This window comes from Theropithecus gelada, unplaced genomic scaffold, assembly GCF_003255815.1.
Source record: "Theropithecus gelada isolate Dixy unplaced genomic scaffold, Tgel_1.0 HiC_scaffold_15919, whole genome shotgun sequence".
NCBI lineage: Eukaryota > Metazoa > Chordata > Mammalia > Primates > Cercopithecidae > Theropithecus > Theropithecus gelada.
Window position 1 is genome coordinate 1 of NW_020257679.1, and position 68141 is coordinate 68141.

General features: G+C 44.5%; 1 protein-coding gene and 1 long non-coding RNA gene across 2 annotated transcripts; one reads left to right on the plus strand and one right to left on the minus strand.

Moving 5' to 3' along the window:
- Nucleotides 1-4651: 4651 nt before the first annotated feature.
- LOC112617228 lies at nt 4652-8842 on the minus strand. Its single transcript, XR_003117873.1, has 2 exons — nt 8394-8842; nt 4652-5562 (listed from the first exon to the last, which is right to left on the minus strand). It is a non-coding gene; the product is annotated as an uncharacterized LOC112617228 (long non-coding RNA).
- A 2082-nt stretch (nt 8843-10924) lies between these two features.
- Nucleotides 10925-25252, plus strand: LOC112617229 (MHC class I polypeptide-related sequence B-like). The gene is made up of 8 exons (XM_025373976.1): nt 10925-11093; nt 12453-12658; nt 13745-14014; nt 20559-20813; nt 21083-21361; nt 21949-22227; nt 22330-22485; nt 24959-25252. The coding sequence occupies exons 3-8, from the start codon at nt 13945-13947 to the stop codon at nt 25024-25026; spliced, it is 1107 nt and encodes a 368-aa protein (XP_025229761.1). The 5' UTR covers nt 10925-11093; nt 12453-12658; nt 13745-13944; the 3' UTR covers nt 25027-25252.
- The last annotated feature ends 42889 nt before the right edge of the window (nt 25253-68141 follow it).

The window sequence follows — 68141 nt, forward strand, 5'->3', positions numbered from 1 at the left end:
TCCAGCCTCCTGCAGCTCATGGGGGCAGGTGCAGTGTAGGCAGAGGTGGAATCCACCAGCTGTGTAGTTTTGCCAAACAAGTGTGACAATCTAAGGGAGGGGCAAGGGAGGGATGGAAATTATTTACAATAGAATTCAAAATGGTTGAAGAGGGAGGAGAGGACATCAAGGGCGAGGGACAGGGAGTAGATGGCAGGATCACTCGGTTGGGAATCCCAGGGTGGGTGGAAGGATTGTTGGAATTGATGTACTATAGGGCAGACTCCAAGCCTGGAAAGCGGGCACATAGGCAATGAATGGTTCACTGATATTACATCACAGCATATGATCAAATGATAGTATCTGTGTCCTCAGAGCCTGTGGCCTCCGTGCAAGGGGATGAGTGGAAAGATGGTCAGAGAATGGAAAGTGTGAGATTGAGAGTATGGAGGGGCTGGGGTTCTTGGCCATGATGAGGCCTAGGAATGACAAGGGCATGAGATTCAGGCAGAGAGAGGAGAAGGTCATGGAGGAGAGGAGTTCCAGCATCAGAGAAGCCAGAGGGCAATGCATCCTCTCTGCTGTCTTGGTGTCTATTGCTGCCATAAAAATTAACACAAACCAAGTGGCTTTAAACAGTATCTATTTGTCATGTCACAATCATATGGGTTACAAGTTCGACAGACTCATGGGGCTAAAATAAAGGTCTGTGTTCCTTCTGACTCTGAGGAAAAATCCACCCTCAAGGTCATTCAGATTCTTGTCTGAATTCACCTCCTTGCAGATAGGACTGAGGTCCCCACTTCCTTGCTGGCTATTGTCCAGGGGCCACCCTTAGCTCCCAGAGCCCTCTCTCAGTTCCTCACACATGTCTCTTACAACACATCCAATCCTCCTGCTTGGAACTTCTGACCTCCCCTTTTGTGTCTCCTCTGCCTTCCTCCTCTGCAGCATCTGACTCCAGCCAGAGCAGCTTCTCTGCTTTTTAATGGCTTGTGAGATTTATTCGGGCCCACACAGATAGTCCAAAATTATCTCGCAGTTTTAAAGTCCTTAATCTTCATCACATCAGTGTTGTCCCTTTTGCCATGTAATGTAACCTGCTCCAGGGTGCCAAGAATTGAGATTGGACATCTTTGGGAACCATTACTCAGCCCATCACATCTGCGTATGTGGAAGTCACCAAGGATCAAGGAGATCAAGGATCAAGGATTGCTGGAGAGGGCAATAGTGAACCAGGAGCTACAAGAGTCAGGACTGAGAGGAACGGCCTGCAGCCCACAGGGAATGGCTGCAATGAGGGGAGTGGGGCCCAAATCTGATGACAGCTTAGGGGACTTAGGGATGAAGGAGGCAGAAAGGCTGAAGAACCACAGTGAGGAGTGAGGAGGCCACCCCACCTCTGGGCCAAGGGTACAAGGTCCCCGTGGAAACTCCCCCATGTGGGAGGACTTTGGACGGGGCCACATCCTCTGGGAGACATAGACATCGCTGGAGCTGCGAGGTGCGGGAACATCTGAGGCAGGGTGTGGAGGTTTTGCTGATCAGGGGCTGAGAATTCCCGGGGGCACAGCGGGTAGATTTCTGGATTCGGGAGGGGGTATGGGGAGACAGAATAGGGGTGTGCGGAGCCTTGTGGGGATGTGAATGCAGAGTGTTGGGGGACCCAGTGTGACTGACACCAACAGGGAAAGGGCATGAGGAGCTCAGTCCTGGTGGACTCAAGGCAGACAACGGTGCTGAGGCTGTGGGAGACGACGGAGGAGGCTCAGGGATGGCTCTCACCTGGGCTCTGTCCATGGAGGTGAGGACGGTGAGACAGTTGGGCCTTAGTGCTGTGTGGACTTCTTCTTGTCTCCCTGATGACTGGGTGGAGGGCCTGGAGGTAGAGGGGTCTTAGAGGATTCTCTCTTGTCCCTGAGGGAGGGGGTGACTCACTCCAGGTCTCAGGTCTGCACTGACACCTTTCTTTGTGGCTTGGGGCTGCCTACTGTAAACTATTGGGGATTAGTCCATTTTGGAGTTACAACCTAAAGCAGAGACTCAGATGGTTCAAATGTTCTTTTCACGAAGCAATGTTATTATATGCGTATCATTTAGATTGTCTTGCAAAAGTCTCATTTGTTGTTTTTCTAAATGCCTGTCAATATTGTTTTAAAATTTACAAATGTGATAAATGTATCTTCAATGTTAATTGGTTGCAGGTTGTTTAACCTTATATGTATAGTTTCACATGTATATAACAACAGTAGTTTGGGCCTCTTATATTCTAATAATTAAGACTTTAAGCTGTGTCCACATTGCAATGCAAGTATGTGTCATGCATAACCCTAGCACTAAGAGACAAGAGGGAAAGTCCCTCTCCCCTAAAATTTTAGGAAATTTCTGGGTTCTTTTTCCACTGAGCGGGGACAAGTCAGCTAGTGAGGAACGTGAGGTCTTTGGCCTCATCTAAAGATGCTTCAGCTACCAGCTGTGAGAAGCACCGCCCACCAGGAAGGCCTCCCTGCCTGGTTCCTGGACCCCTACACCATGGCAGCGGCCATCTTCCCTCCCAGTGCAGAGCGATATCCCGGATGGTGAGCTGGCTAGCCGCTGTCCACTCTCAGGCAGTTTTGCCTTCTAAGACATGGGTTTTTGTCTGAGGACCTTCCTGTTTTCAGATGATCAAAACTGGGGCCATCCACTCCCTTCTGAAGCACTTCTGCCCAGTGGCCTGTGGCTGTGCCCCCAGTCACAACAGGACACCCCTTCAGAACACGCTGCAGGAAGCCGACATCTCTACACAGGCTCACACATGCACAGTGTGTGCACGGAGCTTTGGTTCTAGTTCAGGAAGAATGGGAGGAGGCTCACTAGTCCAACAGAACTTGAGGCCTGTACCAGTGTCATATTCCAGGAGCCAAAGTTATAAGGGATACAAAGTGCCCAGACCTACCAGAGATGGCAAATCCCTACAGTATCATTCTGGGCCAGCAAGAAGAGGGAAAGAGAAATTACAGTCATACTTCGGATATATTGCAGGTTTGGTTCCAGACCATGGCAACAGAGCAAATCACACAAATTTTTCAGTTTCCCAGTGCATATAAAAGTTATATTTACACTTGACTGTAGTCTCTTAAGTGTACAATAGCATTATGTATAAAATGAACTATGTACATACCCTAATGTAAAACTACTTTATTGCTAAAAAATGCTAACAATCACCTGAGGCTTCAGCTAATCCTAACCTTTTTGCTGTGGAGAGTCTTGCCTCAATGTTAATAATTGCTGACTGATCAGAAGGGTGGTTGCTGAAAATTGCTGTGGCAATTTCTTAAAATAACACAGCGAACTTTGCAGCAAGATTCTTCTCCTCACTTGGACACTTAGAGGCCATTGTAGGGTTGCTAACCGGCCTGCCTTCGATATTTCTGTGTCTCACAGAATGGGGAAGGCCGGGAGAGAGAGAGAGTCAGTAAACCAGCCAGTTGGTGGAGAAGTCACAACAGTTATCAATAAGGTTCACCATTTTATAAGGGTGTGGGTCATGGTACCCCAAAACAATTACAAGAGTAACTTCAAAGACCACTGACCACAGGTCGCCATACAGGTATAATAATGAAAAAGGTTGAAATACTTCAATAATTACCAAAATGTGACACAGAGACATATAGTGAGCACATGCTATTGGGAAAATGGTGCCAAATAGCTGTAGGTTATTTCCAAACAAGGGACCTAGCCACTCTTCTTTTGTAATTTTTTTTTCACTATTGTAATTAATATCCTTATACCTAAAGATCTTTCCAGATATTGGATTTGGTTTTAAAATCACAGATTTCTCAAATATAAGTTATTAGGTGAAAGGGCATGAACATTTTTAAGCCTTCTCATACATATTATCAAATTGCTTCTCAAAAGCAGTGTACCATTATATTCACCCATTTATTCAACCCATATTTATTGAGCCCCGTCTCTGTATTTGGATTTCTAGATGCTGGAAATCCAAGTGGTGACTAGACAAGGTCCCTGCCTCAAAGAACTTGTTTCATTGATACAGACAACAAATGAAAACAATTCTAATATCAGTGATAATTGTTACGGAGAAAATATGCTTGAGCTAGAAGATTTATGGAGGTGAGAATGGTAGGAGATATATTTTGTTGATCAAGATGTTCCTGAGAATTTGACCACTGGACATCTGAGCAGAGACCTGAATGGTGTGAGGGGCCTTTGGATCCCTTTGGATCCCTGGGGAGCAGGTGCACGTGGGGAGTTCCAGGGGGAGGTGCCTGAGACAGGATTGAGCAGTGTTAGTGGAGATGAGTGAGCTGAACTGAGAGGGGTGGGTTAAGGCCACAGTGGCCAGAGGGATCCTGTGATAAGTGGCTGTAGGAAATAGTGAGAGACTGGGGTTTCAACGTGCTAGGAAGGGAAGAGGTTGGAGTGTCTGTAGGATGTGGTGGTGAGGATGAGTTCTAATTCCCATTTGAAAGACTTACTCTGCCTATTGTGTGGGTGATGGACAGCGGGCATGAGAGTCAGCAGGAAGCTCGGCTGGAAAGTCCTCCAGTTTACTATCTTGGAGAGGATGGCTCCAGTGAGAGGACAGTAGAGGAGTGAGAAGTTATTAGATTTGGGGTTAATACATTTTTAGCATGGTGTTAGCAGTAACTCCATGGAGAACCACACATTTATTTGCTTACTTTAATTCTATAACAACCTTTGAGGTGGCTTACTGCAACAAACCCAGTGTAATAAATACATACAAATTATTTTAAAATCAACACTAGGGAAAATAAACATTTTAAACGATTAAGGCTGGGGTAAAGCTAGAACATTACTAGGCAAGAAGGAACATCTGAAACATTTGCTGAAATGGAGTTCTCTGTTTACCCAGCCATAGGTTTGTTGCCTCATGATTTCACTGCATCTGAGCACCACAGAGGGGGATGACAGTGCAGGTCACTAGTCCCTTGTTTCCTGATTCAGGAACAGCATCCTGTTCTACACTTACAGTCAAAGGAAATTACATCATTATAAGATGTTTAATCATGAACTCAAAGTCCACAGAGTCAGTAAGTAAGTGTAAAAACCTCAGGAGTCCAAGGAGAGTCTACATTTCTCCCCGGAAATGGCCTCACGATGTGCTGTTGAAGGGAGCGGGTCCTTTCAAGGGGCCCCAAGATGCAGGAGCAACTGGGCTGCAGCTCTCAGTAAAGATGCCCTTTCTACCTGCAGGTTCCACGAAACCTCACAGGCAACTTCGGTGATCTCACCTGAGCTAGGAATTCGGGTTTTTGATGTTGGTTCTCTTTGAGCCATTGTGTGAGCTTTAAAATGTGATGTGGAGATTTTGCTATACTGGTATTTCCTTGCTGGAATTTGACATCCATGGTGGCTCTGGTTTCCCTGTCTGGTTCCAGGAGGAAATGGAATGTCCTGCACTTTTTTCCAGCATCTCTTTGTGTAAGAAGGATCAGGAGACTTGGAGTCAAGGGCTCCTCCAATCTCACTCTCCTCCATAAAACAGTGTCCCGTAAGCTTTCTGGGGGTGAGGGCCTTGACACTGTGCTGTTCTGATGAATATAATTGTCCCAGCTCCTGAAATAAAACCACAGGTGCACAAAATACCGACTCTTGCAATCAATGCCAAGGTGGGGATGTTTCCTAGGCACCAGGTTTAGCACTTTGTATGTACACACACAGGAGCCAGGCATTGTGGTTTATGTCTATAATCTCAGCACTTTGGGAGGCTGAAGCATGAGAATTGTTTGAAGCCAGAAGTTCGAGACCAGCCTGGGTAACAAAGACCCAGTCTCTACAAAATACACACACACACACACACACACACACACACTGGGTATGGCGGCTCCAGTCTGTAGTCCCAGCTACTCGAGAAGCTGAGGTGGGAGGATTGCATGAGTCCAGGAGTTGGAGCCTGCAATGAGCTGTGATCGGGACACTGCTCTAGCTTGACCATCAGAGTAAGACCCTGTCTCAAAAACAAACAAACAAAAAAAACAAACAAACACAGCCAGAGTCAGCGCTGAGGGAGAGGCTGACCTCAGGGGTGGCGTCACAGGCATTTCTCAGGTCCCTCTCAATGGCCGTTGTCTCTTTTTCCTGGAAGTGGAGGAATCTGTACTCCATGAGGGGAAGTCCTCTGAAGAAGGCGGGAGATACTCAGGAGCGGGGTCCAGAGAGGGAAAAGGATGAGGAAGTGGAGACAAAGAGGAGGAGGTGGGGCAAGAAGGGAGCATATGAGGAATGGGAAGGGGGAGGACCTTCCAGCTGTCAGAAAAGTCAGGCAGAATTTGGCTCTTGGTTTTTGTGCTTTATAAGAATGGATTTGGGGAACCAGCCGGAGTGGGAGATAAGGAGTCTACTTTGCAGAGGACACATGTGAGTCTCCTCCTAGTTTGAACTCATCCGTAGCAGCTGACAGCCAGAACCTTTGTGGGGGGCACGTGACACCCCTTTGCAACCAGGGTATTTTCTGCACCCCACCGGCCGCCTCTCCTGGGACAGTGCTGGTCCCCTCCAACCCTAACAGGGAGGGGAGGAAGGAGAGGTCTGGAGGCTTTGGGTCCTCCCTTGCGCTCCTTCTTCCTCTGCCCTTTATTCCCTGAGTGTCCTCGCCTTTCGTCCGCTACCAGGACCCCACTACAGCAAAGCGCATCCTGCACACTGGCCTGGACTCCCTTTGTAACTATCCAGTGGGTTCATCTTGCCCGCTACCTAGACAAAAGCGATTTACCAAGACAGGAGAATTGCAACAGAGAAAGAGTAATTCATGCAGAGCCCTCCGTGCAGGAGACTAGAGTTTTATTACTCAAATCAGTCTCCCCGAAAACTCTGATCAGCTTTTAACGATAATTTGGTGGATGGAGGGGCTAGTGAATCAGGAGAGCTGATTGGTTGGCCCCGGTATGAAATCATAGTGAGTGGAGGCTATTCTCTCAGGCTGAGTCAGTTCCTGAGTAGGGGCCACAGGACTGATTGGCAGGTCCAGATCGGGCCCTCCAGTTGTTAGAAATAAAAAAACCTGAAAAGACATCTCAAAAGGCCGCTCCGAGGTTCACAATAGTGATGTTGCCTACAAGAGTAACAGGAGAAGTTGCAAATCTTATGACCTCCAGAATAATGGCTGGTAATATTTAGAATTCCAGCCCGTCTCATCCTAACCTAATGACCGGTAGCCTTTCTTCGTTTTACAAGAACAGTTTCCTTTTAAACTATAAACTAAATTCCTTCCCAAGGCTAGTTCAGCCTACGCCTAGAAATGAACAAGGGCAGTTTAGCGGTTAGAAGCAAGATGGGGTCAGGTAGGTTTGATATCTTTCACTGTCATGATTTCTCTAGTTATAATTTTGCAAAGTCGGTTTCACCTTGGCTTCAGACCCACCAATACAATATCACTGTGCCCTGTCCTTCCCACCACTGCCACTAGGTGGAAGCAGAGCGAGCATCGCCCAGATGGGCTAGATTCTTGCCACAGGCTCACTGCTAGAACGAACATTCTTGAGACTTTAGATCTGAAAGTCAGCCTGATTTCTGAAAGCCTTTGACCGGTTCCAAAATCAAATCAATACTCCAGGAACAAGATCTGCCTCGACTTTGTCTCCACCCAAGAACGCTATGGCTACGCTGTTTTCAAACGTGCTTTGAGAATAAATGGAACGGGGTCCCCTGTGTCCCCACTCATTTGCGTTTTCCTTTTTATTACAGCCAACCCCTTTTGTAAATATTGTTACATATCCCTTTATTCCACTGAAAACATCTCTTCCAAAGGCACTTTAAGAAAGATTCAATGCCATGAAAATAGGAAGGATCCTCTTGAACGAGAGTTTCTGGTGGTGGGTTTTAATGAACATTTTAGTTTTTAAAACTCTGTAACTATCTTGTTGTAAGGCTTAGCCTCATATTTTCAACTGAAATATTCTCTTCCTTAACCTCCACATAGATACAAGTTTATAATTTTTATTATCTTAAAATTGTATTTGTTTTTCTGTTTTGGGGACAGGGTCTCCTCCTGTCACCCAGGCTGGAGTGCAATGGCACAATCAGAGCTTACTGCAGCCTGGAACTCCCCAGCTCAAGCGATCCTTCTACCTCTGATTCCCAAAGAACTGAGATTATAGTCATGAAACACTGCAATCCACCCAAATCTAAGTTTACACTAAAAGATAAAATTTCAACATCGTAGGGGATTGGTCAGGTGGTGGGAATAATTATAAAGATATAGGAAATAGACACAAACCTTCTTGGAAGGCAGAAAGTTTTGCAAAAGCCTCAGGATAGGGTTATGACTGAAATCCTCTACCTTGGATACCAGCCTAATCCTCTTACCTTAAGTTAATAGCTTCGAGTAGGTACAAAGACATGTAAGGGAGTTTAAAGAGCATGTTTACTCATGTGGTCCTAAGACCAACCTTTGATCATTTGTAGTACTGCTCTCTCCGGGGGACAGCGACTAGATTAATTACCAACAGATGTGTTGACTCAAAGCCTTTGTCATTAAATCTGTGCTGAATAAAGGCCCACAGGGCCAGTTACTGAGGGTACCCAGGTGCCACAACCCCTTCTGTGAGTGGCCCGGCCCCCTGGCGCATTCATTCACTGAATATTGGTGTCTGAGTATGTTATTCATCCATCGTGCAGCTTGAGTCTGCTGGTCAGACCCCAGCACAACATTTAAGAGGAAATGAAAGTCACAAAGTTATCCCAGTCTCTGGAGTCACTGTCAAAACTTTCATGAGGAATCTTCCAGGTTTTCCCCTACTTAAAATATATATTAATATTATGTAAGTGGTATTAGTGGCATTTTCGCCCGGGCTGGAGTGCAGCGGCACAATCTTGGCTCACTCTAACCTCTGCCTCCAAGATTCAAGAGATTCTCCTACCTCAGCCTCCCAAACAGCTGGAACTACAGGCACCCGCCACCACGCCTGGCTAATGTTTGTATTTTCAGCAGAGACAGGGTTTCACCATGTTGGCCAGGCTGATCTTGAACTTCCGACCTCAGATTATATGCCAGCCATAGCCTCCCAAAGTGCTGAGATTACAGGCATGAGCCACTGCGCCCAGCCTCCTTAACCTTTTAAAAAAAGGTTAGAAGTATGCTTGGCGCATCTTTTCATAGCAATGATTAAAATTGCTCTTACTCTTTTTAATGACAGCATAGAATTTTATCGTGTAGCTGTTCTTTGGGAGACGATTGAAATCTTCTTTATCTTCACTGTGGTAATGGAGATGGGGGTGTGTACAATAGCTAAAATTCAACAAGTTGAACATTTTAAATAGATGCAGTTTATTGCATCCAAAGTATGCCCCCAATAAGATGATTTAAAAATATTATCCTCTTTGAGACTTGTACTTTGCTTATGTGAAACAAAACAAAACAAAAACCTTGTTCTTGTGCCCAGGAGACACACCCTGACACATCTGGAGGTAGAGGGTCATGCTCTCCGCAACTTACCCTCACAGGCTCTGAAAAAGCAATAATAGCATTATATTTACGGATTCAGAGAGAGAGAAAGCTATGGTAAAAATGTTCATAAGTAAAACTAGATAAAGGGCAAAAATAAAAGAAATAATGAAACTGCGTCTTTTAAATTTTATCTCTCCGGTCGGGCGCGGTGGCTCACGCCTGTAATCCCAGCACTTTGGAAGGCCGAGGAGGGCAGATCACGAGGTCAGGAGATCGAGACCATCCTGGCTAACACGGTGAAAACCCGTCTCTACTAAAAATACAAAAAATTAGTCGGGCGTGGTGGCGGGCGCCTGTAGTCCCAGCTACTCGTGAACCCGGGAGGCGGAGCTTGCAGTGACATCCCGCAACTGCACTGCAGCCTGGGCGACAGAGCAAGACTCCGTCTCAAAAAAAAAAAAAAAAAAAAAAATCTCTCCTTGACTTTTTCTCTCCCCTTTTCTTCCTATCTCTTCCCTCCTTTCCTCAACGCGTCCCCCCATCCTTCCCTCTTTTCTGCATTCTCTGCATTTGATCCCCGGTGTATTCCAGCCTCCAGGCCAACAAACGGGTCCGCGTCCGCCGGGGGCATGTCAGGGAAGGGACGCGAGGCGGCGCTGTCACCGCATTCTGAGAGCCGCAGCGACCTGGGCCCCTTGTATCATTTCAGTGAAGGTCACTCCAGTCTTTGATGGAGGCCACACTCGGGGCGTAAATCAGGATCCTCACTGAAGTGGCGGGACCCTGAGAGGCTTTTTCCTGGCCCCTTAGTTGTAGGTTTTCCTGCGGGCGGTAGAGCCCGTTTCCATCAGAACCGCCCAGAGGCGGCCTCTGCCTTCCAGGGGTGGTGGAGCAGCAGGAAGCGTTTTCGCATCCTGGAATCCGTGGGCGGCCCGTGGGAGGGACTGAGGCGCATTTCCCTACTCACCCGGATCCGAATCCGCCGCAGTGCTGTTTCAAGCGAGTCACAATCCAGATTGCGCTCCAGCCCGGACTCAAGAATTCCTGCCCCGCGGGGCTGCATTTCACAGCGGCAGGTGTGAGTGACCCGCAGCTGGAGACCAGAAGCCTGAAGGCAGCTCCGCCCTCCCCAGCGCCGTTATTCCGTTTCTATATCAGTAAACACGTTTCGTTTTCCGTAGACCAGGGCGGGGTGACGGGTGATCCCAGTCCTCGCAGTGAACTCCGGGCCGCAGACTTGAAAACCCTTGCGGGCAAAGGCCGGGCGCTGTGGCTCTCGCCTGTAATCCCAGCACTTTGGGAGGTCGAGGCCGGCGGATCACCTGAGGTCGTGAGCTCGAGACCAGCCTGACCAACATGGGGAAACCCCGTCTCCACTAAAAATACAAAATTAGCCGGGAATGGTGGTGAATGCCTGTAATCCCAGCTAGCAGGGAGGCTGAGGCAGGAGAATCGCTTAAACCTAGGAAGCGGAGGTTGCAGTGAGCCGAGATCGCGCCATTGCACTCCAGCCTGGGCAACAAGAAGGAAAACTCCGTCGAAAAAAAAAAAGAAAAGCTTTCGGAGGCGGAGCGCAGCCCCGCCCTGGGTTATGTAAGCGACCTCTCTGGGCCGTTTCTCTTTCTTTTCCGGACCCTGCAGTGGCGCCTAAAGTCTGCGAGAAGGAAATCGCCTCTATGCTCGTGAGTGCATGGGGTATAAGGCAAGTGCTGAGGGAGAAAACGTAGTTGATGGGGCAGAGCAGACGGGGCTGGTGGTGGGGTGGAGGGGGAGGGCTTTGGACAGAAGACCTGGGAGGCTTGGTGGGGGAGGGACGCCCAGGCCTGGGCACTAAGAAGCAACTCTCCTGGAGCTCAAGACCATCTTGGCCTCCCCTAGCCCCGAGAGGACTGGCTTCATGTCTCCCTGAAACCACTTCTAAATGCCTTAGAACAAACCTTGCATATTCATTATTTTTATTGAACTATTAAAAGTCTTTTTTGGCGGTGAGCTGAATGAGATCCTTTGCTGGAGCTGGCACAGGGAGAAGGTCCTGGAGGGAGGGTAGACACTGTGGAGGGAAGGGCTGGGTCCATCTCCCTCTCTGTCTCTCACTAGGCTTACGACCGTTAGCAGTGAAAATAATCTCTCTGAGGTGGGGAAAGGACCCCAGTCCCTGCTGTGCTCACTAAATTATGAGGATCAAAATAAATTATCAGTGAATGTGAATGGGAAAACTAAGAAATTGTTAAAATTCTCAAATACATTATGTTTTAATCCACAGAAAAATATAGGCTAGGGATCATGGGGGACTACTTAGTAATGACAGGTATGCTTTAACTTAAAAAAAAAAGTTTGTGAGGCTGACAAAGAAGAAATGGGCACATTTCCTGATCTTGGAGGGTTCATAGGGTAGAAGATGGTAGGTGACAACTGGGTGTGGTGGCACTTGCCTGTAGTCCCAGCTACTCAGGAGGCTGTGGTGGGAGGATTGCTTGAGCCCAGACATTCAAGGCTGCAGTGAGCTATAATCACGCCCCTGCATTCCAACTGGGTGACAGAGCAAGACTCCTCTCTTTAAAAAATTTAAAAAATTAAAAAAGATTCAAGGCAGGGCACAGTGAGTACTATCAGGAAGGTTCAAACCACAGGCTAAATCAGTAGTTCTATGACTTGACTATACATTGGAAACATGTAGGGAACTTTAAAGGATACTGAGATTTAGGTCCAACCTAGGTTTACTGATTTAACAACCTAGGTTGTGGCTGTGGCCTGGGAACACGGATATTAAAACTCTCCAGGTGGTTCTACGCAGTGGCTAGGTTTGAAGACCACTGCCTAGATGTCCCAGAGACTAAGAGATGCACATTGGGGACAAGGCAATTCTCTTAGTAGAAAGAGGCTTTCCAGACAGCATTCTTATTACTGAGAATTGAGAATTCATATGCCACACAATTTATCCTTTTAAAGTGTACAGCTCAGTGTCTTTTAGCATAATCACAAGGTTGTGCCACCATCACCACTATCTACCCTGGAAGATTTTTTTCCTTTTTTTCTTTTTTCTTTTCTTTTTCTTTTAAAGGCTAGTCAAGTGAAACAGTGGGAGTAAGAAGAAACAAAGACATCTATAACTGATTGTAATCAATTAGTTGTAAACACCACTGCACTCAGAACAGCCTAATTGGGAAGATTTTAAGGCTATGGTGCGGTCTGATGGGTTCCAAGTCAGAGGTGACAGTAACCTGGAAGAGGGAAACTGCTTGAGAAGCGGCATCCTGGTGGGATAGGGTGAGGAGATCCCAGAGCCCACTTTTACTGCAACCGGGGGGAGATGTCACCAGAGAAATGGGGGTGGTGCCAGACAGCAGGTTGTGGCAGCTGTGGTTTCCATGACAGAGTAGAAACATCCATCATGTGTGACATTCAGCAGATGGGGCGCTGTGGGTGGCTTGGAGCACTCTGGTTGTAACTGAGGCAGGCACAGTGTTTAGGAAGCCTGTGCAGTAATCTAGGCTGAAGGGAGGGGAAAGCCTAGACTAACATTGTGGCTGTGGGATTGAAACAGGATTGGAGGAGCTGACTTTGACTCCCGGAGATGAAGGGGAAAGAGGAAATCAGAAGGGACCAAGGATGGTGATGCTCTTAAGAGAAACTGAGGAGGAAGAGAGGATGATGTGGTGGGAGATGTGTAGAGAGTCCTTGTAGATCTGCCACATTGGAGGGGACTATGGTCCCAGAGGTACAGATGTCCTGAAACAGGCTGGAAAAAGGAGTCTGGAAAGAGCTTGGTGTAGTGAACCATGGGGAGCCGCCTCGTTGGCCCTGTGATCACCCAGGGACTGAATAGAGAGGCGGCCCTGGGAGACCTCAGACACTTAAAGGATATAAGGGGGTGAAAGGGGGGGCCTGGCTTTGAGTCAAAGGGAGGAGAAGGAGATTATAAAGCTGAAACGTCTAAGAGAGTTTGTGGTCTGAGCTGTTCTACTGGGGCAGGTACTTCTGAGAGGCAGAGGTGGCTGAGATCTGGAAACAGGTCTGCAAATCTGGTCACTAGTCTCATTGCCAGTGACACTGTGCGCGGTTAACGGAGTGTGTTGGGAGAATAGCCACGCGTTGTCTGTCCTGGAAGGAACAAGCCAGCGAGAGCCGGTCTGATGGGGCGGCCGGCGAATGGGGCTTGGTGAGGCCCGCGCTCCTAGGGGTGGAGGTGTGGGGATGGGTGGTCGCGATGCCGGGAGGGCGGGCAGGGCCCTGGCCGTGCTCATGAAGTTGGAGCTGTACTCTCAGCTACTCGAAGCTCGTCCCTGCTTTAGGCTGCGCTCCCGCGTGCTCCTCTTTTCTGGGCGCCAAGTCCCGCCTTCTAAATCTCCCCAGGTCTCCAGCCCACTGGAAGTTTCTCTTCCGAGCGTGGCCCCGCCCTCTCCGCTCCTGATTGGTCCTAAGTTCCGGGCCCCAGTTTCATTGGATGAGCGGTAGGGGCCGGGCCAGGTGATTAAGTTTCCGCCGCGCGTTCCCGCGGGCTTAGCTCAGTTCGCCACTGCTTGAGCCGCTGAGAGGGTGGGGACGTCGGGGCCATGGGACCGGGCCGGGTCTTGCTATTTCTGGCCAGCATATTCCCTTTTGCACGTCCGGGAGCCGCTACTGGTGAGTGCTGTTCCTGGCGGTCCTCGGCGGAGCGGGAGCAGCGGGGGGTTTCGGGGGGTCGGGTGGGTAGCGGCGAGCGCTGTGCTGTCAGGGCGGGGCTAAGGTGCGCTGTCTGTGGTGCGGCGAGCCGGACGCGGCCGTTGTCGCCATTTCTAGGGTGTCCTCTGCCCTCATCCCCTGCCCCCGCCACCGAAGGTCCCTCCTGCCTCCCTTATGGGCCTTTCCTACAAGCAGCCTTCACCCAGTGCTGCCCCTATGCCTCCCACTCCCAATTGTCCCTGACCCTAACTTTCTGGTGCTGCCTTTTTTCTGGGGATCTTCCCTCCATCCCACTCCCCTCCAGACCACCCAAGGGGAGCCCTGGTGCTAATGGCAGTTGGGCCTTAGGCAGGGCACAGGGCAGTGCAAATGCCCCCTCCTCTCTAGTGCAGGTGCCTGCTCTGGACTCTGCCTCACGGTAGCTCCTTCCCCACTCCTTCATCCTCAGCCTCACCCTCTTGAGGACCCCATCCTCCAGCCCACAAGTGCTGAAGCATCCTTCCCGGGTCCCTCCGCCCCTCTCCACCTTGGGACCTTGCACTGCTCCCACTTCTTGCCCAGCTGCCTTGGGCCCTCAGCAAGTTCTCATCTTTCCCAAGCCCCACCCTCCCCTCCTGTCCTCACCCTACCTCAAGTTCTCCCACAGTCACTCCTGCCCCATGGTCATGCCGCCCTCCAGTTCTTGCTCTGCCCATCTCCCCTCCCCAACCCAGACCTAAAACAGGCCGTTGGGCCAACTGTTCCTTGACCTTCATTCTTTTCTTTTGGTTCCTTGACCCCAGTGGGCTCTCACTCCCTACACCACATACCTAAAATCTGTTTTGCCTGCTCTTGGGGTGCCACTGTTCCCCCTCCAGCACTACTCCTTTTGGCAGGCCCTTCCTCAGGCTGAGAATCACTCCCTCTACCTTGGTTTTCTCTCTCTGGCCAGCACTCCCACCCCTTACTTTGTTTTTAATTTTTAACTTTTGTTTGGGTATGTAGTAGATATATATGTATTTATTTATGGGGTACCTGGGATATTTTAACACAGGCCTACAATATGTAATAATCACATCAGGGTAAATGCCATATCTATCACAACAAGCATTTATCCTTTCTTTGTGCTACAAACAATCCCATTATGCTCTTTCAGTTATTTTTAAACGTATAATAAATTGTTGTTGACTGTACTCACCCGGCTGTGCTATCTACTAGATCTTATTCATTCTAACTATATTTTGTACCCATTAACCATCCCACTCCCCTACTCCCCACTACCCTTCTCAGCCTCTGGTAATCATCATTCTATTGTCTCTCCCCATGAGGTCAATTGTTTTAATTTTAGGCTGCCACAAATAAGTGAGAACATGCAAAATGTGTCTGTCTGGGCCTGGCTTATTTCACTTCACATAATGACCTCCAGTTCTTTGCAAATGACACTGCGGCTGAATAGTACTCCACATACACACGTAAACCACATTTTCTTTATCCATTTGTCTGTTTTTTGTTTTTTGTTTTTTGTTTTTTGAGACGGAGTCTCGCTCTGTCGCCCAGGCTGGAGTGCAGTGGCGCAATCTCGGCTCACTGCAAGCTCCGCCTCCCGGGTTCACGCCATTCTCCGGCCTCAGCCTCCCGAGTAGCTGGGACTACAGGCGCCCGCCACTGCGCCCGGCTAATTTTTTCTGTTTTTAGTAGAGACGGGGTTTCACCATGGTCTCGATCTCCTGACCTTGTGATCCGCCCGCCTCGGCCTTCCAAAGTGCTGGGATTACAGGCGTGAGCCACCGCGCCCGGCCTATCCATTTGTCTGTTGATGGACATTTAGGTTGCTTGCAGATCTTGGCTGTTTTGAATAGTGCTGCAATGAACATGGAAATGTAGACAACTGTTTAATATACCGATTTCCTTTCTTTTGGGTATATGCCTAAAAGTGGGAGTGCTGGAGCATATGACAGTTCTATTATATTTTTAGTTTTTGGAAGAACCTCTGCACATTGTTTCCCATAGTGGTCGTACTGGTTTACATTCCCACCAACAGTGGACAAGGGTTCCCTTTTGCTACATCCTCACCAGCATTCCTTATTTGCCTGTCTTCTGGATAAAAGCCAGTTTATCTGGGGTGGGATGTTGTATCGTAAGAGTTTTGATTTGCCTTCATCTGATGGCGCATGATGTTGAGCACCTTTTCATATACCTGTTTGCCATTTGTATGTATTCTTTTGAGAAATGATTATTCAGATCTTTTGCTCATTTTTAAATTGGATTATTAGATTTTTTTTTTCTATAGAGTTGTTTGAGCTCCTTGTATGTTTCAGTTACTGATCCTTTGTCAGATGAATAGTTTGAAAATATTTTCTCCCATTCTTAGATGGTCTCTTCATTTTGTTTATTGTTTCCTTTGCTGTGCAGAAGCTTTCTAACTTGGTATGATCCCATTTATGCAATTTTACTTTGGTTACCTGTGCTTGTGGGGTATTACTTAAAAAATCTTTGCCCAGTCCAACATCGTAGAGAGTTTCTCCAGTGTTTTCTCTTATAGTTTCATAGTTTGAGGTCATAGATTTACATCTTTAATCCATTTTGATTTGATCTTTGTATATGGTGAAAGATAGGGCCTAGTTTCATTCTTCTGTATAGGGATGTCTAGTTTCCCCAGCATCATTTATTGAAGAGACCCTCCTTTGCCCAGTGTGTGTTCTTGGTACCTTTGTTGGAAATGAGTTTACTGTAGATGTATGGATTTGTTTCTAGGTTCTCTATTCTGTTTCATTGGTCTGTGTGTCTGTTTTTATGCCAGTATCATGCTGTTTTGGTTACTGTAGCTCTGTAGTATAATTTGAAGTCAGATGATGTGATTCCTCTAGTTTTGTTCATTTTGCTCAGGATAGCTTTATCTATTCTGGTTTTTTTGTGGTTCCATATACATTTTAGGATTATTTTTACTATTTCTGTGAAGAATGCCATTAGTGTGTTGATAGGGATTGCACTGAATCTGTAGATTGCTTTGGGTAGTATGGACATTTTAACAAAATTGATTCTTCCAATCCATGCACATGGAGTATGTTTTCCATTTTTTATGGAATATCTCTTCAATTTTTTGCATAAGTGTTTTTTGTTTTTTGTTTTTGAGATGGAGCTTCACTCTTGTTGCCCAGGCTAGAATGCAATGGAGTGATCTTGGCTCACCGCAGCCTGCGCCTCCCAGGTTAAAGCGATTCTTCTGCCTCAACCTCCCAAGTAGCTGGGATTACAGGCATGTGCCACTGTGCCTGGCTAATTTTGTATTTTTAGTAGAGACAGAGTTTCTCCACATTGGTCAGGCTGGTCTTGAACTCCCAACCTCAGGTGATCCACCTGCTTCGGCCTCACAAAGTGCTGGGATTACAGGCATGAGCCACCACGCCCAGCCACATCACTGTTTTATAGTTTTTATTGGAGAAATCTTTCACTTCTTCAGTTAAGTTTATTCCTCAGTATTTTATTTTATTTGTAGCTGTTGTAAATGGGATTCGTTTCTTGATTTCTTTTTCAAATTATTTTCTGTTGGCATGTAGAAATGCTACAGATTTTTTACTGTTGATTTTGTATTCTGCAACTTTACTGAATTTGTTCTTCAGTTCTAATCGTTTTTTGATGGAGTCTTTAGTTTTTTCCAAGCATCAGACCACAAGATCTGCAAACAATGATAATTTGACTACTTCTTTTCCAGTTTTGATGCCTTTTATTTCTTTCTCCTGTCTGATTGCTCTAGTTAGGATTTGTAGTACTGTGTTGCATAACTGGTAAAATTAGTCATCCTTGTCTTATTCCAGATCTTAGAGAAAAGGCTTTCAGTTTTCCCCCATTCAGTATGTTACTAGCTGTGAGTTTGTCATATATGACTTTTATTATATTGAGGTCTGTCTGTTCCTTGTATGCTTAGTTTTTTGAGAGTTTTTATCATGAAGGGATGTTGAATTTATCAAATGCTTTTTCAGTGTCAATTGAAATGGTGATATGGCTTTTGTCCTTTATTCTGCTGATATGACATATTACATTGATTGATTTGTGTATGTTAAATCATCCTTGCATACCTGGAATACATTCCACTTGATCATAAAGAATGATCTTTTTAATGTATTGTTGAATTTGGTTTGCTAGTATTTCCTTGACAATTTTTGCATCATTGTTCATCAGGGATATAGGCCTGTAGTTTTCTTTTTTTGATGTGTCTTTGCCTGGTTTTGGTATCAGGATATTCCTGGCTTTGTAAAATGAGTTTGGAAGTATTCCCTTCTCTGTTTTTCAGAACAGTTTGAATAGGACTGGTATTTCTTGTTCTTTAAATGTTTAATTGTGGTAAAGTATACATTACATAAATTTTACTGTTTTAACCACTTTTAAGTGTATACTCAGTGGCATTAGCTACATTCACATTTTTGTGCAACCCAAAACTCTGTACCCATTAATCAGTAACTCCGCATTCCTCGCTACCTCTGGCCCCTGGTAACCACCATTCTACTTTTTGTTTCTATGAATGTGACCACTCTAGATACCTCATTTAAGTAGAATCATGTAATGTTTGTTGTTTGTCTTTTTGTTTCTGGCTTATTTCACTTATAATGTTTTTGAGATTCGGTGGGCACAGTGGCTCATGCCTGTAATTTCAGCATTTTGGGACGCTGAAGCAGGTGGATCACCCAAGTTTCGGAGTTTGAAACCAGCCTGGCCAGCCTGGCCAACATGGTGAAACCCCATCTCTACTAAAAATACTAAAAGTTAGCCGGGCATGGTGGCGGGTGCCTGTAATCCCAGCTACTCAGGAGGCTGAGGCAGGAGAATCGCTTGAATCCGGGAAGCGGAGGTTGCATTGAGCTGAGATCAGGCCACTGCACTCCAGCCTGGGCAATAAGAGGGAAACTCCATCTCTAAAAAAATAAAAAATAAAACAATAATAATAATATTTTTGAAGTTCATCCAGGTTGTCGTGTGGGTCAGAATTTCATTCCTTTTAAAGATGGATAATACTCATGATATGTATGTACCACATCTCGGTTATCCATTCCTCAGACAGTGGACACTTGGGTTACTTCTACCTTTCGGATATTGGCAAATATTTCATTTCTTTTGGGTATATATTTATTTTGGGTATTTCTTTTGGGTATATATCCAGAAATAGAAGCAGTACACAGGGGCTTCATTTTCTCTACCTCTCTGCCAACCTTGCTGTGTGTGTGTGTGTGTGTGTGTGTGTGTGATAATAGCCATCCTGATTGGTTTGAGGTGGTATCTCATTGTGGTTTTGATTTGCATTTTCCTAGTGACTACTGATATTGAGCATCTTTTCATGTGTTTATTGATCATTTGTATATTTTCTTTGAAGAATTGGCGATTTAAGTCTTCTGCCCATTTTTTCCCCCACATAGCTTCTCATGGCTACTTTGCCCATTTTTTAGTGGGTTGACTGTTTTGTTGTTTTTGTCAGACTTTTTTGCATATTCTGGAAACTAATCTCTTATCAGATATATGACTTGCAATTTTTATTTCATTTCAGAGGTTGATTGCTTTTCCACTCTGATTGTGCCCTTTGATGCACAGATGTTCTGAATATTCATGAGTCCAGTTTGTCAGTTCTTTCTATTCTATCTGTGCCTTGGCGTCATATCCATGAAAGCACTGTCAAATCCTATGTCATGAAGATTATCCCCAATGTTTGCTTCTAAGAAATTTTTAGGTTTTAGTTCTTGAGTGTAGAGTTTAGGTCTTTGATTCATTTTGAGTTAATTTTTGTATATAGTATAAATTAAGGGTCCAATTTTATTTTATTTGAACAACCAGTGCCCCCAGAACTATTTGCTGAAAAGATCAACTGACTCTTTGTCACCTGCTCACCCTAGTGGACACTAGCTGTTCCACCCACTTGCTGTCCTGGGGCCTTGTCATGCCACTCCTCCACTTTGGACCCAAGCCCACACCATTGCTCCCCTCTGGGATACTGACCCCACTATAAGCTTCCCTGGGGCTACAACCTTCCTACCCCTTGTGCCTCATGACCACCCCCTCCCTTGTCCCCGCCATGCCCATGATGAGTCTTTCCTCGAGGCAGCTCCCCTTGCCTCCATCTCACCCTCACCTGTGCACCACAGCCACACTGGACATGGGTTCCTCTGAGCCTGAGTCCCTTCCCATTCCCACCATCCCCTCTGGCAAGACCTTCCTTCCACCGCTGCCTTCATGCTCCTCCCTTGCCCCTGCAGGGCAGCCTCTCCCCGTGGCCCCTATTCCCTTAGGGGGCTTGTGGCCACCCAGTCCTGGCACCTGGCCTACAAGTTTGTCATCTCCATTCCCCCTTCTTCCGTTCGTCAGTCCCCTGCTCTGTCCTCCCACCCTCACAGTTTTCCTTGTATCTGAAATCCTCGTTCTTGTCCCTTTGCCCGTGTGCATTTCCTGCCTCCTCAAGAAACTTGAGACAGACCTGTGTGTTAAACATCGATGTTAAGTTATTTCCAGGAAGAAGTTTCATCTGTGGTTTTCTCTTCCCCAGAGCTCCATAGTCTTCGTTACAACGTCACAGTGCTGTCCCGGGATGGATCTGTGCAGTCAGGGTTTCTCGCTGAGGGACATTTGGATAGTCAGCTCTTCGTGCGCTATGACAGGGAGACGCGCAGGGCAAGGCCCCAGGGACAGTGGGCAGAAGCAGTCCTGGGAGCTAAGACCTGGGACACAGAGACTGGGGACTTGACAGAGAACGGGAAGGACCTCAGGAGGACTCTGACTCATATTGAGGGCCAGAAAGGAGGTGAGAGCGGGCAGGGGCAAGAGTAATGGGAGGCCTTCTCCAGGAGTGTTGGAGGCAGAGAGCAGGACCCGTCTCTTCCTGCTGGTTCTGGCTGGGGGTGGGGGTGAGGAGTAGGTCAGTGGGGCTCAGCAGGGTGGTGAGCCAGCACTCAGCCCACACCGGGAGGCATGGAGGAGGGCCAGGGAGGTGTCCCTGCTGGGCTGAGTTCCTCACCTGAGTGGAAAGGTGACGGTTTCGGGAATGGAGAAGTCACTGCTGGGTGGGGGCAGGCTTGCATTCCCTCCAGGACATTCAGAACTGTGAGATCTATGAAGATGGCAGCACCGGGGGCTCCCGGCATTTCTACTACGATGGTGAGCGCTTCCTCTCCCTAAACCTGGCGACTCAGGAATGGACAGTGGCCCAGTCCTCCAGAGCTCAGACCTTGGCTATGAATTTCTGGAAGGAAGATACCATGAAGACTAAGACACACTATCACGCTATGCAGGCAGACTGCCTGAAGAAACTACGGCGATATCAGAAATCCAGGGTGGCCGTCAGGAGAACAGGTACCAACCCTGGCCAGGGGCTCTCCTCTCCCTCCAATTCTGCTAGAGTTGCCTCTGCCTCCCGGCTCTGTCCAGGGAAACCCTCCCTGTGCTATGGATGCAAGCATTTCCTGTTGGCATATTGTGTCTGATTTGCCTCTCCTGTTAGAGCCACTGGATAAAGACAGTGAGTCAGGGACTGAACCTTCCAGTGCTGTAATTAGGGAAAGCGGCGGGCCCTCCGACCAAATCCTGAGCCTGTGGTGGGTGTCAGGCAGGAGAGGAAGCCTTCAGGGCCAGGGCTGCCCCCTCTGCCTCCCAGCCTGCCCATCCCAGAGAGTTCCCTCCTGGCCCCACGACCCATGAGTCCACCCCAACATCCCCCTCCTCAGCATCAATGTGGGGATCCCAGAGCTTGAGGCCACAGTCCCAAGGCCCATCCTCCTGCTAGCCTGGAGGAACTGGGCCCCAGGGTGAGGACAGACTTGCAGGTCAGGGGTCCTGGAGGGCTTTAGCCAGAGTGAGAACAGTGGAGAGGAGCAGCCCCGTTCCCTGCATCTCCCTTAGAGGGGAGCAGGGCTTCACTGGCTCTGCCCTTTCTTCTCCAGCGCCCCCCATGGTGAACGTCACCCACAGCGAGGCCTCAGAGGGCAACATCACCGTGACATGCAGGGCTTCCGGCTTCTATCCCCGGAATATCGCACTGACCTGGCGTCAGGATGGGGTGTCTTTGAACCACAACGCCCAGCAGTGGGGGGGGATCCTGCCTGATCAGAATGGAACCTACCAGACCTGGGTGGCCACCAGAATTCGCCAAGGCGAGGAGCAGAGGTTCGCCTGCTACATGGAACACAGCGGGAATCACAGCACTCACCCTGTGCCCTCTGGTGAGCCTGGGGTGACCCTGGAGAGGGTCAGGCCACGGTAGGGACAGCAGGGACGGCTGTGGCTCTCTGCTCAGTGTATAACAAGTTATAACCTTTTTTCAGGGAAAGTGCTGGTGTTTCAGAGTCAATGGCTAGACATTCCATATGTTCTTGCTGTTGCTGCTGCTGTTGCTGCTGCTGCTGCTGTTGCTGCTATTTTTGTTATTATTCTCTATGTCCTTTGTTGTAAGAAGAAAACATCAGCTGCAGAGAGTCCACGTGAGAAAAGGGAGCAGTTTCTGGAGATGGTAAGGCCCCTGTCCGGGCAGTAGAGTCCCCTCCTTGCTCCTGCAAAAATAGGCATGTTGGTGACAAGGCTTCTGGAACAGGGGATGGAAGTTGGGGAATTTGGGAGGGGAATGGGAGCAGCGTCTCCATCTACACCGCTAAGTTCTTCCCAAGCGAGGGTCAGATGTCCGGCTGTGGCCTCCTCCTGCTGCAGGTGAGCAGTGGGCAGCAGGGAGGGCTGCGGTGCCTGCTTTGTCCCCATGCTGGTCTCTGTGTCTCTCAGGCTCACGAGGGCACATCCAGGTGGTGTGAACTGGGAATCACGTGCTGATTGCTGAGGGCCTGGATGATCATGGCCTCAGAGGGAGCAAATAGTAAAGGTGGCTATAATCTGGGGAGGGCCAGAAACTGGAGAGGAATCTGAGGAGAGGCGGTGCCCCTAGTCCCTTCCTCTCTGCATCCCTCTCCCCTATTTCTGCAGCCATCGGGGTGGACACCCAGAAAAAGACCTGTGAGGCCCAGCCTGGGGGCCCTGCCTGTGTAGCCCTTTGGAGACCCCTTGTAACGGAGAAGGTCCTGAGCACACATGGCCATCTCTGTCCACTTTGCAGCTCCCCATGCACCTCCTCCAGGAGCTTTCTCAGGGGTATTGTGTTCTCTGGGCCACTCAAGGCCCCGCTCTTTCCAGGTTCCTACCGCCTGGCCTCCTAGAGTTTCCTTGCAGATGACATGGATGAGTAGATAAGCAGATGTTCCTGGGCCATTTGAGGAGCGGGGCCCAGTCCCTCATCAGGGCAGCTGTGGTCCCTGTTTTCATCCCACCTCCGAGTGTTTCCTTCTCCAGTCCCTGAGGGACACAGTCCCCAGGGCCTATGTTTTTGGGTATTTGTTCTCTGCTCTGTGGCCTCACCTTGCCCTCCCTGAGCCAATTTCCCTTTCTCAAGGTAGTCACTGCCTGGTAAGTTTGGAGTAAGGGACGGTCAGAATCATTTCCCCCCCAGTCAGGTTGTTTGGCGGGGGATGAAAAGAGACAGCAGGAAGTTTTGTGTTTCTGCAAAGACAGAAGCAGTGCAGGGGATAGTGAGAGGCTGGGGTGTCCAGGAGACCTGAGTCTTTCCCCATTTCTGTGTGTCTGGCAGTAGGGGCGCTGGTTTCTCCTCCTTGAACCTAATTGCACTATCAGTCGGCCCCTCAGGCCTGAGCAGATTGGAAGGTTCATCCTCTGCCCTGCAGCAAGAGGGCCCCGTCCAGGAGGCACCCACAGCAGGGGCAGTGCAGGTCTGTGGTCGCTCCTGCTCTCACCTGCGGTGTCTCCCATAGAGGGATTGTCGGTTCTGCTTCCCTGTGGGCAGGAATGGTTTCCTCGTAGGTCACTGGGGTTTTGGCCAGGAAAAGGGTATGAAGTTCATGTGCCAGTTTCTAAAAATTCCTGCTTTCAATGTTGATGTCCAATAAAGATACTCATAATTTTAGCTCTATAATCTTAATACGATTTCCTCTAATATTGTAAAACATATTATATGACACAGGAACTCAAATTTGGAGCTGCCTCTCCAGGAGGGTCTGTGTGGGAGATGGTGGCTATGGCAGTGGCAGTTCCCAGGTGCAGAGGGCGGGCGGAGGCAGCCTCAGGCTAAGGGGTCTCCGCTACTCCACATGGAGAAAATCCCTTGTAGGTTGCAAGGGCAGTGGCCTAGGTAGAATCCCTGCTAGGGACAGAGCAGGAAGGCCTCACACCCTCACCAAGCAGCAGCCCTGGGGTGGAGCTGCGTTTCCAGGGGTAAGTGGACCAGGCAGGAGCAGTGGTGACTCAAGAGCAGGTCACAGGCCTCGGTGGGTGCTGAGGGTCAGGAGAGGCCAGGCCTCCTCAAGCAAGGTGCGGGTCCCAGGGTCACATCAGGTGCAGATCCTCTGGCAGCCACATCTTTCCATGCTGGGCCTGCTGGGCCCCCCAGCCTTCCTGATGGGATTCCCAGTTAGGAGCTGTCTGCTCAGGGCTGGGAGGGGAGGAGCACTGAGCTGCAGATAGAGGGCAGAGCCCACAGTGGGCAGGGCCTTCCCTGGTGTGCAGGTGCCTCTGCAGGAGAGGAGGGCCTGGGGACTGAGAGCAAGGGTCAGGGCCTCTCTTTGAGGAGGCCTCTCGCTGTAACAGGACTGGTCAGGTCTGAGAGGAGGGGAGGGCACTGGATTCCCTCTTAGGTCTTGTCCTTTATTCTTGTGGCCCTTTCACTCCCTGCACGATGAGTGGTGGGCAAGAGCAGGGGCTGATGTTGATGGAGTGATGAGAGGGAACTGGCAGGAGCTGGGAAAAGCAGGGAGGGAGGAAGAAAAAAGTGGGGGCCTCATCTTCCCTCAGAGAAAGGGTGAATCTGGTTTTGGAGCAACTGAAGAGAGAAAAGTCCTCAGGGAATAAACACAACACTGCACCCAGTGGAGCATTTACCCGTTTCCCTCTTTTCTCCAGAGCTCGTGAGCCTGCGGACCCTGGATCAACACCCGGTTGGGACGGGAGACCACAGGGATGCCACATAGCTCGGATTTCAGCCTCTGATGTCAGCTCCTGGGTCCACTGGCTCCACTGAGGGTGCCTAGACTCTACAGACAGGCGGCTGGGATTCAACTCCCTGCCTGGATCTCACCAGCACTTTCCCTCTGTTTCCTGACCTATGAAACAGAGAAAATATCAGCACTTATTTATTGTTATTGGATGCTGCAAAGTGTTAGTAGATATGAGGTGTTTGCAGCTGTACCATATTAATTGGTTCATCATTTCTGTTGTTTTTGTATTATTTTTTTTTTTTTTTTTGAGACAGAGTTTCACTCTGTCACCCAGGCTGCAGTTCAGTGACACAATCTTGGCTCACTGCAGCCTTCACCTCCCGGGTTCAAGCACTTCTCATGCCTTAGCCTCCCGAGTAGCTGGGGTTACAGACACGCACCACCATACCCGGCTCATTTTTGCATTTTTCATAGAGACAAGGTTTTGCCATGTTGGCCAGGCTGGTCTCAAACTCCCGACCTCAAGTGATCCGCCTGCCTCAGCCTCCCAAAGTGCTGGGATTACAAGCCTGAGCCACCATGCCCAGACTATTTTATTACATTTTAATTTATTTTATTTTATTTTATTATCCTCCGTGCCTGGCCTATTTTATTATATTTTAAGATATTTTAATATATTACATGTGTAGTAATTAGGTTATCGTAGGTGAGCTTTATGAGTGAGTGTCTTGGTAATGACTCCTCCTGACCAGCCCAGGACCAGCTTTCTTGTCAACTTGAGGTCCCCTCACCCCATCACACTGTTATGCATTATTCTGTGTCTACTATTATGTGCGCATAATTTTATACCATAGATGTTTACTCTTTAAACAGACATCTCTAGTCTCTTTTATTTCATGCGTCTGGGAGCGGATAAAGTGTGAGGCTCAGGGAGAACGAGAGGTCTGTCTCAATGCCTTGGTGCAGCGTGAAAACAACCTCCCCTCCTTGTCCCCTTTCCCTGCTAATTCCCGATGACTGACAGATTCACAGCAGAACAGAAAGGACTAGGGAGGGGTGGAGGTGGGACATCTGGCACCGACATTCAGGGACTGACCGTGTGAGGGAACATCTGCCCTGAAGAGTTGGAGTCTTCCAGTGATGACACAGAGCTGAAGTATGATACTGGGGAGGGGATAGAGAGAGCTTCGAGGTTTTCTGATTTTGAAGAATTCCAGTCAGGTTCTGGCATAAAGTGACTGCTGGGGAGGTGTGGACTGAATTAATGAAGCATAAATGAACCAGGAAAGTGGACATGTAAGAGGTGGGTTATTCCTCACCTTGTTTCTTGATGCCTCCTGACTGCTGGTGTTGGGACACACAGATGGGTGATGCACTTCTTGGTCAAGGCAACCTCAGCCCCACCCAGGTAAGGCGGTCATGGCAGACAGTGTCAGGGTGACACCTGTGAAACAGACTCAAGGCAGGGATGGGAACCCTCCTTGCAGCAGGAGTGGATGCAGGACCTGCCTGGAAGCAAGAGAAGGATGAGGGACCCTAGCTGGGCCCTGTTTCCTCCAACTGCCTGGGTTCACAAAGCAACTAGTAAGGGAGCTTGGAGTAGGGAATTCACTCATGTGCTACTTATTTATATAGAGATGTGTTCATCGACATTTTCTTTTATGTTTTTATTCAGGTTGATGTCATTTACACATTTATGCATTTATGTTATATATTTAATAGTCTTATTTATATTAGTTAGCAGTTGTCACTTGTTGAATTCAGTTCTCATTAGGTATAAATTTTCTTTTTTTTTTTTTTTTTTTTTTTGAGACGGAGTCTGGCTCTGTCGCCCAGGCTGGAGTGCAGTGGCCAGATCTCCGCTCACTGCAAGCTCCGCCTCCTGGGTTTGCGCAATTCTCCTGCCTCAGCCTCCTGAGCAGCTGGGACTACAGGCACCCGCCACCTTGCCCGGCTTATTTTTTTTTGTATTTTTAGTAGAGACGGGGTTTCACCATGTTAGCCAGGATGGTCTCGATCTCCTGACCTCGTGATCCGCCCGTCTCGGCCTCCCAAAGTGCTGGGATTACAGGCTTGAGCCACCGCGCCCGGCCAGGTATAAATTTTCAAATTCATTTAAGTTTTTATTAATCAAAGTTTAATTGTCCATGATTTAAAACATCAAATATTTGCATAGGATTTCTCTAGAGAAACAAGTCCTCTCTGCATCTTCTCAATTTCTGCCTTCCTAGAGGCAACAATTTTCAACATTTTTGCTAAGTCTTTCAACTTTTACTTCCATATGTCTAAATACAATTCCTTCATTAATACTGCTTGATTTTTCAGTTGCAGCCATTATCTGTTGCACAGCACAGTGGTGAATGCAGTAGTTAATTGTACCTGTTCCCTTTCACTCTTCCCATTCTTTCATCTTCCCAATGTATTTCTATAGTAATTATGTTTAGTTCAGTCATTCCTTGTTTCTTTTTCCATGACTAATTTTCTCATATGTCAGCTTGACCACTTTTCACTTCCTGAACATTTGTTCTTCCTGTAGTTAATACTTGCCTTTGTTTTGTTTATTTTATAAATAGCACTCATTAATGTTGATATTTCTTCTATTTGTATTACTCCTTTTTTTTTTTTTTTTTTGAGACAGAGTCTCACTCTGTTGTCCAGGCTGGAGTGCAGTAGTGCAATCTCGGCTCACCACAACCTCCACCTCCCAGATTCAAGCAATTCTCCTGCCTCAGCTTCCTGAGTAGCTGGGATTACAGGCATGTACCACCATGCCCAGCTAATTTTTGTATTTTTAGTAGAGATGGGGTTCCACCATGTTGGCCACAGTGATCTCGATCTCTTGACGTCGTGATCCACCCACCTCGGCCTCCCAAAGTGCTTGGATTACAGGCGTGAGACATTGCACCTAGCCTTTTTTTTTTTTTGAGATGGAGTCTTGCTCATGTTGCCCAGGCTGGAATGCAATGGCTCAATCTTGGCTCACAACAACCTCCACCTCCCAGGTTCAAGGGATTCTTCTGCTTCAGCCTCCTGAGTAGCTGGGATTACAGGCATGCACCACCACACCCGGCTAATTTTGTGTTTTTAGTAGAGACAGTTTCTCCATATTGGTCAGGCTGGTCTCGAACTCCCGACCTCAGGTGATTCACCCGCCTTGGCCTCCCAAAGTGCTGGGATTACAGGGGTGAGCCACTGTGCCCAGCCGTATTGTATTACTCTTTTAAGAAGTTACAGACTTTGGATATTCCACTTTACCTTCTTGGAAATGTCCCTCCTGGGCCCTTCTGGCTGCTCCCATCTGGACTGGAGGCTTCTCCCTGTGGAGCAGAGTCACCATCCTAGGATCTCCCTCCACTGCATGAGGCAGTGCTTTACATGCGGTGGAGCCACCTGGGGTCCTGCCAAATGCAGACTGATTCAAGATGTCAGGGCTGGGGCATATGAGCCTTTCTTTCTAGTTTCATGAGATGCTGATTCTTCTGGGTGTGTGTGTGTGTGTGTGTGTGTGTGTGTATAGAGAGAGAGAAAGGGGATTTTGCTCTGTCAGCCAGGCTGGAGTGCAGTGGTGGCTGGAGTGCAGTGGTGCCATCATGGCTTACTGCAGGCTCGATTTCATAGGCTCGAGTGACCCTCCCACCTCATCCTCCTGGGTAGTTAGGACCACAGGCCACATCCTAATATATTTTTAATTAGCTGATGCAGTTTCTTTCTAAATTAGTAACAAAGCTAAGCATTTTTTCATTGTGGCAAAAAATACATCACATAAAATTTACTATCATAACTATTTTTAAGAATACAGTACCATTGGCCAGGTGTGGTGGCTCATGCCTGTAATCCCAGCAATTTGGGAGGCTAAGGCAGGAGGATCACTGGAGGCCTACAGTTCAAGTCCAGCTTGGGGAAAGTAGTGAGACCTTGTCTCCAGCCAAAAAAAAAACGAAAAATATACAGTACTATAATCGTGTTAATTGTAAGCACATTGTAGTGCAACAGATCTCTAGAATATTTCACCTTGAAAGCTGAAACTCTGTGCCCATTGCACAAAAATGCCTCACTACCTGGAAGTTTTACCTAGCAACCACCATTCTACTTTCATGTTCATCAAGTTTGACTATTTTAGACACCTCATATAAATGGAATTATGCAGTATTTGGAGTTGTTTTTTTTTTTTGATTGGCGTATTTCACTTAGCAATGACTTCAAGGTTCATATATGTTGTATCATATAGCAAGATTTTCTTCTTTTTAATGTTGAATAATATTCCATTGTCTGTACATCATCATATTTTCTTGATCTGTTCATCTGTTGGTAGACATATAGGTTGCTTCCATGTCTTGCCTGTTGTGAATAACACTGCTATGAACATGGATATGCAATCTTTCTTTTTACTTTTGTATCCCCCCCCCCTCATTTTGGTGCATTTAATCTTCTAGTAGCTTTTTCTGAAAGCACGTGCTTAAAGTACATTTGTGTGTTTCAACATATCTACTATTATTTTGCCTGTCTCCAGGAAGAGGAAAGAAATGTATTAAGGTGCTCTTTGGCACAGTATTTAATGGTAAAGAAAGAAACAGTATAAATGGCCAGTGCTGCATCACCATTTCCTACAAGCCCCTCAACACAGGGAGTTTCAGCATTGCAGTTTCAGCATCCTGCAATTTCAGAACTACTGTGAATACAAAAAGCAAGAAAAGTCCTGCCTAGAATGGGAGTCACTCCAAATATGGTGGCCCTGGGACAGCAGACCTTTTTTGTCACACGTCTTCCATGAGGGCCCTTTCTTCAGTGACTGTGGTGCTTTCCTTCTATCATCTATCTATCTATCCGGTTGGTTGGGTCTCTCTGGAGAACCCTGATACACTAATGGACAGTAAGGAAATAAAGCCTAGTATTATCAATAATTGCCATTGAGAAAAATATGCCCTAGGCCAGAAGATCGGTGATGGTGGGAATAGCAGGAGACGTAGTTTAGACAAGGTCATTGAGCAAGACGTTTCTGAGAACTTGACCACTGGTTATCTGAGAAGAGACCTGAATCGTGTGAGGAGTGAGTCATGTGAATCCCTGGGGAGCAGGTACACGTGGGAGTCACAGCATGGGTAGGCAGCAGAGACAGGACAGAGTGGTGACAAGAGGTTGGTGTGAATGGAGACAAGTGAGCTGGGTTGAGAGGGGTGGGATGAGCTCAGAGTTGACAGAGGGGCCCTGTGTTGAGGGGCTTGTAGGAAATGGTGAGACATTGGGGTTTCATTGCGCTAAAAAGGGAGGAAACTGGAGTGGCTTTGGGATGTGGTGGTGACGATGTGCTCTAATTCCCATTTGAAAGCCTCACTCTACCCATTGTGTGGGTGATGAACAGTGGCGTGAATGTCTCTTCATGTCCATTACCCATTTTTGAATGGTGTTGGTTTTTTAATTGATGAGTTGTAGTTTGTTATGTATTTTGAATATTAATTTTTCATCAAATATGATTGGCAAATAACCCCGCCCATTCTGTGCATTTTCTTTCCACTCTCTTAATAATGTCATTTGTTGCAAAAAAGTTTTTAAATTTGATGAAGTCTAATTTATCATTTTTCTTTAATTGCTTGTGCTTTGGGTCATCCAGCCAAGAAACTACTACCAAATCCAATGTTCACAAGACTTTCCTCAATGTTTTCTTCTAAGGGTTTTACAGGTTTGACTCTTAAGCTTAGTTGTTTGATCCATTCTGAGTTAATTGTTGAGTATGGTGTAGGGAAGACTGAATTTTGGCCAACATCATTCTTTTGCATGTGGATATCCAGTTTCTCAGCACCATTTGTTGAAGCACCATCTGTGAAAGTGGGGCTGACACATTTGCAAGATGCATTGAGCACTAGTACACCAGGCATTTATTTACTTTTCTTTACTCCACAGTTGTTTTGAGGAGGCTTCCAGTGACAAACACAACAGAAATGAAAATACATGAATTCTTATAAAATCAATGTCAAGTAGAATTATAAACCTTAAAATGTTAAGAGTGAGGCAAGACTAGATCATTACTAGACAAGCTGAAACATAGACTGAAATGGAGGGTTTACTGTTTTCCTTGCTACAAATTTTGTTGGCTCACAATCTCTTATGCTTATTGCATAAGGGAGCCAGCCACGGGGTGGGGTGATAGCTCACATAACCAGTCCCTGGTTTCCTGCTTCAGAACAAGTTCAGATTCTCTCCACTTACAGTAAAAAAGTGAATGGCAGGATGTTCAAAGTGAAGTTGACATCTACAAAGTCAACGAATAAGTAGTAAGTGTAAACCTCAGAAATTTAAGGAGATTCGACTTTTTCCCCCAAAAAATACCTCACAATTTCCTGCTGAAAGGAGAGGGTTCATTCAGGGAACCACGTGATGCCGTTCTTCTGCTGCGGTTCTAAGTGGAGTTGTCCTTTTCTCTAACTACAGGTCTCACAAACCCTTGCAGCCAGCTTCCATGATTTTAGCTTGACTAAGACTTTGAGTTTTTTATATAGTTTGTATTTGAGCTGCTGCCTGGGGCTTAGAAATGTGGCTTGGATATTTTGCCAAAGTGGTATGTTTTTCTATAGAATTTGACATGGTGGAGACCCTGCTTTTCTGCCAGGTCCCCACAGGGGATACACTGCCTTGTACCTCTTTTTAGTACTTCATTAGCAGTGGTAGAAGATTTGAGTGAGGGCGTCCCTCAATCTCTACCCTCTCTCTAGTGCAGAGGATCGTGGCCTGTTGGGGGAACAGTTATGTCTAGGACCCCTGGCTGATATGATAAATATCAAAGTCCGACCTCTGGTAATGAAGCCACATGTGCACATAACATCACTTTTCCATGCGGTGTCATAGGAGAATTGGTTTCTGGATCCCAGCTAAGGGCCTAAGCACTACAGACATAGAGATAGAGCTCTGGGGAAGGGAGGGATGACTGGGGTGGAGCCACATATGTCTTTCAGGGCATCTCTCAGTGGTCTTTGTCTATGTCCTTTGCTGGAGTTCAAGGAAGTTTGTACTCAAGGAAGAGAAGGTCCTTTCAGGCCTCCTCACCCTTGGCGTTCTAGGTATTTGGGCTGGATAATTTTCTGTTGCATGGGTGACTGGGCTCACCTGTACACTGCGGGATGTTCAGCAGCATCCCTGGCCATTCCCCACAAGATACTAGCAGCACCTCCTCCTCACTCCAGTTATAACAACAAAAAATGTCTCCAGACATAGCTCCTGTCCTCTGGTGGGAAAATCTCCCCTGGATGAGAACACTGGTTTGAGAGGTAGAGACACTCAGGAGCTGGGCTTGGACAGGGGAAGGGATGAGGAAACAGACACAAAACGAAGTGGGGCTGGGAAACAGGCAAAGGGAGTTCAGGCCTGGAGGGACCTGGCCTGATGGCTGCAGGTCTGGAGACCAGAGTCTCAGGGTGTGTGGGACTGAAGTACGTGAGGAAGGGGGAGAGTGACAGGACCTCCTATTGCCAGAAAATCGCACTTGTACCCACTGCATTCCCAGCCCAGGTGTACGCGTCTCTGGGAAATCAGAATGCATTTGGCTATCATGGTGTCAGAAAGAGTCCTGAAAAGCCTTTGTGTGCCTCCCAATGTAATGAAAGTGCAAGTGACAGCCCCTCCTGGAAACATTGTTGCCAGATGTTTAACCCAGATCTATCTAGGTCTTTAGGAAACACAGCAGATAGAAGAGCAAAGTAAAAGACCTCCGGGGAAATAATATGATAAATTAGGTGTGGAGAGCATTCTAAAGTTATTTGGCCTGCAATAAGTCATGCCGTTCTAAAAGAAAAAAAGATTAGTGGATTGTTGTAGATTATAGGTAACTGAAGGACACATAATCAAAGGCAATGAGTGGATATTTTACGGAAACAAGTTATAAAAAATGTACAAAGAATAGATTGAAGAAGTGAAGATATTTGAATATGAAAGCGCTTTAGATAATACAGAATTATTGTTTATTTTCTTTGGTGTGATAATGTAGGTTTTTACTCTTAGGAGATGCACGATGAGGTATTTAGTGGTGAAGTATCATAGGTCTAACAAGTTAGTTTACAATGGTTCACTCAAAAATCTTAGTCCATTCTGTCTCTCTTCATACATAAACACATACACACACACTATACAAACACATACAACTGAATCTATAAAGATATATATATATGGCCAGGCATGGTGGCTCATGCCTGTAATCCCAGCACTTTGGGGGGCCGAAGTGGAAGGATCACCTGAGGTCAAGAGTTCAAGACCAGCCTGGCCAACATGGTGAAACCCCGTCTCTACAAAAATACAAAAACTAGCCAGACATGATGGTGGACACCTGTAATCCCAGCTACTCGGGAGGCTGAGGCAGGAGAATCGATTGAACCCAGGAGGCGGAGGTTGTAGTGAGCCAAGATTGCGCCATTGCACTCTACCCTGGGTGACAGAGCGAGACTCCATCTCAAAAAAAAAAAAAAGATATATATATATTTTATTTGTTATAATTATATTTGAGATGGCATCTTGCTATGTTGCCTAGACTGGTCCAGAAGTCCTGGCCTCAAGCGATCCTCCCACCTGGCCTCCCAAAGTGCTGAGAATGCAGATGTGAGCCACCACACTCAGCCTTTATTTATTTATTATTTAACAAAAATTGTATTTTTAAAAGTTTTATATATTCATGAGGCACAAGTGCAATTTTGCTACATTGATGTATTGCACTGTGGTGAAGGCAGGCCCTCAGTGCATCCATCACAGGAGCAGTGTATCCATCAAGCACCACTGTATCCACCAAGCAACCTCCCATCATACACTCCCTCTCATCTACCTCAGCCCCTCTGAGTCTCCATTGTCCATCATCACATAATCTGCTTACAGATTATGTGATACTAAGCAAAGAGATGCTAAGCAAATATGGCACAATGACAACTGATGAACTTCATTCCACTATTCTTTCAGCTTTTTTGCACATTTGAACATTTATATAATTATCAGTTGGAAGAATGAGGGAAAGAGAGAAAGAGAGAGCTGAATCTAAAGGTCCTAGAAGTTGTATCCCACTAGGAAATATACTTAATTTTTGCAGTTCTCAAAGTGTGGCTGTAGATTACTGAGATTTTTGGGTGCCTTTCAGAGGATCCAGGAGAGAAATCTGTTTTCACAATAAGACCAGGTTGCAATCCGCCTGCTACGTTTTGTTGACCTTTCCATGGATGGTGCAAATGCCAAGGTAGGTAACACATCCAGCACCTTAACAAAAATCAAGGCAGTGGAGTCAAACTGAATTCCTGCTTAAGAATATTTTGATGGAGCAATAAAAATTATGACTTTTGTTAAATTTTGATCCCAAATGCATGTCTTTTTAATGTTCTTTTCAAGAAAATGGAAAGTGTACCAAAAAAACTTACTGGATATGGAAAGAGGATGGTAGTCTTGAGGAAGGGCACTTGGATGACTGAGTTGTGTGTTAAACTAGCTGATCTCATTAAAAGACATTTGCATTATTTTCAGTGTGGGGCTACTATGAATAGAGCAGTTATGAATATTGTGTACAGGTTTTTTGTGAACATAAGTTTGTATTTGTTCAGGATAAATGCCAAGGAGGACAATTGCCTGTTGTATAGTAGTTGCATGTTCAGATTTGCCGAAAACTGCTATACTCATTTCCAGAGTGACTGTACCATTTCTCATTCCTACAAGCAATACATGAACAATAAGATTTCTTTGCATCCTTGCCAACATCTAATGTTACCTTTATTTTGTATTTTAGCCATTCTCACAGGTGTATAGTGATATCTCCTGTGGTTTTAATTTGTATTTCCCTAATGGCTAATGATGTTGAGCATTTTTAAGTGCTTATTAGCCCTGTGTTTATCCTTTTCAGTGAAATGTGTGGTCATGTCTTTTGCTCATTGCCTATTTTGTATTTTGATTTATTTTTTACTGTTGAGTTTTAAGAGTTCTTCATATACGCTAACTACAATTCTTTATAGAATCTGTTGCTTGCATGTCTCTTCTATTTTGTAGCTGGTCTTTTTATGCTCTTCATGGGTGTCTCACAGAGCAAAGTTTTAAATTTTCTTAAGATCCAGTTTATTAACTTTTTCTTTTATGGACTATACTTTTGGGGTTATATCTAAGTGCTCTTTGTCCTCTCCTAATCTGACAATATTTTCGTAAAAGGGTTGTAATATATACTTGTTTGTTTGTTTGTTTGTTTGTTTGTTTATTTCTTTGAAAAAAAAATGTAGCACAGGCTGGCGTCAAATTCCTGGGCTCAAAGGATCCTCCCACCTCAGCCTCTCAGGTAGCTGGGATTACAGGCCTATGCAACCGTGCCTGACTCAAGGTTTGTCATTTTAAAATTATGTTTTTCATTTAAGCTTGTGATCCACTTTGAGTTATTTTTTGCACAAGGTATGAGGGTTAGGCCAAGGTTGTTGTTTTTTTTTTCACTGCGGTTGTTCAGTTGCTCTAGCACCATTTGTTCAAAAGGCTCTCCCTCCTCCATTGAATTTCTTTTGCACTTTTGTAAAATATCAGTTGGACATATTGTACCTTCTGCCAATTTTTAATTGGGCTTTCTTCTTATTGAATTCAAAAACTTGTCATATATTCTGGATACAAGTTCTTTATCACAAATACAATTTTCAAATATTTTCCCTGTGGCTTGCCTTTTCATTTTCTTAAAAAAAAATATATATATATATATACACACACACAGAGAGAGAGAGAGAGAGAGAGGGAGAGGATATATAGATATAGAGATGGAGTTTTGCCCTTGTTGCCCAGGCTGGAGTGCAATGGCATGATCTTGGCTCACTGCAACCTCCACCTCCTGGGTTGAAGTAATTCCCCTGCCTCAGCCTCCTGAGCAGCTGGGATTACAGGCATGCACCACCATGCCCAGCTAATTTTGTCATTTTAGTAGAGACAGGGTTTCGCCATGTTGGTCAGGCTGGTCTCGAACCCCCGACCTCAGGTGATCCAACTGCCTTGGCCTGCCAAAGTGCTGGGATTACAGGTGTGAGCCACTGTGCCCGGCCTTAATGGTATTTTTTTAGCACTAAAGTTTACATTTAAAATAAGTCCAATTTATCATTTTTTTAAAAATTTGTGACTCATGGTTTTGGTGTTTTGTGTAACAATTTTTCCTAGCCCAAAGTCGCAAAATTTTTCCATTATATTTTCTTTCAGAAATTTTACAGTATAAACTCTAGGTCTATAATTCATTTGAGTCACAATTTTATGTGATGTTGGGTAAGTGGCTAAATAATTTTTTTTGAGACAAGGTCTTGCTCTGTCGCTCAGGCCGGAGTGCAGTCGCATGGTCACAGCTCACTGCAGCCGCAACTTTCCTGACTCAAGGGATCCTCCCACCTCAGCCTCCCAAGTAGCTGGGACTATGGGCACAAGTCACTGTGCCTGGCTAATTTTTTCATTTTTTGTAGAGACGAGGTCTCACTTTGTTGCCCACTTTGTCTCAGACTGGTCTCAAACTCTTGGCCTCAGGCAATCCTTCTGCCTTGGCCATGCAAAGTGCTTGTATTATAGACATGAGCCACCATGCCTGGCCCTTTTTCTTTTAAAAAAAATTTTTTTAAATTATTTTTAAAAATTGTTTTGAGTACATAGTAGGTGTATGTATTTATGGGATCCATGAGATGTTTTCGTTTAGGCATGTGTGTGAAATAAGCACAATACAGAAAGAGACAAAAAGCACACCAGATTGGCTACAACTTAAGACCAACCTCACAAATTCTTTTTCATTAAAACTTTACAGAGTGTTTAAACAGGGATCTTTATTATCCCTTTTACTGGTTTGCACAGGGAGAGAGAAGCCAAAAGCCAAGCTGGTAAAATAACTATTACCCTTTTGTCAGCATGTCAGGCTTCTGGGTTCCCTTCCTGCCAAGCTCAATTCTAAATCAAGCATTTTAAGGTTTGGGGAGGTTAACTTTTTCCAGTTAACCTTCTAGAGATAAGAACCATTTTAAAACATTAAAAGAACTAAGGAAAAATACCATAGAAAAGTCTGGGAGTTTGGGTGGTAGAACTGGAGGAGATGACATGTGGATGGGAGAGGCAGGTAGGGCCAGGGTATGGCCTAAGTCTCCCTTTATTTGCCTAAGTTCCTTTAATGAGAAAAGAATTTGATGGGGCCCCAAATAAGGGGTATCCTCAGATGGTTCCCTGGAAATTGCCTCTCTAATTTTCGGCAATCAGTCTCTATAGGCCTGCCTGATACGACTGCTAAAAGAGCTGAGTTGACTGTGCAATGCTTACAAAGCCTAGTAAAAAGGCTATGCTCTTGTGCAAAAGAAAATGAGCTGCTTTTTCATCAAACTCTCATGGTCAAAGGAGTCCTTGTGCTTCAGAATGCACTCCAGAGGTGTGCAAGCTGAAGAATCTGTGTTACCTATCTAGAAAGAGAAGCAAGAAAAAGGCATCCCTTTAGTCTCCTTCCTTTGGGTGTGACTTAGGGTGGCTGGGAAGAGTGGGGATTCCCCCCTGCTGTTTTCCCTCCTTGGTGTCTGGATCCTGGCACCTTGTTTAATGTGCTGTCCATGGTTGAAGGCATGACCCTCAGCCATGGAACCAGAAAAGCTAAGTGATTGGGATTAGTCACACTTACCCATGGGACTCCGGTCCTCTGCAATTTCCCTTTGACTTCGTAGACTTATGTGGTCTGCGTGGCTCCCAGAAAAAAATGCCTTGGAAAAAACTATGTAATAGTTACATTTCGGCAAGACCCCTTTAATAGAAGGGGCATACTAGATTGAACTTCATATCCTGCTATTATGGGCCATGCTAAAGCCTTTACCCTTATAGAATGGTTCCAGCTAACTTCTGGACTTAAATCCCCTTAATATTTAGGTACCATTTTAAATGGAGGCAGAATAGGTGCCTTAAAAGAACATAGAGACTGAATGGTGGTTTTCCTGCTGATGGGACAGTATTAAGACTAAATTTTGGTTTTGGAGGACATTTCCCTCCTTGTTGAAGGCAGAGATTTCCCATTTACAGAAGCAGCATAAAACCTAGTTTCTAGTAGAGGGATGCAAAAAGGGAGGAGAATTGGGAAGTTAGAGTTTTTGGCAAAGGACCAACAATGTGCCTCATGGATAGGACTTCTATTCCACTAGTTGGTGCTGTTGACCTTGAAATGCCATGTGCACTCCAGACCAAGGGCAGAGAGTGACCTCAAAATGTCATGTGCTCTCCAGACCAAGGGCAGACAGAGATGCTCACTGTGGCGGGTAGCGGGGATGTGTTCCTAGAAAATCGCAATGACATTCCCCTGAGCTATATCCCTGGTTACTACAGCATTTCCTGAGCATGCCTAACAGGATTACTTCTCTAAACTGTAAAATTCCTGCAGCATTGTATACAGAGAGAGAATAGGAGACATGGCAATCATGGACAAAAAAGGAGGAAATCATGATAGGAAAGCTAGAGATCCTGTTGCCAACACCCAATCAGGCAGTCGAAGGCTGGGGTCAGTCTAGAAGCCTTTGATAACACCACGTGGTAGCCCCAACCAGAAATCCTCAGTTGCTGCATGACTTCTTCCAGCCCCACGTGATGTCTAGGTCCTCCATGAAAGGAAACTGGTTCAAACATGGCCAATATGCCCAGCAACCCATGGGTAATCGGAGATTCTCCATGTTTTCCCCAGGAAGCCTATATCCCAAGTCTTGTAATGCTGGGAGCCACACTAACCATTTTTAAATGGCTAAAGGGGACCCAGTATTTGGTTTGATTTGATTCTAAAATGGAGGCCAAGAGCCTCAAAATAAAAAAAACAGAGTGGAAGTCTGCTTCTATACTCACTGTTCTGATGAATGTACCTTGGGATCCCAAATGAGCAACAAAAATAAAGCAACACCTTTGTCTGGGGTGATACCTAAGGTGCATTGCCTCATGCCAAGAAAATTAAGGACACAGACACATGTAAGGAGTGAGTTTAGGAGTAGAGGTTTCATAGGCAAAAGAAAAGAAAGAGAAAGGAGAATAGTTCTCTCTCCTGTGAGAGAAGGGGCACCCAAGTGGGAATTCCAGCCCATGGCAGAGTGCGCTGGATTTTAGAAACAGGCTGAAAGAGGTGTCTGATTTACATAGGGCCCACAGATTGGTTGGACCAGGTGTGATGTTTACATAGTGCATGGGAAAGCTGACCACTCCACCCTAATCTTATGCAAATAGGCTTTCCACTTGGCTGACACCATGTTGTCTGCTCCCTACTGCACACATGGTTGGAAAGGAAAAATGGAGCCGCCATTTGAACTTGCCTAGTCCCAGGTAGCCTTTTCCTATTGGCACGACTGCAGGGATTCACTCATGCAAGCTTCCAGCTTGCTTGTCTATGTCTGCAGCTCAATTTTACAGGCTGCTCTTTGTTGGAAAAGAAAATGATTTGGGGGCTGCTTTTCATTAAAAGGAAAACCTTACCAAGGACTTCTTTACTCTCACTATCTGCCTAAATAATTTCTTTTTAATTCCTGTATCAGTTACATAATCAGTTTTAAAGTAAATACTGTTATGTGATATTTGGATATCTGGACATTTTGCTGTCATAGGAGTTTATCCTTGAAGATATTACCAAACTGCTTCCTTAGCTATAAACATCCTAGGACCATGGGTCATGACAAGCAAGGAATGTACCTTGCTAATTTAGAGATAAACTTGATTTGGGGGGAGGGGGTGGTTTTTAGTTACATGGATAAGTTCTTTTGCAGTGGTTTCCGAGATTTTGGTGCATCCATCACCCGAGGAGTGTACACTGTACCCAGTGTGTAGTCTTTTCTCCCACACCATCCTATGGCCCTACCCTCTGAGTCCCCAACGTTCATTATATCATTCTTTTGCCTTTGCACTCTCATATAAGTGAGAACACATGACATTTGGATTTCAATTCCTGAATTACTTCACTTAGAATAATGGCCTCCAACGTCATTCAGGCTGCTGCAATTGCCATTATTTCACTTCTTTTTGTGGCTGAGTAGCGTTCTGTGGTATATATATACATACCACATTTTCTTTTTTTTTTAATTACACTTTTTATTTTGAGGTAATCATAGATCCACATGTAACTGTAAGAAAGAATAAAGAGGCCAAGTGTGGTGGCTCACAGCTGTAATCCCAGCACTTTGGGAGGTGGAGACAGCAGGATCACTTGAGCCCAAGAGCTTGAGACCAACCTGGGCAACACAGCAAGATCCTGTGTCTTACAAATAAAACAATAATAATGATAATAATAAAGAGAAATGTCACACATTCTTTACCCAGTATTCTTCAATGGCATGCTACAACTACAGCATAATATCACAAGGGACACTGACATTGATATGGTCAAGACACAGAACAGTTCCACCACCACAAGGAGCCCTCATGTTACCCTTTTATAATCACACTGACCTCTCCCCACTTCCATGCCTAACCCCTGGCAACCACTAATATGTTCTCTACTTCTATTAAACTTGTCATTTCAAGAAAGTGATATGAACGGAATCATGCAGTACGTGTTCTTTTGATATTGGCTTTTTTTTCCCACTCAGCATGACTCCCTAAAGATTAAAAGATTCATTTACATTATTGGATGTATCTATCAATAGATTGTTGGGTGTTTTGTTTGTTTGTTTGTTTATTATACTTTAAGTTCTAGGGTACATGTGCACAATGTGCAGGTTTATTACATGTGTATACATGTGCCATGTTGGTGTGCTGCACCCATTAACTCGTCATTTACATTAGGTATATCTCCTAATGCTATCCCTCCCCCCTCCCCCTGCCCCACGACAGGCCCCAGTGTGTGATGTTCCCCACCCTGTGTCCAGGTGTTCTCATTGTTCAATTCCCACCTGTGAGTGAGAACATGTGGTGTTTGGTTTTCTGTCCTTGCAATAGTTTGCTCAGAATGATGGTTTCCAGCTTCATCCATGTCTCTACAAAGGACATAAACTCATCCTTTTTTATGGCTGCATAGTTTTCCATGATACACACCACATTTTCATTATCCACTCATTGGTTAATGGACATTTGGACTGGTTCTATATTTTTGTGACTGTGAATTGTGCTGCTATAAACGTGTGTGCAAGTGTCTTTTTCATATAATGACTTCTTTTCCTCTGGTAGATACCCAGTAGAAGAATTGCTGGATAAAATTGTGAATCTACTTTTAGTTCCCTAAGGAATTGCCATACTGTTTTCTATAGTGATTGTACTAGTTTACATTCCTGCCAGCAGTGTAAAAGTGTTCCCTTTTTACCACATCCACACCAACACCTATTGTTTTTTTATTTTTCAGTTATGGCCACTATTGCAGAAGTAAGGTGGTATTGCATTGTGGTTTTCACTGACATTTCCCTGATAATTAGGGATGCTGAGCATTTTTTTAGTATGTTTGCTGGCCATTTGTATATCCTCTTTTGAGAATTTTCTATTCCTGTACTTAGGCTTCTTTTTGATGGGATTATTCGTTTTCCTCTTGCTGATTTGTTTGAGTTCCTTGTAGATTCTGGACATCAGTCCTTTGTCAAATGCATAGTTTGTGAATATGTTCTCACTCTCTGTGGGTTGTCTGTTAACTCTGCTGATTATTTCTTTTGCTATGCAGAGGCTTTTTAGCTGAATTAGGTCCCATGAATTTATTTTTGTTTTTGTTGCATTTGCTTTTGGGTTTTTGCTCATGAAGTCATTGCCTAAGCCAATGTCTAGAAGGGTTTTGTTCAGTGTTATCTTCTAGAATTTTTATGGTTTCAGGTCTTAGATTTAAGTCTTTGATCCATCTTGAGTTAATTTTTGTACACAGTGAGACATAAGATCCGGTTTCATTCTTCTACATGTGAGTTGCCAATTATCCCAGCAGCATTTGTTGAATAGGGTGTCATTTCCCCACTTTATGTTTTCATTTCCTTTGTCAGAGATCAGTTGACTGTAAGTATTTGGTTTTATTTCTGGGTTCTCTATTCTGTTTCATTGGTCTACATGAGTCTTTAGGGTTTTCTAGCTGTACAATCATATCTTTGGCAAACAGCAACAGTTTGATTTTCTCTTTGCCAATTTGGATGCCCTTTATTTCTTTCTCTTGTCTGATTGCTCTGGCTAGAACTTCCAGTACAGTGTTGAATAGAAGGGGTGAAAATGGGCATCCTTATCTTGTTTCAGTTATTGAGGGAATGATTTCTAATTTCCCTCATTCAATATAATGTTGGCTGTAGGTTTGTCATAAATGGCTTTTACTACCTTCAGGTATGTTCCTTGTATGCCAACTTTGTTGAAGGTTTTAATCATAAAGCAATTCTGGATTTTGTCAAATTTTTGTCAAATGCTTTTTGTGCATGGTTAATACTAAGTGTCAACTTGATTTGAATAGAAGGACACAACGTATTGATCCTGGGTGTGTCTGTGAGGGTGTTGCCAAAATAGATTAACATTTGAGACAGTGGGCTGGGGAAGGCAGATCTACTCTTAAGCTGGTGGGCACAGTCTAATCAGCTGCCAGCAAATATAAAACAAACAGAAAAGCAAGAAAAGGAGAGACACTGGCCTAGCCTCCCAGCCTACATCTTTCTCCCATGCTGGATGCTTCCTGCCATCAAACATTAGACTCCAGGTTCTTCCGTTTTGGGAATCAGGCTGGCTCTCCTTGCTCCTCAGCTTGCAAACAGCCTATTATGTGACCCTGTGATTGTGTAAGTTAGTACTTAATAAGCATATATATAAAATATATATTACATATAATACATTATAATATATATTATTCTGTTATATTATTCTGTTAGCATTAAGTACTGACATAATATATATAAAATAATTTATATATTAAGTACTAACTTACAATGTATGTATATATATATTCTATTAGTTCTGTCCCTCTAGAGAACCCTGACTAATACAGATTTTGGTATCAGGAGTGGTTCTAGAGGAACAGAATATTAAGGATGGAGTTCTTTCATTGGTTTGGGGGTTTCTGGAGTTGGTTGCTTAATATGATTAGACCCAAAAATGCTAAGGACTCTACTTCTAATAGTATGGAGAACATTGATAGTCCCTGGCATGAACTGTTTAGAGAGTTATGCAAAATAAATGCATTTGACACTCCTGATTCACTGCTCCTGAGAGGCAAGTTTAGTGACTCTAAACCTAATACCTTTGACCATATGTAGAGAACCAGGGAACATAATAAAGCTGGTTGGTTTCTCCCAAGTTCAGTGGACAAAGTGATGAAAGAAGATGATTAACTAGGGATTCTGACTCCCAGCTTCAGAAGCAGATACTGAGCCTCAAATCTGCTAAGATTGCCCCATGAGTGAGAGTCTTATCTCCTGTAGAGAAAAAGCTGAAATTGTGGAAAGACAGACACAAGCTTTTCTCATGTGAGTGGCTGACCTGCAATGAAAGATGCATGCACAACCTCACCACATGTCTACTGTTAAAGTGAGGGCATTGATCAGAAAAGAATGAGACCTTGCAACTTGGAATGGGGATATGTGGGAGGATCCTAATGAAGCTGGGGACACTGAGTGTGTAAACTATGATGAAACTTTTTTGCTAGAAGAATCAGCTTCCTCGTCCCCAGTACAGGCAACATCCCCTTCCCAGCCCATGCTGCCATCAACCTTTCCACCTTTGTCTGAGAAGACAAACCCTGCACTGCGTGAGGCAACAGCGATGGCCTGCCCTGAGGCAGTTGCCAGGCAAGATAATGTTGATTCTCCTCAGGAGCCGCCCCTAACACCTCTGTTTGCTTCTAGACCTATAACTACACTAAAGTCCCGGCAGGCCCCCAGAGGTGAGGTTGAGAGTGTGACCCATGAGGAGGTATACTACATTCGAAAAGAACTGTTTCAGTTTTCTAATTTATATCAATAGAAATGTGGAGAACAGTCATGGGAATGGATATTACAGGTGTGGGATAATGGTAGAAGGAACATAGAGTTGGATAAGGCTGAATTTATTGATTTGGGCCTAGTAAGTAAGGACTCTGCTTTTAATGTTGCAACTCAGGGAGTTAAAAAAGGTTTTAATAGTTTGTTTGCTTGGTTAGCTGAAATATGGATTAAAAGATGGCCCACTGTGAGCAAGCTGGACATGCCTGATCTCCTTTGGTTTAATGTAGAGGAAGGAATCCAAAAGCTTAGGGAGATTGGGATGGTGGAGTGGATTAGTCACTGTAGACCTACTCATCCCAGCTAGGAAGGTCCAGAAGATATACCCTTGACCAATGCCTTGTGAAATAGGTTTGTGAGGGCAGCACCTGCATCTTTGAAGAGCCCTGTAATTGCTCTTCTCTGTATGTCAGAGCTAACAGTGGGAATCACAGTCACTCAACTATAAAATTTAAATACAATGGGAATAATTGGATCCCGAGGTGGTAGGGGCCAAGTGGCAGCACTCAACCATCAAAGGCAAGGTGAGTGTAGCTACTGTATTGGATAGCAGAGGCAAAGTGGCAATCAGAATAGTCCGACTTGTGTAGAGCTCTGGCATTGGTTAATTAATTATGGTGTTCCTAGGAGTTAAATTGATAGGAAGCCTACTTCATTCCTAATTAATTTATAAAAGCAGAAAATTTCTATGTGCAATGGACAAAAGACTAATTTGAATTATAAAAACAAAGAATCATGGCTCCTTGGTCAATTTCCAGACTGGAGCCAGTTTACAGACCCAGAACCCCTTGAATGAAAGGGAGGCTGGGTCCCCTTGAAGAAGGACCCCACTACATTACTGACAATTTATGCAGTGAATCTTCTTCCATCCTTCTGTGAGGAGACCTCCAGCCTTTTACCAGGGTTAACTGTGCACTGGGGAGAAGAAAATGATCAGATATTTCAGGGACTACTGAACACTGGTTCTGAGGTGACGTTGATTCCAGGGGACCCAAAATGTCATTGTGGCCCTCCAGTTAAAGTAGGAGCTTATGGAGATCAGGTAATTAATTGAGTTTTAGCTCAGTTCTGACTTACAGTGGGTACAATGAACCCCCAGACTCATCCTGTGGTCATTTCCCCACTATCAGAGTGCATAATTGGCATAGAAATAGTTAGCAGCTGGCAGAACCCCCACATTGGCATGCTGACTGGTAGAGTGAGGGATATTATGGTGGGATAGGCCACACGGAAGCCATTGGAGCTGTCTTTACCTGGAAAAATAGTAAATCAACAACAATATCACATCCCTGGAGGGACTGCAGAGATTAGTGCCACCATAAAGAACTTGAAAGACCCAGGGGTGGTGATTCCCACCACATCCCCATTCAACTCTCCCAATTGATCTGTGCAGAAGACAGACAGATCTTGGAGAATGACAGTGGATTATCATAAGCCTAACCAAGTGGTGACAACTCCAATTGCAGCTGCTGTACCAGATGTGGTTTCATTGCTTGAGCAAATTAACACATCTCCTTGTACCTGATATGCAGCCTTTGACTTGGCAAATGCCTTTTTCTCCATTCCTGTCCATAAGGCTCACAAGAAGCAATTTGCCTTCAGCTGGCAAGGCCAGCAATATGCGTTTACTATCCTACCTCAGGGGTATATCAACAATCCAGCTTCGTGTCATAATCTGATTCAAAGAAACCTTGATCACTTTTCGCTTCTGCAAGATATCACACTGGTCCATTACCTTGATGATATTATGCTGATTGGATCTGGTGAGCAAAAAGTAGTGAACACACTGGACTTATTGATGAAACATTTGTGTGCCAGAGGATGGGAAATAAATCTGACTAAAATTCAGGGACCTTCTACCTCAGTAAAATTCTAGGGCTCCAATGGTGTGGGACCTGTCAAGATATTCCTTCTAAGGTAAAGAATAAGTTCCTGCATTTGGCCCCTCCTACAACCAAGAAAGAGGCACAATGCCTAGTGGGCCGATTTGGATTTTGGAGGCAACACATTCCTCATTTGGGTATGTTACTCCGGCCCATTTATCAAGTGACGTGAAAGGCTGCCAGTTTTGGGTAGGGTCCAGAACAGGAGAAGGCTCTGCAACAGGTCCAGGCTGCTGTGCAAGCTGCTCTGCCCTTGCACTATATGACCCAGCAGGTCCAGTGGTGCTTGAGGTGTCAGTGGCAGATAGGGATGCTGTTTGGAGCCTCCAGCAGGCCCCTATAGGTGAATCACAGCAGAGGCCTCCAGGATTTTGGAGCAAGGCCCTGCCATCTTCTGCAGATAACTACTCTCCTTTTGAGAGACACCTCTTGGCCTGTAACTAGGCTTTGGTGGAAACTGAACATTTGACTGTGGGTCATCAAGTCACCATGCAACTGAACTGCCTATCATGAACTGGATGCTTTGTGACCCATCTAGCCATAAAGTGGGTCATGCACAGCAGCATTCCATCATCAAATGGAAGTGGCATATACATGATCAGGCTCAAGCAGATCCTGAAGGCACAAGTAAGGTACATGAGGAAGTGGCTCAGATGCCCAGGGTCTCCACTCCTGCCACCCTGCTTTCTCTTCCTCAACCTGCACCGATGGCCTCATGAAGAGTTCCCTATGATCAGTTGACAGAGGAACAGAAGAATAGAGCCTGGTTCACAAATTGTTCTGCACGATATGGAGGCATCACCCAAAAGTGGACAGCTGCAGCACTACAGCCCCTTCCTAGGACATCCCTGAAGGACAGCAGTGAAGGGAAATCTTCCCAGTGGGAAGAACTTTGAGCAGTTCACCTGGTTGTGCACTATGCATGGAACAAGAAATGGCCAGATGTGGGATTATATACTGATTCATGGGCTGTAGCCGATGTTTTGGCTGGAGGGGCAGGGACTTGGAAGAAGCATGATTGGAAAATTGGTGGCAAAGATATTTGGGGAAGACGTTTGTGGATGGGCTTCTCTGACTGGTCAAAACCCACCGAGATATTTGTATCCCATGTGAGTGCTTACCAATGGGTGATCTAAGCAGAGGAGGATTTTAATAATCAAATAGGATGACCCATTCTGTGGACACTCAGCATGTTTTCTCAGCCACTCCTGTCATCACCCAATGGGCCCATGAACAAAGTGGCTACGGCAGCAGGGATGGAGGTTATACATGAGCTCAGCAACATAGACTTTCACCCACCAAGGCTGACTTCACTACAGCCACTTCTGAGTGAGTGCCCAATTTGCCAACAACAGAGACCAACACCGAGCCCTCAATATGACACCATTCCTTGGGCGATCAGCCAGCTACCTGGTGACAGGTGGATTATTGGACTTCTTCCATCATGGAAAGGGCAGAGGTTTGTTTTCACTGGAATAGACACTTACTCTGGATATGGGTTTGCCAATCCTGCATGCAGTGCTTCTGCCAAGACTACCATCATGGAGTCACAGAATGCCTTGTCCACCATCATGGTATTCCACACAGCATTGCCTCTAACCAAGGCACTTACTTTATGGCTAAAGAAGTGCAGCAGTAGGCTCATGCTCATGGAATTCACTGGTCTTACCATGTTCCCCATCATCCTGAAGCAGCTGGATTGATAGAATGGTGGAATGACCTTTTGAAGTTACAATTACAATGCCAACTAGATAACAATACTTTGTAGGGATGAGGCAGTTATCCAGAAGGCTGTGTATGCTCTGAGTCAGTGTCCAATATATGGTAGTGTTTCTCCCATAGCCAGAATTTATGAGTACAGGAATCAAGGATTGGAAGTGGCACCACTCAACATCACCCCTAGTGATCCACTAGCAAAATTTCTGCTTCCTGTTCCCACAACATTACATTCTGCTGGCCTAGAGGTCTTAGTTCCAGAGGGGGTAACGCTGCCACCGGGAGACACAACATCGATTTCATTAAACTGGAAGTTAAGATTGCCACCTGCATACTTTGGGCTCCTCCTATATTTAAGTCAACAGGCTATGAAGGGAGTTACAGTGTTGGCTGGGGTGATCGACCGGGACTATCAAGATGAAATCAGTCTACTACTCCACAGCAGAGGTAAGGAAGAGTATGCATGGACGATCCATTAGGATGCCTCTTAGTATTACCATGCCCTGTAATTAGGGTCAATGGGAAACTACAACAGCCCAATCCAGGCAAGACTACAAATGGCCCAGATCACTCAGGAATGAAGGTTTGGGTCACTCTCCACCAGGAAAAAGTTCACAACCTGCTGAGGTGTTTGCTGAAGGCAAAGGGAATAGAGAATGGGTAGTAGAAGAAGGTAGTCATCAATACCAGCTATACCCACATGACCACCTGCAGAAACAGGGACTGTAATTGTCATGAATATTGCCTCCTTTTTCTAAAATCATGTTTGTGCATGTATACGCTTGGACTAAGAAAATATCTTTATTTTATTTCCTTTGCCTTTATCATGTGACTTAAGATTTATTGACTTCATGTCATCATTTCAGTTTTATTAACTTTATGTACTAGTATTTGGGTTGGGGATTGGTGTGTTTCTAGTTGTACGAAGGATCATTGTATTATGTTAGGTGTAATTATGACCTTATTATTGTCTTTGTTTGAAGATTATATATGATCTCAGGAGAGGAGTATGAGTTCAAGTTGACAAGGGGTCGACTTGTAATGGTTAATACTCAGTGTCAGCTTGATTAGATTGAATGATACAAAGTGTTAATCCTGGGTGTGTCTGTAAGGGTATTGCCAAAAAAGATTAACATTTGAGACAGTGGGCCAGGGAAGGCAGATCCATTCTTAATCTGGTGGGCATAATCTAATCAGCTGCCAGCAAATATAAAGCAAGAAGAAAAACTTGAAAAGGAGAGAGACTGGCCTACTCTCCCAGCCTACATCTTTCTCCCGTGCTGGATGCTTCCTGCCCTCGAGCATCAGATTCCAAGTTCTTCAGTTTTGAGACTCGAATTGGCTCTCCTTTCTCCTCAGCTTGCAGAGGGCCTATTGTGTGACCTTGTGATTGTGTAAGTTAACACTTAATAAACTCCTATATATATATATGCATACACATATGTATATGTGCTATTAGTTCTGTTCCTCCAGAGAACCCTAATATATGTATCTATTGAGATAACAACATTATTTTTGTTTTTCATTCTGTTTATGAGATGTATCACATTTATTGACTTGCATATGTTAAACCATCCCTGCATCCCTGGTATGAAACCCAGTTGATCATGATGTATTATCTTTTTGATATGCTGTTGGATGGATTAACCAGTATTCTGTTGAGAATTTTTGCATCTAAGTTTATCAGGGATATTGGTGTGTAGTTTTCTTTTTTGGTTATGTCTTTTCCTGCTTTTGGTGTTAGAGTGATACTGGCTTCATAGAATAATTTAGGGAGGATTCCCTCTTTTTCTTTTGAAATAGTTTCAGTAAAATTGGTACCAATTCTTCTTTGAATGTCTGATAGAATTCAGCTGTGAATTCATCCGGTCCTGGACTTTTTTTGGTTGGCAAATTTTTATTTTTCTTTCAATCTTGCTACTTGTTATTGGTCTGTTCAGTTTCTGTTTTTTCCTGATTTAATCTGGAGGATTGTATATTTCCAGGAATTTATCAATCTATTCTAAATTGTCTAGTTTTTGTGTGTAAAGGTATTCATGGTAGCCTTGAATGACCTTTTTTATTTCTGTGGTATCAATTGTAATATATCCTGTTTCATTTCTACATTAGCTCATTTAGGTCTTTTCTTTTCTTAGTTAATTTCACTAATGGTCTATCAATTGCTTATCTTTTCAAAGAACCAGCTTTGTTTCATTTATCATTTTTTCACGTTTCAATTTTACTTAGTTCTGCTCAGATCTTTGTTATTTCATTTCTTTTTTTTTTTTTTTTTTTTTTTGAGACTGAGTCTGGCTCTGTCGCCCAGGCTGGAGTGCGGTGGCCGGATCTCGGCTCACTGCAAGCTCCGCCTCCCGGGTTCACGCCATTCTCCTGCCTCAGCCTCCCGAGTAGCTGGGACCACAGGCGCCCGCCACTTCGCCCGGCTAGTTTTTTGTATTTTTTAGTAGAGACGGGGTTTCACCGTGTCAGCCAGGATGGTCTCGATCTCCTGACCTCGTGATCCGCCCGTCTCGGCCTCCCAAAGTGCTGGGATTACAGGCTTGAGCCACCGCGCCCGGCCTATTTCATTTCTTCTGCTGGGTTTAAGTTTGGTTTGTTCTTGTTTCTCTAGTTCCTTGAGGTTTGACCTTAGATTGTCTTTTTGTGCTCTTTCAGACATTTTCACATAGGCATTTAATGCTATGGGCTTTCATATTAGTACTACTTTTGCTGTATTCCAGGGTTTTGATAGGTTATGTCACTGTTACCATTCAGTTCAAAGAATTTTTAAGTTTCCATCTTGATTTTATTGTTGACCCAAAGATCATTGAAGAGCAGATTATTTAACTTCCATGTATTCACACAGTTTTGAGGGTTCCTTTCCAATTTCAGTCCATTGTGGTCTGAGAGAGTACTTGATATAATTTTGATTTTCTTAAATTTATTGAGACTTATTTTGTGACCTATCATATGGTCTATCTTGGAGAATATTCCATGTGATAATGACAAAAAGGTATACTCTGCAGTTGTTAGGTAGAATGTTCTGTAAGTATCTGTTAAGTCCATTTGTTCTAGGGTATAGTTTAAGTCCATTGTGTCTTTGTTGACTTTCTTGAGGACCTGTCTAGTGCTATCAGTGAAGTATTGAAGTCCCCCAATATTATTGTGTTGCCACCTGTCTCATTTATTAGCTCTAGTAATAATTGTTTTATAAATTTGGAACCCCTAGTGTTAGGTGCATATATATTAAGGATTGCGATACTTTCCTGTTAGACTAATCCTTTTATCATTATATAGTGTTCCTCTTTGTCTTTTTTTTTAAACTGTTGTTACTTTAAAGGCTGTCTTGTCTGATATAACAATAGCTACTTCTGCTCACCTTTGGCTTCCATTTGCATGGAATAGTTCCACCCCTTTACCTTCAGTTTATGTGAGTCCTTATGTGTTAGGCATTCTCTTGAAGACAGCAGATACTTGATTGGTGGATTTTTACCAATTCTGCCAATCTGTATCTTTTAAGTGGAGCATTTAGATTATTGACATTCAACATTAGCGTTGAGATGTGAGGTACTATTTTATTCATCATGCAGGCTGTTGCCTTAATACCTTGTTTTTTCCATTTCTTAGTGTTGTTGAAGAGTGATGGCTAAATCTAAATGTATCCAGCATAATTCACCTACACTTAGTTTTCTAGATAATTGAGTTGGATGGCCCCATTTTAGTAATGATAAACATGAAACTCTAAACCCAATAACATCTTGGAGAGATGATTTGTTTTTTTCCTATAGGAAATGTCTCAAACTGCTTTCTAGACAGCCTCACAAAACATCTAGAATGTATAAATCCGACTTTCATAATGCATTAATGATATGCTTTGGCTGTGTTGCCATCCAAATCTCATCTTGAATTGTAGTTCCCATAATTCCCATGTGTCATGGGAGAAATGTGGCAGGAGGTAATTTGAATTATGGGGGCAGATCCCCCATGCTGTTCTCATGATAGTGAGTGATTCTCATGAGATCTGATGCTTTTACAAGCATCTGACATTTCCCGATTGCACTCATTCTCTCTCCTGCTGCCACGTGACAAGGTGCCTTCTGCCTTGATTATAAGTTTCCTAAGGCCTCCCCAGCAATGTGGAATTGTAAGTCAATTAAACATCTCTTGTTTATAAATTACCCAGCCTCAGGTATTTCTTCATAGCAGTGTGAGAATGGACTAATACAGTAAATTGGTACCAGGAGTGGGGTGCTACTATGAAGATACCCAGGAATGTGGAAGTGACTTTAGAACTGGGTAACAAGCAGAGGTTGAGACAAGTTAGAGGGCTCAGAAGAAGACATGAAATGTGGGAAAGTTTGGAACTTCCTAGAGACTTGGAGGGCTCTGAAGACAGGAAGATATGGGAAAGCTTGAAACTTCCTAAAGACTTGTAGAATGGTTTTGACCAAAATGCTGATAGTAATATGGACAATGAAGTCCAGGCTGAGGTGGCCTCCGATGGAGATGAGAAACTTGTTGGGAGCAGAAATAAAGGTGATTTATGCTTTAGCAATGAGACTGGCAGCATTTTGCTCCTGCCCTAGAGATACGTGGAACTTTGAACTTGAAAGAGATGATTTAGTGTATCTGCCAGAAGAAATTTCTAAGCAGCAAAGTGTTCAAGAGGAAGCAGAGAATAAAAGTTTGAAAAATTTGCATCTTGATGATGCAACAGAAAATAAAAACCCATTTTCTGGAGAGAAATTCAAGTCCGCTGCAGAAATTTGCATCAGTAAGGGGGAGCTCAATGTTAATCACCAAGACAATGGGGAAAATGTCTCCAGAGAATGTCAGAAACCTTCACAGCAACCCCTCCCATCACAAGCTCAGAGGCCACCCTTAAGTGAAAAAAATCAACCACAGAAGATGACATTATAATAGGCTTACTACAGTAGCAGAAGGTGCTAAGTGTTTCTCATCATTGGTGCCTTTGTTAAAATGGGGAGGGTTTACTGAGTGAGTGGGCAGTGGGTGGTGGTGGTGACAACCACATTCTCTCACTGTGGCCCAACACTTTTGAGGCAAGTTTCCATTTCTCCATTAGATATGTCTTCTCCACATGCAGAGAACGTAGTCTCATAGCTTCCCTATTGGGTGCCAGGCTGTTGGCATTTCATTTTTTTTTTTTTTTTTTTTTTTTTTTTTTGAGACGGAGTCTTGTTCTGTCGCCCAAGCTGGAGTGCAGCGGCCAGATCTCAGCTCACTGCAAGCTCCACCTCTAGGGTTTAGGCCATTCTCCTGCCTCAGCCTCCCGAGTAGCTGGGACTACAGGCACCCACCACCTCGCCTGGCTAGTTTTTTGTATTTTTTAGTAGAGACAGGATTTCACCATGTTAGCCAGGATGGTCTCGATCTCCTGACCTTGTGATCCACCTGTCTCGGCCTCCCAAAGTGCTGGGATTACAGGCTTGAGCCACCACGCCTGGCCTCATTATTTTTTTAATCAGAGACATGAATATCCTTTTTCTTAGTTGATTTCTAGGACTTCAAGGTTTTTTTTGGGAAGAAGTTACTTGAGGAGGCTCCTTGGTGGACCACGGGGTCCCTCCTAGGGATTTATTTGGTGCCCCTGGTGTGGGTGACTATCTCCCTGAGTCCCAAAAGACAGCACATTCTGCTGGGTACCCAGGGATAGGGACAGATGCTAACAGCTCCATCTTACAAGTGCAACATGAAATTTAAGGTCAGGGAATCTCTTAACTTTTCTTTCTTGAAGGACCTCACATTTAGCTTCTTGACTCAAAATCATTTTGTGGATTTGAACAGGTTTCCTCTGCAGTGTACTGTCTGTAGGGGAATACACTGAAAACACAGTTCATTTTCAGATACTCAATGGGATTGAAAAGTTGAATTGTTTGCTTGCTTGCAGTGAGCACAGAGGAATTTGCTGTCCCATGCCACTGGGACATTTTTAGGAGCACCATCCTCTTCCAGAGGGCTTGAGTAAGGTCAGTGAGGAATTAACATGCAGTATATTGGCAGCTCCAGGATTCAGCAGGGAGACACACATGTCTTTCTGATGTGTGAAGTTCTGAGGGCATTTTACAAAGTACTTGTTCACTGAGCAGGTGTTTCCACTACTTGCAATAAGTCAGTGGATATGGAAACCACTTTTCCATCTATCAACCACAGATGAGAAGATGAACATGAAGTGCTCTGAAAGAAAGCAGAAAAGGCCCTTTCCATGAATTTTCCTAATTTTTAGAATTCTCTTAAACAACACGCCTGAAGTTACAACCACATTCTTTTCTAGCAGCTTCACTTCTAAATGAGAAAATCATCGAAAGGGTATTTAGTACTCAAGTGGTGGACACAGGATAAATGCTGAAAATCAGTGCTCGATTCGAAGATAGTGATGTTCCAGAATGTTGGAGTCTCTCAGGTGTCAGTAGGGAGGTGGGCCGGGGACTTTTCCCAGTAACCAGAAGGAAGAGCCTCAGGGAGATGAGGATGTCTCACAGCCAGGGATGGGACAGTAAAGGGCCCCATGTGAGTGCATCACAGGGATCTGTTCCTGTTTAGATGCCAATGCTCAGTACCCAGTGCAGAACATGGCAAGACTTCAGCAAATACATCAGTCAGCTGGATGAAGGAGGGCAGGTGTGAGCCAGCAAAAAAAATGCTTGTGATTTTATTGGAGCATGAATTTTAAAGTGTTGATGTGACTGGGCGCAGTGGCTCACGTCTGTAATCCCAGCACTTTGGGAGGCCGAGGAGGGTAGATCACGAGGTCAGGAGATCGAGACCACAGTGAAACCCCATCTCTACTAAAACTACAAAAAATTAGCCGGGCACAGTGGCAGGCACCTGTAGTCCAGCCACTCGGGAGGCTGAGGCAGGAGAATGGCGTGAACCCAGGAGGCGGAGCTTGCAGTGAGCAGAGATCGCACCACTGCACTCCAGCCTGGGTGACAGAGCAAGACTCCGTCTCAAAAAAAAAAAAAAGAGTGAAGTATTTGTTCAGGGATAGACAAACAGAAAAAATTATTAAAATACAGTCCTCTGTATTTTCTTCTAGGAGTTTTATAATTTAACCCTTACATGTATGTCTCTAATCCATTTTGTGTTGATTTATGCATATGCTGTGAGGTAGGGTTTCAGGTTTTTTTTTTTCTTTTGCAGACACAGTGTTTGTGTCACCCAGGCTAGAATGCAGTGGTGCAATCAGAGCTCATGGTAGCCTTGAACTCCTGGGTCCAAGCAATTCTCCTGTCTCAGCCTCTCAAAATGCTGAGATTGCAGGTGGAGTCACCACTTCCAGCTCCCCAACTTCATCCTCTAGAATGTGGACATCCAGGTGTCCCAGTTTCATTAGATGAAGAGTGTATACTTTAACACATTGAGTTGTCTTAACACCTTTACTGGGGTTCTTTGCATATAATTTCTTCACGTGTCTCTGAGCTGTTGTCTAGTACCCTTTCATTTTAATCTGAATGACTCACATTAGTATTTCTTATAGGAAAAATCTACTGGCAATGGAATCTCTCAGTTAGCTGTTAATTAACTGGAAATATCTCAATTTCTCCTTCATTTATTTTAACTTACAAATTGTGATAAAATGCCCATAACATAAAATTTACCATCTTAACCATTTGTAGTGGTAGTGTTCAGTAGTGCTAAGAACATTCACACTGTTTTGCAAACCAATCTCCAGAACTCTTTTCATCTTGTAAAACTGCGTATTTTCATTTTTGAAGAATAAGTTTTCTGGATATAGAACTTTTGGTTGACAGCTTTCTTTTTGTAGAACTTTAAACATGTCATACCACTCTGACTTTCCTCGGTGTTTTCTGGTATGAAATTGGCTGTTAATCTCAATGAGGATCCCTTGTACATGATGCATTATTTGTCACCTGCTGCTGTCCAAGTTCTCTCTGCCTCTATTTCAACAGTTTGGTTATAACGTATCTTGGTTTGGATGTCTTTGAGTTCATTCCACTTGGAGTTCATTCATTGAAGTTCTTGAATGTGTAGATTCACAGATTTTTATCAAGTTTGGCAAGGTTTCACCTGTTATGTTACCCTGCCGAGACCAGCTCAGACAGGGAGACCCTAACCCAGCGACGCTAGAGGAATTAAAGACACACACACACAGAAATATAGAGGTGTGAAGTGGGAAATCAGGGGTCTCACAGCCTTCAGAGCTGAGAGCCCCAAACAAAGATTTACGCACGGATTTATTAACAGCAAACTCATCATTAGCATTGTTTCTATAGATATTAAATTAACTAAAAGTATCCCTATGGGAAACGAAGGGATGGGCCAAATTAAAGGAATAGGTCGGGCTAGTTAACTGCAGCAGGAGCATGTCGTTAAGGCACAGATCGCTCATGCTATTGTTTGTGGCTTCAGAATGCCTTTAAGCGGTTTTCCACCCTGGGCAGGCCAGGTGTTCCTTGCCCTCATTCCGGTAAACTCACAACCTTCCAGTGTGGGCATTAGGGCCATTATGAACATGTTACAGTGCTGCAGAGATTTTGTTTATGACCAGTTTTAGGGCCAGTTTATGGCCAGATTTTGGGGGGCTTGCTCCCAACGTTACCCCATATTTTTATTGTCTCTATCTCTCCTCTACTTTGGGAACTCCCATTATGCATCTGTCAGTCCACTTGATGCTGTAGAGAGGTGTCATAGCCTCTGATCATTTCCCTTTATTTTTTTTTCTTCCTGCTCTTCAGATTACATAATCTTAATTGGCCTATCTTCAATTTGCTGGTTCTTCTGCCCGCTAAACTCTGCATATATTAGTAAGCATGATGGTGTCCCACAAGTCCCTTAGGCTCTGTTCACTAATTTTTTATCCTTTTTTTCGTTTGTATTCCTCACAGTCTACAATTTAAGATGACTTGGCTTCAAGTTTGCTGATTCTTTCTTCTATCTGTTCAAGTCTGCTATCGAACATCTCTAATGAATTTTTTTCAGTAATAATACTTTTCCCTTCTAGAATTGCAGTTTCCTTATTATATTTGTAATGACAGTCTTTATTTTGTGAGATATTGTTCTTCTGGTTCATATATGTGTGTGTGTATATATATAGTATATATAGTCCATGGTCTTTTTTATTTATTTGAGCATATTTAAAACTATTGGTTTAAAGTCTTTGTCTAGTAAATCTAATGACTTGGCTTCCTTAGGGACAGCTTCTGCTGATGTATTTTTTTCTGTGAATGGGCCATTTTCTTAAACTTCTAAATACCTCAAGAATTTTTGTTGAAAACTGAACACTTTGAATACAACAATCTAGTAACTCTGGATACTATATTCTTTCCACTCCCCAGAGTTTCTTGTTGCCACTTGTGGATGGAGTTGTTTCTTAGTGACTTTTCTACACTATTTTTTAAGCTTTTTCTTTGTCATGTGTGGCCACTAAAATCTATTCTATTAGCTTCATGGTCAGCCAGTGATTTTACAGAAGTTTCCTTAAACAGCTGGAGCCAAAAAATAAATAAATAATGCCTCCCAGGCTTTGCAGATGGACTCTGAGTTGGGATACTCCTTCGACACTTAACCAGGCAGTTTAGACGTCCACCTTAACCTTCATTGGCTGCTTACTTGGAGGCTAAAGATCACCCATAGGTAAAAGCCTAAGGTCATCTCAGGTCTTTTTAAAGAATGTGTTTGGCCCTGGCCGTGTGTGTGGCATTCTGATTTCCTCAGTATATGTGGGATATTTTGAAAGCCATATTGCCTTATGTATCTCCATCTCCAGCCTCTACCTTCCTAGGCTTTTCAGTCTGTCTGCTATTAACCCATTCGTCATTCCATGCCCCAGGCATCTGTGACTAGTATTTGCCTTTAAATGCTTTTGACAAACATAGCTATGGAGACCATTCCAATCTTAATAAAGTTCCAAGAGGAGTGAAGCAAAGACCAGCCTCTAAGCTGATCTTTTTGGGGGCTATCATACATGTCAAAGGACACAAACACAATTATTTGAAAAGGAAGTTCATTTTGCCTCTTCTGGCATCAGGAAACTACACCAGGAATGTGGGCCACCATCCCCATGGCTGCCTCATAGCTGAGGGTGTAGGGTTGGGAGTGAGTAGGTGGCTAAGGAATAGTGGCACCATGCTCTCTTACTAAAATCTAGAGTTCCTTTTTCATTAAGCACTACTTTGGTTGTTGTAAAAAAAAAAAAAAAAAAAAAAAAAAAAAAAATTTATAGGCTCCAGAGTACAGAAAAACTTAATTTTGTTATTTTTTTCCAGATTAACAGTTGCTTTAGTGGGGGAGTGTGTTTTTGGAGTTCTCTACCATTTTTGGTGAAGGCATTACAATTGTCTTTTAATAAGATTTAAAAATTATGAAAAAGTCTTACGTATCTACCCACGTGCTTACCATTTCTGGTGCTCTTCATTACATATTTGCATTTGGTATCATCCTTTTTGCCTGAAGAACTGAACTACTTATTACAGTTCATGTCTCCTGGTTATGTATTTTTTCACTCCCTATAAGTCTAAAATCCCCGTATTTTTTGATAGATATCTTTAGAGTCCGTTAAGTAGCTTGATGTAATCATTACACATGGTATATATATATCAGTACATCACACAGTACCTCATGAATGTATTATTATTTGTCAATTAAAATTATACATATATACATATATGTTTTTAAAAGTTTTTTTTTTTCTGGAAATAGAATCTAGTTTGACAGCATTTTCCTTTCAGAACTTTAGAGATGTTGGTTATCTGTCTCCTCATTTGCATTGTTTCCAATGAAATAACTACGGTCATCTTTATTACTATTCTTACGTTTTGTGTTTTTTGTTTTTTGTGTTTGTTTTCTGCTTTTTCAATTTTCTCTCCTCTGGTTTTGAACAAATACATGTTACTATCACTCACAACCATAAAGTGAACTTGGGAAACAATCTGTAGGGAGAGTTTGTTGATGATTGGTTTTTCATGAAAATTTTCAGAATAAATTTTCAGAAACAGTTGTTTATTCCTTGTTTTACAAAGGCGAATTTCCTTAGAATATTATTGTATTGAAGAATGTCACAAATAATTTTGTCACCTGGACCTGGTGCCCAGATAGGTGGTCAAGCATTATTCTGGATGATTTTTTTAGGATGTTTCTTGGATATGATTAACATATAAATTGCTATACTTTGAGTAAAGTAGATTGACCTCTATAATGTGGACAGGCTTCATTCAGTTCATTGAAGGTGCAAATTGAACGAAATACTGATCTTCCCCAAGCAAGATGGAATTCTGTCCTGGGATTTGAACTGCAGTATCAGTCACCTGACCCATAAAGAGCTGGTTGGTTTGTGTATAGCATTTGTAAGATGAATGGACAACACCCCGTTTGGAAGTCCACCCCTTTGATCAAAGAAGATAAAAACAGAACAGCTCTTGTGGACTGAATTGCAGGGTGTTTTCTTAGCAGTGATGGAAGAATTGAACAATGATAAAAGCTACCATGTTTTAGTTTTTACTGACTTATGGGCAGTGACTGATGGACTGGCCATATAATTAATTAAGAAAGCAACGGAAAACTGGCCTATGAAAAGAATGCCCATATGAGACACAGTCCTATGGAAATCACTATGGTAATTTGAGGGGTGCATTAACATAAGACATGCTGATGCCTGATATAGATTGGATGTTGTCCCCATCCAAATCTCATGTCAAGATGTAATTCCCCATGTTGGATTTGGGGTCTGGCAGGAGGTGACTCGATCATAGGGTGGTTTCTCATGAATGGTTTAGTATCATCCCCTCAGTGCTATTCAATACCCATCAGAATAACTCCCCTCCAGGTTTGGAAGGTGATTGAAATCAACAAGCATTTATCTCTAAGTGCTTGCCAGGTGCACCTGTAATTCCAGCTATGAGAGTGTCTGAGGCAGAAGGATATCTTGAGTACAGGCATTTGAGTTCAGCCTGAGAAATATTTGAGTCTAGCCTGGGAAACATATCAAGACCACATCTCAAAAAAATTTACGTTTGCTTGTGAAGATCACTGGGGTCTATGAAATAAGTAGACACTGGAGCTGCAGCCATCCAGAGATGGGCTGAATCAAGACATATTCCTCTTGCATCCCCGACCTCACAGGCACATAACACTCATAAGAACTGTTCTTTTTAACAAGACTGGGTGCAGTGGCTCACACCTGTAATCCCAGCACTTTGGGAGGCCAAGGCGGATGGATCACTTGAGGTCAGGAGTTTGAGACCAGCCTGGCCAACACGGCGAAACCCTGTCTCAACTAAAACTACAGCAATTAGCCAGGCATAGTGGTGTGTGCCTGTAATTCCAGCTACTCAGAAAACTGAGGCAGGGGAAAAGCTTGAACCTGGGAGGTAGAGGCTGCAGTGAGCCAAGATGGCGCCCCTATTCTCCACCCTGGGTGACAGAACAAGACTCTGTCTCAAAAGAAGGAAAAAAAAGTATTCTCTTTAACAAGAAAAGAGACAGAGACAAACAGAGACAAGAAAAAAACATGAATGGCAGGTATTGCCACCATGTGGACCACTGAGCCACATTACACCAGGAAACACATTTGCCCACAATGTTCAACAATGGTCAAAGAAATTTCTTCCTCAGAAGAAGAGTTTCAGAGAGAATTAAAATAGTCAGTTGAAACATTGAGTGTATAAATCAGGAGTGGGGAGACATAAGCATGAAGGGCGGGCTTACACACCTTCATGAGTGTGCTCACACTTGACATGAGTGTGGACAAAGGAGTGTCCCCACTAGAGAGTGTCCTCTTTTTCCCTGCTGGATCGGGGAAAGGTGCTGGTGTGACTCCACATACAATCCTTCCCAAGGCCGGAAGACACTAGATTGATGACTATACTTTACCTCAACTTGCTTTTCTCATACCCGACGCGGTGGTCTCAGGACTAGGGATGCAAATAAAAGTCCAGAAACAGGAATTATTCCTAAGCAACAATTTGTTAACATCTTTAAAAACCATTATGCAAGACTTCCTAAGGGCCTGGAGAAGTAGACATGCCTTCACTGCATTGGCAAAGTTGGAGCTAACATTGAATGAAACTGTATTGCCTGGAAGCCAGATAGCCAACCAGTTCTCTGCCTGCATAACCCTAACCTCTGTGAACTGAAATAGACTGATGGAAGACACTCACTGTTAATAGCACTTATAGCTCCCTGCAGGTGAGGCCAGCACAGCAGGAGAATCTAATGTCCCTTCCAAAACGAGAAATATTTGGTATAAATGCAGAAGAGGAAGAATAGTAGCTGAGGTGAAATGAATGAATAAAAGGGGTATGTAATGAGGAAAATCCAATATAACATGAACTCCTCAAAAGAGGTATAAACGAATGATGAATTGTCTTTTATCTCATTTTTACCAGGTGTCTGCAAGGTTGCAGCCATATGTTGCTGAGACCATTGCTATTTTTGAACTGCAATGGGCTAATTGATAATGACTAAACAGGACTCTGGTAATGCACCAGTATATTTTTACTGTTATGATTCTTCTGCTATAGGAGATCTGTGGTTAGCCAAGCAAAGGGGCTCACATTTATAATTTCACCACTTTGAGAGGCCATGGTAGGAAGATTGCTTTTGAGGCCAAGAGTTTGAGAACGGCCTGGGGCACATAATGAGACTGCATTTCTACAAAATATTTAAAAACTAGTCAGGCATGGTGGTGTGCACCTGTATTGCCAGCTACTCAGGAGACTGAGGCGGAAGGATCACTTGAGTCCAAGAATTTGAGGTTACAGTGAGCTATGATTGTGCCACTTCATTCTACCCTGGGCAACAGAGCAAGACATTGTCTCTAAAATAAAATAATAAATAAATAAAGAGAAATTGTAAGAAGAGATAATGTGGTTAAAGGCAGGAAGTGATCTGTGGTCCAATAAATATATTTGATCTTTGCTCCTGTTCCCTGACAGGCAGGTCCTAAAACGCTTGCAGTCCCCTCAGTGATAAGCATGACTTTAATATGGCAATGAGATGACTATGGGTTGAGGGGCTCCTAGATAGCTTCAGAATGGGGGCTGCTTGCCAGAAACACCAGCTGTGATTAGAGGATTGGAACTTTCACTGCCACCCCCATCCTCTGGGAAACAAAAGGGGGCTGGAAGTTGAGCTCAGTTATCAATGGCCAATGATTTAATCAATCTTGCCTACACAATGAAAATTCCATAGATACCTCTAGACAGTGGGTTTTGGAGAGCTTCCCAATTGGTGAGCACATCCACATGTCCACGTGCTGGGAGGATGGTGCACCCCATCTCCATAGAGACAGAGGCTTCTGTGCTTATCTCTTTCTATAAGGCAGAAACCCTTGTTTCTAGGAGGGAACTAGGGTGGACTGTGGATTCTTTCTCTGGGTCAAATAAAAATGTAGAGTCAGAAAATTCAGACACTTTGCATCTCTCATGGGACACTCCAGCAGCACTCACGTGACCATCCTGAGAATGGACGGGACACTTGGGGTGGGGAAGGGAGCACAGAACCCAGACATCAGCCTGGACACAGGCACCTGGGATAATCTCCTATTCCTTGGAAAGTTCTAGTCTCTGAGGGGGGAACAGCGACTTCTGGTCCTGACCTGAGTGGAGGCTGAGGGACTCAGAAGAGCGGGAATCAGACCCCCACACACACTGAGTGTGAGGAAGAGAACAAGGCCTGAGAGAAAAAGTCACAGTGCCCAAGGCTGCTGCAGGGGTCAAAGGGGACTGCTGATCAGTATTCCAGGGATTTGCTCCAGATTAATCTGAGTCATGGAAAAACTGCCTTTCGTTTGTTCCTAAACAAATACCTGCAAAGACAAAAGACTACATAAATAAATCCCCAGGTGCACAACTTTTTCAGATTTAAAGAAAAAATAACCCTTGTCTTTGCACCTCCATTCCCAGGACAAGCTCACTCTGTGGCATCAAGCTTCCTGGGTGAGTTCTCTTCTAGAAGAGTCCAAGGGGACAGGCAAGGAGTGGGAGGCAGGAAGTCCAGTTCAGGGAGGGGGATTCTGGGATGAAAAGTGACCGGAGAGCGACTGAGCCCATGCCGAGGGTTTTTCCCTGGTTTCTCAGATAGCTCCTGGGCCAAGATTCGGGAAGACATCGAGACAGAGCCTTTGATATAAAAGAAGCGGGTAAGAGCCAAGTCCCAGGGCCCGGGGACTTGGCTTTCTGGGTTTCAGGCCCCGAGGGCGGTGTCTGGGGTGGGGCGGCTCAGCCTTGGGACCTAACTCCCCTCTCTCTTCCCTAACTTTCCCAACCTGTGTCAGGTCCTTTTTCCTGGATACTCATGACGCGGCCCCAGTTCTCACTTCCATTGGGTGTCGGGTTCCTAGATCAGCCAATCAGCGTCGCCGTGGTTCCTGGTTTTAAAGTCCTCGCCGGCCCATCGGGACTCATTCTCCCCAGACGCCAACGTTAAGGTTCATGGCGACCCGAACCCTCTTCCTGCTGCTCTCGGGGGTCCTGGCCCTGACCCAGATCTGCGCAGGTGAGTGCGGGGTCGGGAGGGAAACGGCCTCTGCGGGAAGGAGCGAGGGGCCCGACCGGCGGGGTAAATCTGCACATATATTTAATTACAGATTACAATTACAATCAAGGCAGAAATGATCTTATTTTTACATTTTTACACAAATGATTCTCCATCAAGAGATGGAGATACAAGAGATCAAGGCAGAGAGGGGACCTTGTGCTGTAGCTGTCACAAAAACAGCATTTGGCCTAAGGCTATGTTAATAAAGCTATTGCCTTTAGAATGGGGAGGTCCTCTACAGTGATCATTCATTCAGCTGACCTTTGTTGTCTGACAGACGTAGGACAGAGTGGTTCTGCATCTGGGGAACATAAATGAAGTAAACTCAGAAAAATATTTGGCCTTGTGGAGCATGTGTTCCAGTGGAAAGAGGCAGACGATAGATACACTATAAGCAGATTAAGGAAAGAAAGTGCTGGAAGGTAGAAAAGTGTTGTGGGGAGGTGATCCCCCTCAGTTTTATGGCAGGGTTGGAATGTTTCTGGGGGAGGTGAGTTTCTCTTGGGGCAGACATCTTCCCGGCCAGCCAGAGGGGCGTTTTCTCGAAGCTAGCATGTCTCTGGTCCAGGAGGACTTTGGAATGTTTCTGGTTGAAGATGTTATTTGTGGCTTATGGTCGTGCTGACCTTAGCCATTAGGCTGATGCCCTTTGGATTTAGGCAGTTTTTTATTAAGGTGAACTTTAGAATGAGGGGCTTATCAGAGATGGTGATGCTCCTGTTCTGTCACGGAGTGTGTTATTTCTTCTGGGCGCGATGGCTCACGCCTGTAATCCCAGCACTTTGAGAGGCCAAGGCGGGTGGATCACAAGGTCAGGAGATCGAGACCATCCTGGTGAACACGTGAAACCCCGTCTCTACTAAAAAATACAAAAAAAAAATTAGCCGAGCGTGGTTGCGGGCGCCTGTAGTCCCAGCTACTCGGGAGGCTGAGGCAGCAGAATGGCGTAAACCCGGGAGACGGAGCTTGCAGTGAGCCGAGATCGCGCCACTGCACTCCAGCCTGGGCGACAGCGAGACTCCGTCTCAAAAAAAAAAAAAAAAAAAAAAAAAAACACTCCAGTGGCTCCATCTCAGTCTTGTGAAGCTTCTAGAATGTCAGGCACATGAGCATATGAGGGCACACTTGGTTCATCATAGGCACTAATTTAATTTGTGTTGATTGAATCAATGAAACATGAGTGTATTAAAATTTAACTGCATCACCAAAAATTATAAAAATTAAAAATTTTACCTGTAAAATTTTTACATGTTTATTTGCCCCAGAGACAGAATCCACAGACCACCCTAGGTCCGTCCTAGAAACAACTGCCCCTGCTGCTGAGCACAGACACCACTGCTCACATCTCTGAAACCCTGGTGCTGGACACTGGGCCCTGAGACTAGGACAGATGTCACTGCTGCACCTGGCAACTGGACATCACCACTGTCACTCAGTCATCTTTACTAAAATGCGTTCTGCACAGTCACAGCCTCGTCCTAGGTCGGGGTCCCGTAGGTGGTCGTCTGACTGGTGGAGCCTCAGCCTCATGTCCATGACCAACTGCCAGGGTGACTGGAGCATTGTTCTGTTCCAGGGAGGGAGGTGGTTTCTGTCTGCTCTCAAGACTTTAAGTGTCATAAAGCAAAAATAAACTTCAAAGACCCCTGACCCAACCCCAAACATCTTCTTAATGGACACCATCCTCACCTGCGGCACTCAAAATTTAACCTGAAAGACCAATTCAGGCCATGATGGCAAGGGGGCACTGAACATTCTTCATTATGGCCTCTTCCCTTTCAGAATTATTCTCTCTGAAGCCTGCCACCTGGAGGCGTCATCGGCATGATAAACTTTGGTCTCCACAACCTCTTATCATAACCCAGACATTCCTTTCTATTGATAACAGCCAATTGCCAATCAGAACATTTAAAATCTACCTAAAACCTAGAAGCTCCCCCTCCCCAACCCTGAATCAAGTTGTCCTGTTTTTCTGAACCAAACCAATGTATATCTTAAATGTATTTCATTGATGTCTCTTATCTTCCTAAAATGTATAAAACCAACCTGTGCCCCAACCACGGTGAGCACATGTTCTCAGTGTCTCCTGAGGGCTGTGACATGGGCTGTGGTCACTCATATTTAGTTCAGAATAAATCTCTTCAAATATGTTATGAGTTTGACTCTTTTTATCAACAGTGTGGAATTCTGATGTAGTAAGAGAGTTCAAGTGCTGGAGTGTGAGGGGTGGGAAAAGAATGACAAATTTTAATTCTTGGAGCAGTGATCCAAGATGAGAACTTTATCTGGTACCTGGTAGACAGAGTGGCCGAATGTACCAGGGACTAGTAAATAACATCTTTCCACCCATTCCCTTGAGAGTATGATATTACATGAAGCTTTTGCCTGTCCCCGTTCATACTCTAGATTATCGGAGTGGCATTGTGTGAGAGTGAAATGATTATTCAAACATCTCCCCTCGGCATTGTCTCTTACTAGGACTGAAACATCCAAGTTTGTAAGATTTCATAAGGTCTGGGTGCACACTGATGTTTTATATTAATATTTATATTTTCTTGTGTTTGGAAATATTTCTGGGTAGAGAATCTCTAACATTTATTAGTTTTTATGTAACTCCCTCAATATGTGCTTCTGAAGTTTTTTTTTAAGCAGCCCTATCGTGTTTTCCAGTCATTTGCTGTTCCCTCACTGTTTATTCCTATATAACCTTTTTCTGTTTAGTTTATTTTGACCAACCATGTGCATTTCCAATTCTGTAAAAGTTTAATTTAGGTGTATGTGTGGTGATATATAACACATCAAATCCTTTGCAAGATGAAATTGCCTTGCACATCAGATTGAACATTGTATACCAGAAAATCTAGAGAGATGCCAGTGAGCCAAGGATCAAATGACCTATTTCTAGCCAAGGCCATTTTCATGAAATCCTGGTCCTCTCTGTCACATGCCTCCTTACTATTGGCTATGGCTTTGTTCCAATTAAGAAGTCATAATCAAGTAACTAACTGGGCACCCAGCACTGGCATAAGACACAGAACCTGTGAGACCACCCTGGGATGCTGCCCAATTCCATCCCCCAGAAAGAGCCTCCATCCTGAGTCTTGTGATTATTATTTCTTTGTATTTTTATAGAAATGTGTACAATAAGTTTATATATCCCCAAACAAAATATGAGTTAGTTTTGCCAGTTTGGGAACTTCCTGTACTGTAAACTCATACTGCATTTATGTTTCCAGGATGCACATTCTGTGCAGGAGTCCTCTTTGGTGTGGGCGGCTGTCATCCATTCATTTTTAGACTGCTGAGGCTTTACATTTTATTGTTATACCATAATTTTGCTGCTTTTCTATTCATGTATATGTGGTTGACTCCAGTTGTCATAAACATTAGTGTGCATGTCTCCTGAACACATAGGCAAGAAGGTTCCCAGAGTACATGATCAGGAGTGGGATGGTTGGATGATATGTTGCATGGACTTTACCCATACTAGATGATGAAAATTTGATTTTCGCCGGGCGCGGTGGCTCAAGCCTGTAATCCCAGCACTTTGGGAGGCCGAGACGGGCGGATCACGAGGTCAGGAGATCGAGACCATCCTGGCTAACACGGTGAAACCCCGTCTCTACTAAAAATACAAAAAACTAGCCGGGCGCGGTGGCGGGCGCCTGTAGTCCCAACTACTCGGGAGGCTGAGACAGGAGAATGGCGTGAACCCGGGAGGCGGAGCTTGCAGTGAGCTGAGATCCGGCCACTGCACTCCAGCCTGGGCGACAGAGCGAGACTCCGTCTCAAAAAAAAAAAAAAAAAAAAAAGAAAATTTGATTTTCAAACTGATTGTACCAACTCAAACTTTTACAGTGAAACTTTTACATCAGTGGAAGAGCTGATGTTGTTGATGTCTTCTGAAAACACTGGCTTAAAGGTGAGGAATTAAGAGTTAAAAGCCACTGTCTTGACTGCAGAATTACAATGGGTATTTTTTATTCAGACTCTGTTAATAACGTCCTGCTCTTTACTGGTATCCCATGTACAGTGGCATTGTACTTATAACATAGATTCAGAAAATGCTTCCTTAGAGCATTACCACATAGGGTTATTTTATATCCTAGGAATGTTTCATAATAAAAAGGAAACATGGAGGAAGTGAGGGAGGATGGAAGGAAGGAAGGGAAGGAAGGAGGGAGATTGCAAACAGAAAAGAAAGAGAGAGGGAGAGGGACAGAAGAAAAAACTAAGGGAAGGAAAAGAAGCAACAAAGACAAAAAGACAAACTGAAATCAAGAAGAGAATAGATGTAGAGGAACTGGAAACACCATGTATGGCCAGTATTATCAAAATAGAAGGAAATAAAATACACATAGATAGCTACTCTAGAATCGTGGAGACATAAGAGAGCTACATTAGTTGTCTGTTGCTGTGTAACAGACGTCTCCCAAGTTTAGTGACTTAAAACAACTTAAATGTAAAACAATTTGAAACTGGAGCCACTGCAGGTGGGAGAAGTTAAATAAACAAAAGGAGTTTACAATATGGAATAAGTAAGAGGTCACCGGTGTGCAGATGGAAATGATTTTGTTGGTCCAAGTCCTCCAAGAAGCAGATGCCACCATGGGATGAAAGTTGCAGCATTTTATTAGGGGAGGCACCTGTTAGACAATGTGGGAAGGGAGCCAGGAAACCCTGGGAAAGGCAACAGACTGAGATGCAAGTGTGACCCCAAGTGATGGGCAGAAGGAGAGAAGGTGTTTTGGATGCATTCTAGAACACAGGCAATCTAAGGAGAGTTGAGAAAGGCCATGGAAGAGTCCTGCAGCCACCGTTGGCCATCAAAGGAGTCCTCTGTGTCCCAGGAATGGTCCTGCTTTTGTATCCCTGGTGTGACCCATCACTAGTTGGGAACAACCCGCAGGAAGCAGGGCCTCTGCATCACTGCTGCTGAGGATGTCAGAGCACAGGAACGAGGCCTTGGGAAATTACCTGAAAATGCAGCTCAAAACTTCCTTCCTGAGGGGTTTGGGCTTTTGGAAGTTAAACCCTCTCAGTCTGGGTTGGTGGACCATTCTCCTCACACTTACAATGGGACAAGCAAAACCAGGAGGCCCCAAGGGGATCCCTGGGTTCCACACGAACTCCTCCTCCCTTCATTGTGTGACAGCAGCCATGCCTCCTCCTGGGGATCAGGATCTGT

What these genes read in the sequence shown, in the direction of transcription:
- LOC112617229 (XM_025373976.1), top strand. Translation starts at nt 13,945, where the DNA reads ATGGGACCGGGCCGGGTCTTGCTATTTCTGGCCAGCATATTCCCTTTT. An exon ending in ACGTCCGGGAGCCGCTACTG is followed by an intron (nt 14,015 to 20,558) that starts GTGAGTGCTGTT and finishes TCTCTTCCCCAG; the next exon opens with AGCTCCATAGTCTTCGTTAC. An exon ending in TATTGAGGGCCAGAAAGGAG is followed by an intron (nt 20,814 to 21,082) that starts GTGAGAGCGGGC and finishes GGGTGGGGGCAG; the next exon opens with GCTTGCATTCCCTCCAGGAC.